The sequence below is a fragment of the Alosa sapidissima genome, chromosome 6 (genome assembly GCF_018492685.1).
Source record: "Alosa sapidissima isolate fAloSap1 chromosome 6, fAloSap1.pri, whole genome shotgun sequence".
In the NCBI taxonomy this organism is placed as follows: Eukaryota; Metazoa; Chordata; class Actinopteri; order Clupeiformes; family Clupeidae; genus Alosa; species Alosa sapidissima.
Genome location: NC_055962.1, coordinates 12,796,126 through 12,866,902, shown reverse-complemented (window position 1 = coordinate 12,866,902; position 70,777 = coordinate 12,796,126). Strand labels below are relative to the sequence as shown.

The 70,777-nt window shown below is 41.9% G+C and overlaps 6 protein-coding genes and 2 long non-coding RNA genes across 11 annotated transcripts in view; 4 read left to right on the top strand and 4 right to left on the bottom strand.

The window, feature by feature from the left end:
- The window catches only part of xkr6b (XK, Kell blood group complex subunit-related family, member 6b), a 53,217-nt gene extending 52,303 nt beyond the window's left edge, over positions 1-914 (bottom strand). Inside the window, exon 1 of the mRNA XM_042096449.1 lies at positions 1-914. This exon is cut by the window's left edge and continues 96 nt beyond it. Within this exon, the coding sequence (XP_041952383.1) occupies positions 1-476 (476 nt within the window). The 5' untranslated portion in view covers positions 477-914.
- Positions 915-10,192: 9,278 nt separating this feature from the next.
- Positions 10,193-11,114, bottom strand: LOC121711779 (vegetative cell wall protein gp1-like). Its single transcript, XM_042095617.1, has 2 exons — positions 11,084-11,114; positions 10,193-10,970 (listed from the first exon to the last, which is right to left on the bottom strand). Exon 2 carries the CDS (start codon positions 10,952-10,954, stop codon positions 10,418-10,420), a length of 537 nt encoding a protein of 178 aa, XP_041951551.1. The 5' UTR covers positions 10,955-10,970; positions 11,084-11,114; the 3' UTR covers positions 10,193-10,417.
- Positions 11,115-15,752: 4,638 nt separating this feature from the next.
- On the top strand, positions 15,753-17,633 carry LOC121711777. Its single transcript, XR_006032433.1, has 3 exons — positions 15,753-15,980; positions 16,085-16,176; positions 16,497-17,633. It is a non-coding gene; the product is annotated as an uncharacterized LOC121711777 (long non-coding RNA).
- A 1,978-nt stretch (positions 17,634-19,611) lies between these two features.
- LOC121711744 lies at positions 19,612-24,410 on the bottom strand. 2 transcript variants are annotated; one of them, XM_042095574.1, is made up of 7 exons: positions 24,298-24,410; positions 22,499-22,634; positions 22,293-22,326; positions 21,972-22,153; positions 20,181-21,882; positions 19,875-20,001; positions 19,612-19,785 (listed from the first exon to the last, which is right to left on the bottom strand). In XM_042095574.1, the coding sequence occupies exons 2-7, from the start codon at positions 22,621-22,623 to the stop codon at positions 19,643-19,645; spliced, it is 2,313 nt and encodes a 770-aa protein (XP_041951508.1). In that variant the 5' UTR covers positions 22,624-22,634; positions 24,298-24,410; the 3' UTR covers positions 19,612-19,642. The 2 variants fall into 2 exon arrangements, with proteins under 2 accessions (XP_041951508.1, XP_041951509.1); XM_042095575.1 differs by lacking the exon at positions 24,298-24,410 and adding an exon at positions 22,871-22,946.
- mtmr9 (myotubularin related protein 9) lies at positions 23,747-38,446 on the top strand. The gene is made up of 11 exons (XM_042095576.1): positions 23,747-23,841; positions 24,314-24,520; positions 24,784-24,892; positions 25,438-25,563; positions 26,251-26,424; positions 27,375-27,592; positions 27,802-27,963; positions 28,169-28,310; positions 28,531-28,751; positions 30,028-30,179; positions 37,186-38,446. The coding sequence occupies exons 2-11, from the start codon at positions 24,339-24,341 to the stop codon at positions 37,347-37,349; spliced, it is 1,650 nt and encodes a 549-aa protein (XP_041951510.1). The 5' UTR covers positions 23,747-23,841; positions 24,314-24,338; the 3' UTR covers positions 37,350-38,446.
- Positions 38,447-39,600: 1,154 nt separating this feature from the next.
- On the bottom strand, positions 39,601-43,421 carry LOC121711747. Its single transcript, XR_006032425.1, has 3 exons — positions 43,330-43,421; positions 43,044-43,216; positions 39,601-40,636 (listed from the first exon to the last, which is right to left on the bottom strand). It is a non-coding gene; the product is annotated as an uncharacterized LOC121711747 (long non-coding RNA).
- Positions 43,422-44,800: 1,379 nt separating this feature from the next.
- On the top strand, positions 44,801-52,673 carry tdh (L-threonine dehydrogenase). Of its 2 annotated transcripts, none has more exons than XM_042095790.1 (9): positions 44,801-44,951; positions 46,603-46,802; positions 47,093-47,135; positions 47,680-47,750; positions 49,090-49,239; positions 49,785-49,957; positions 50,106-50,196; positions 50,800-51,069; positions 51,382-52,673. In XM_042095790.1, exons 2-9 carry the CDS (start codon positions 46,613-46,615, stop codon positions 51,519-51,521), a joined length of 1,128 nt encoding a protein of 375 aa, XP_041951724.1. In that variant the 5' UTR covers positions 44,801-44,951; positions 46,603-46,612; the 3' UTR covers positions 51,522-52,673. The 2 variants fall into 2 exon arrangements, with proteins under 2 accessions (XP_041951724.1, XP_041951725.1); XM_042095791.1 differs by lacking the exon at positions 44,801-44,951 and adding an exon at positions 45,906-46,001.
- A 9,918-nt stretch (positions 52,674-62,591) lies between these two features.
- The window catches only part of pinx1 (PIN2 (TERF1) interacting telomerase inhibitor 1), a 35,941-nt gene continuing 27,755 nt past the window's right edge, over positions 62,592-70,777 (top strand). For both annotated transcript variants that reach the window (XM_042095779.1, XM_042095778.1), the window contains exons 1-5: positions 62,592-62,673; positions 63,045-63,154; positions 63,385-63,477; positions 64,123-64,204; positions 65,037-65,129. In XM_042095779.1, the coding sequence (XP_041951713.1) occupies positions 62,655-62,673; positions 63,045-63,154; positions 63,385-63,477; positions 64,123-64,204; positions 65,037-65,129 (397 nt within the window). In that variant the 5' untranslated portion in view covers positions 62,592-62,654. The remainder of the gene's footprint in view (positions 62,674-63,044; positions 63,155-63,384; positions 63,478-64,122; positions 64,205-65,036; positions 65,130-70,777) is intronic.

Genomic DNA, 70,777 nt, shown 5'->3' with positions numbered 1-70,777 from the left:
AGACTCGCCGTGGCTCTTCGGCTACTCAGCCCCTCCACGGAGCTCAGTCCTCCACCGGTGTAATCCTGCACGAACCACCTGAAGCTCAGAATCTGGACCAGCACCGAGGGGACCAGCACTAACAATAGTGTCAGCCCGAACCAGAGGTAGTCCTGCTTGGTGTAATAGTCGACTGCCAGCCACAAGTCAGTGCCCACGTCCCAGAAGAAGACCAACAGCGCCAAGACGATCCACAGGCAGTCCAACCAGAGGCGCTCTTCCTGTGGTGGCAGCCTGGCGTCTCTCCCCTTCCCCAAGAGGTAGCGCAAGCAGGCGCTCCGGCAGCCCCAATAGCATGACGAGGTGTTGCAACAGTGGCAGATGTGGAAGGAGCTGCCCTCTCTCGGGTCCTCCTCTCCATTCCCCGCCGTCTCGTCCAGGTTGTGCAGCTGGGCGAAACCGGTGACGACCCCCCGACCATCGGATTTCGCTGCCATCTTGCTCTCTGAAGCACCCACCTCCGGCTTCCGGGGTTCGTGACGTCACTTCCCTGACACCTGTTTTCTGAGTACACCCCAAATGAGGTAGCCATCTAGTATTGGGGTGAGGATGGTGCGGCGGTGACCACCAGCTCCCCTGCATATGACTGGGCAGCGCAGAACACCCGCATCCTCCTCAGCAAAGAGGCGACTGAGCCGAAGCACCTGGCACTTATGAGTGTTTAGCCCCCCACCCCTCAGGTTTAAGATCAAAACATCAAATATCAAGCACTTGTGACGCCGAATCGTCGGTTACCTGTGCATCGTAGCGCCTCTACAGTAGTGAGCCGTTCCCGTGATAACAGGGCACGCTACTGCTTTCCCTGAGCTGCACGAGGAGAAATGAAACGAAGAGCTCTCTGTCCCCGTATTACTGTCCCACAAGGAGGACGTAATCCGTTGCTCGTCGTTATTGCCACCTAGTGTTTCGTTCTTAAACCCCAAATAAGGGGCTCTCTATGATGTAATGCAGAAGGGAACACGCTGCTCGTATTTTTAACCCCTTCATGGCAGGAGTAAACATATCACGTGGGATAAGCATTTAGTTGTTCTTTTAGCGATTATTGTTTTGGAGCAATCCCGAGTGTTTTGGTTTGGATATGTTCGGTTTCGGGACTGTTATGCCTGATTACCAGTGAATTAAGCATGCTTCAAACAGCCGCAGCCATACAGATGTCTGTTAGAAGTAGGCTACACTCATTTACGATTACATATGTGTAAAATACATGAGATTCACACGATGATAGCGTGAACAATTGTCCAAGGAATTCCCTTTTTCCATTTATTCGGACCTGATTATGTTTCATTTGCTCATTTTATTACATAGTTATATGTCATGAATAATGCGCATTTATTACTAAATGAGGTAGGTGATCATGAAAATGCTCTACATTACCGTCAGACTTTATATGGGTGGATCGTTCTACCTTGGAGAATATCATACAGACTAATTTACATAAACCGGAGCTGTCCAGAGTGCTGAAGCTCTTCGCTGCAAGTAGGCTAAAATGGATTATGTAACTCCGACATTTAAGAGATTCCTTTTGATGGCTGTTTGAAGTATGTGGGGTATTAGTAAGTATAGTAGCCTATAAGAAAACGACGGAGCATTATTGTCACGAACAGTCGCACAGGTAGTTAGGTACTAGGCTAGAAGTCATAACACATGAGCAAACAATCTGATGGAAGATGCTCTTGAGTCACCTGTCACGATTTCATGAGTCTTTTGAGTGGGATACACTCTGTCAGTAGATCTGGCAAGAAGGACAGGATGGCTCACACCACCGTTGTGGTTATAAGTAAACCGTAAACTGCCAAGGCAGCTTTTTCCAGTTGAATTCAGGCCAGCCAGAACTCAGCACTCCACCTGTAAGCAGACATGTTCTTGACTTTTGGAATGAACAATCCCAAATCCCAAACACCATAGTATGGCGCGGGAATCGTGCCTAAAACCTTCCGACCGTCCATCTGATCAACCAACCGATCGACCAACCGAACGTCATACCACCCGCCTTACTTACATGTATCAGAATAATTGCCTTTTTATAAGCAGCCTACATATACCTACATGAACTTACACGTATCCAACATGTGCCCAGAATTGTTGCAACATGTAGGCTACTTATTCTGTTGGAACATGATGGATACATGTAGGCTTGTGTTGGAACATGAATACATGTAGGAACACTGTACAATGTTGAAACTTCATTAAATGAACATTCATTAGTCTATTTGTGTCGTTATTAGTGAAAAGCTATTGCTATTGTTGCTTAAACTATTATGCGTAATAACCATCGGCAAAACAGGACTAACCAATTATCCGCGAGATATGATAAATGCCATAGGCTGGCCTTACCACATTTTCTCTTTCTTACATCAATACGTTATGGAAGCATATGAGCCCACTTCAAATCTCCAAATATGTGATTATGTATCCTAGCCTATAGGCTAAGTTTAACAAAGTTTTATGGACAATATCCCTCGGACTGCAATTTGAATAGATTTTGCTGTGCTGTACTGTAAAAGTAGACCTACGGCCATTTCTTAGAGTGTACCTGCAATATGCTGTCGACACTAGTTAACCACAATTTGTAGCCCTATTGGTCATGTTAAGCGTTACTTGCAATGTGAAAGTAAAATCTAAGACAGTAGAAAATCATGTTTTTAACTTAATTAAGTATTTAAACATAATTTTCTACTGTCTTAGATTTTAGACAAACAGACAAAATGCACCAAAAACAAAACCTCCGGAGAGGTAGCTACACATTTGTTGTTGCATGATAAAGCAATGAACGTGCTGGTAGGCGTTTGACATGACGTTTGATGGATCCACCGGATGGTAGGAAGGGAGGTTTTTGGCATCATTCCCGCGCTATACACCTGCGCCATGCATCGACGGCAATGCAACGCATTAACCGGATTAACGCGGCGCGCGGCTTTTACACTGTCCATGTCCGCATTAGAGGCGGTATCCCTCAGGCTGTATAGACTTTATGATTACACAAAGCGCGGATACATGTCTGTCAGTTATAATACTATAAGCTTCATCTCACGGCTAATTAGCGTGAACAACGCTCCTCTATCCCAACTTGAATCCTTGATGTCTTTCCCTGTGGAGATGCCAATGATCCTGGCATTTTAGACTACTTGTATTGGGTTTCTGCATTGTATAATTTAATGACGACTTTTGGTTGGAAGACTTAAGATTTCTAAAATCAGTAACTAATTTATTATGTCTATTCATTTTATTATTACCTTTTAAAATGGCCCCAGTACTGGTGTGAAGGCCTTTTCCATGTTAACATGAGGACTTTTCACACATAACTGTTTCTTCATGATTCTTCATGACATAGGATACTGTATCAAGAAGCCTCCAGAACCTATGGTGTTTTTATTCTGTGGATTGTGACACGCTTGTTGCGTTTTCTTTTAATGACATTTTATCTTTTAAAATGTATAATATTTCCATGTATTTCAGCTCGAATTGTCTTTTTCATTTACAACGGTGTTGACACTTACAATTAAAGATAACTGTTGCGAAGAGAATTGCCGATTGTACCAGATGTTGCTACCCATTGTACCAGATGCAGCCTTGTCATCCAACACACAAACTAACGCTTTAGGGACCAAGAGTGCTTCTTCTTCCACCGCAAACGCCATTAATTTTTTATGAAAGCAAATGGAGCTGCATATTTTTTGAGTGCGTAGAGCTCATCGTAGCACATGTAAGAAGCGCTAAATAATGCAGCGATCTTTGAGCGCTCTCGAGGGACTCTCATCATTTCACTGACTCGAAAAAGCCAGCAGGAACTCCTGCCTAGTCCCTTGAAACAACTGAATAGTGGAAAAAAAGTATAACATGGTGAGGATTTTATAATTATGTATGTATTTATTTATTATAATTGCCAGCCGTAGGGTCTGCGATGCCCGTCAACCAAAACTAACTGAGCAGCACGACAGCAATATGTTAGACGCAGCAGAATGTTGGGTGAGTAAACAGCATCTGCCTCTGGACATAGAGTCTGCTGATAAATAGATACACAATTCACATGGAGTATTAGCTGCTCGAAAGTCATACCACGTCTGTTAAAATATAAAAATAGCATTTGAGTTCGTATTAACATTTAGAACAATGCCATGCTGATAAAGAAGGTGATCAAGTAAATGCTAGGCTACTGCTCACGTATTTCTGAAGTAGCCTACATCACAGCATATATCCTCACTCAAAGCATGGCCTTTAGTCTACCTGTGAGAGTTTGTCTAGGTGGGGAAGGGTGTAATACACAGAAGGGTGTAATATCTTGAAGTGGGCCTATGTCACAGCACTTATCCTAAGTGTGTCAGGATCTGGCCTGGACTGATGACTTTGTGCCACCCTGGTGGCAATTCTGTGTATTGTTTTCTGTCGTGCTCAGTATTTACCTGTCTGGTCATGTGTCTTTGTCTCCACCCATTCCCTTATATGGTCTACACTTCTGGTCTTGTCAGTTTCCCTTCGTTTCTGCTCACACTTGTTCCCCGTTATTGTCTTGTTGGTCTCGTCCAGTCCTCTGTCTTTAATTAGTCTGTGTATTTCTGCCCCCCCTGTTCCTCTGTCCTTTGTCGGATCGTCTCTCCGTCTTGTCGTGTTGAAGTCCTAGATGTTTAGAATTCTGTAAGTTTTGTAGTTAACAAAAAAGTGTGTTTGTCTGTAATTCTGCCTGGAGGAGTATATGTATACTCTGTATATTACTAGTCTTTTAACTGTCAATAGTCAAGGGTATGATCTGCGTTCAAGGAGATAATTCTCTTAAAAGTTCCCTCAATGAGTTTGGAAAAATGTATTTATAGTACATTAACTGCTTGGAATGAGATTCAAAGATCATTGAAACTTACTGTATTTATTTCAGTCAATGAATTTAAGTCATATCTCAACCAAACATTCCAAACTGTCTGGACCTGTTCTTAACTTTTTCATTTTGTTTTATGTGTGTGTGTGTGTTACTTTGTCTGTCTCTACTTTGTCTGTCTCTATTATGTTCACTGTGCGCTGGCTGACTTGTAAATGAGATACCTATCTCAATGTGATTTTCTTCCCTGGTTAAGGTATAATAAAAAATAATAATAAAGGAGTCTTGCGGTTGGGTCCTATCCTCGTAACCCTGACAAGTGGTCTTGAAGATGTGGAGATCATAATTGTTGTCTGTGCGATTGCACTTGATCTATTTGCCTAAAACACCACTTTGTAGTTAAAGCAGTTGTTGCCAATAGCCAAAAATTGTTTTGCCCTTTCTCGCAAATTCAAAATGAATGATAAAAAAAAAAAACAACAGCAACAAATATTGATATAAATGTTGAAATTCAAACATACTTTATTGGCATTAGAAATATACACTTGTATTGCAGTCATTACATGGAGAAAACCTATGCAGGTACAGTGAAGGGGTTTTACCCCCCCACCCCCCACACACAGATATATAGGCTATATGTGTGTGTGTGTGTGTGTATATATATATATATATATATATATATATATATATATATATATATATATATATATATATATATTAGTGAGAGAGAGAGAGAGATATCTGTCTCATCATCTGCTGTACATCTGTTTGTTTTCGTCCTGGGCCCGGTTCCCCGATAACGATGGATACACTCACGGGTTTTCGATGATTCATCTTAAGATCGTTCGTTTGGTTTCCCGAACAGTAGCGTGAACGCACCTGCAGCTCTTAAGGGGAGCTTTCCACGTTAATAGTTCTGAAATATCCTCTAATTTGATGGTGATGTGACTGATGTCAGGTGAGCACGTCACTACCTAAACTTCGGATCTAATTCACATCAAGGCTACGGAAATAGAAAAAAACTGCATGTAAGCATCCCAAGTAGGCTATATATCACACATTATAACTAATTGTAGGCTAATTAGATTGTTGCACCGTTTTTATGTTTGTTGGAAGATATATGGACATAGGCTATTAGACTAACCTATAGCTTACTCGGTACATCGGTCATGCCAGTTCTTTGTGAGAGTCCTACTGTGTGTGCTGCCTGTGCAATAATGTTCCGGGGTGTCACTTAAGAAAACATTTGAAGATAAGAAAGAGGTGGAGTAAGAAAGTGAGGAAATGTGTAGGCTTAAATAACCATATAGGCATAGGTTTTGGCGCAGTACAGACTAAACCACATGTTCCTTTCTCTGCCTTTACCTCATAGGCCTAATAAAAGATAGCCTACACTTAGACAAACATAATCTTCGAGTGTTTTCACGACGCTCTTAAGCTACTATGGTTTCAGGAAACAGTCGGCAAATCGTTAAGACGTTCGCAAGAGGGACTTTATTGCCATCTTAGGCTTACAATGCTTTCGGCAAACCAGGCCCCTGTCTGTGTACTGATATGCATATGTAGGTGCTGCCCCCTGCTGGAAAATTGTAATGGTGCAAGCCCTTGTTTTTAAAAGTTTGACCTGCACTTGATGCTCATTTGCCCAAGTCCCTGCTCATCACTTTGTTAGTGGCCAATGCGCTACCCAAAAGTTGACCTATTGTACAACCAAAGCTTTACCAGACAGAGGGAATTTCTTCAGTATAATCATATCTTGAAAACAATGGCAATGGAGGGAGACCTGCTCTTATGTATAAGTAAGTATATACAGTATACTCTTTTGATCCCGTGAGGGAAATTTGGTCTCTGCATTTAACCCAATCCGTGAATTAGTGAAACACACACAGCACACACACAGTGAGGTGAAGCACACACTACTCGCGACGCAGTGAGCTGCCTGCTACAGCGGTGCTCGGGAGCAGTGAGGGGTTAGGTGCCTTACTCAAGGGCAAGTGGAAATTGAGAGAAATTAACTTGTGTAGTCAATTTACACATACATTTCCTGAGTTTTTTTTTTAATAATAAACAGATATCACTGCTTCACTATAATCCATTATACATTACACAAAATCCTCTTCACTTTCTTCTAGCTGTCTGTCCAGAATGCACTCGACCTACTCTGTTGTTCCTCTAGTTATATGTGAGAAAGAAGTAAAGTGGCTTTGACAAACACTTCTAGCTTCTCAAGAACATTGCTCTATAGGACCAAGGAATGTTACAGTATATTTCCTTTTTTTTGAGCCGACGAGAGCATCAACATTGTAAAAATAGCCTACAATGAAAAAGGCCGCACTTTGCATACACGGACGTGTTGCCGACTTTGCATACACAGACGTGTTTTGTATGCAAAGTGCAGCCTTTCTTTTCTTTCTTATCAGTTATAGGTTTGGCCTAGCACAAAAAACAAATAAGAGACTGCCCCAGGTTTCCTACCAAAGCCCAGACAAAGCATTCTGTTAAGGTAGGGAATGTGGATAACACTGTGTGTGTGTGTGTGTGTGTGTGTGTGTGGTCCTCCTCCTCATGGTCAACATAATGCAGTATGGTAAACCGCAGTTAACAGTCAGGCAGTGTTTGAAAATATAATGAAAGAGCTTGCCTTTATCATTTATCACATTTTTTCCCTCTCATATTCCACACATATCTTTTGAAAAGTTCAAAAGTTCGATTTTATAGAATATATAAATGTGAAACACATGTCAAATAAAAGTGTAACCCCCTCATCTACCTACCTGAAAATACTCAAGCAAATTAGATTACATGCTCGCCACAAAGATCTTGGATGATATCCAAATGATCCGGAGGGAGGTCACTTGTGTTTTTGTTGTCGTCTTTGTCCTTTATAACATATGCCATTTCTTCACATGGTGCTCATTGTGACTTATGTGTACATACACGTTATGTCACGTTATTTTACATGGGAAAAACAAGGTTGAAGGGCAGCTGTAGAACCTGTGAACACTAAAGCAAGAGGCGAGTGAAAGACATAGAGCTTGTTTTATGGTAATACAACCTTCATTACATATTTTATGTTTTTACAGTTTGAGATTCATGGAGGGACACATGAACAGCTAGAAAAAGACAGTTTTATGGACTAAGGGCTGTCGCAAGGGGGGGTCGCCCAGGGCCTCGCGTCTGATGCCTAGCACCTGGCCAAAGATGACATGACACGTTTATTCTTCATTAGACTATCACCAGTTCCATATCAATGCTTATGAATGGTGACTATACCGCTGCGCGTCGGGGAGTTGCCTTTCGCCCTCGTCCTTGGCGGCCGTTATCCCTTGGCCTACTTAACGGCTATTACTTCCCGAATAGTCAGGGGGCCCATGTGGTTTCTGTGGGATTGAAATGTTAATTTTTGGAGAGTGGTTGGACGGTCTTTAGAGGTCATTGAACATGGAGAAAAATGATGTCTCCATTTTTTTTACCTGTTTTAACCCTATTTTTGTGAATTTGTATATTTCACTATAATTAACACCATACATTTTGCCTAATCACTGGCTATGTTGAATAAAGTTCACAAAACAGTCATTTTCTTATTTTTAACAGTATGATTGTATGTCAGTATTATGATTGTATGTCAAACAATTAGAGATAAGCTCAATAACCAATCAGTTTCACCAAATACACATACTCCATTGCTGAAAGATAGCAAAATCACAGAAGAGACCTCAAACATTTAATTCATTTACATATGCATATTAGATCTCACCTCCACAATTTCCTCATCAAAATCTACAACTAGTCTACTAAACCTTATTCCTACTCACCTTCTTAAGACTGCTCCCCTTCCTGGATAATGTTTTGCTCTAGATTATAAATAATTCAATGCTATCAGGGCATGTACTGCAGTCGTTTAAGACATCTGTTATTAAGCCCTCCCTCAAAAAACCTAGCCTTGTATCGATACTGGTCTTCCTGGACCTCAGCGCTGCCTTTGACACCATAGACAAAGCCGTGGCACAAAAAAGGTCGAAAAACAGATCAACCGTCAACAATTTGTACAGGTCCATAATAAACCATCTACCCAGATTATGGTAAAATGTGGAGTGCCTCAAGGCTCAGTACTGAGGCCCCTGTTGTTTAGCAGATGATACATAACTATACCTCTCCATAAAACCTGATGAATTAACACCGTTAGCCAAACTTGACACATGTATAAGAGATATAAAAACATGGACGACGAATAATTTCCTGCTTTTGAACTCAGATAAAACAGAAGTCATGGTTTTAGGTTCTAAAAAGATGAGGGATATCCTATCCACATCACAGGCTACATATAGTGATCTTCCGCTGACCTCATCCACAAGTGTTAAAAACCTAGGAGTTATAATTGACCAGGACCTAGCACTAAGTAATCACATAAAACAGATCACCAAAACTTAATTTTACCATTTAAGGAACATTTCAAACATCCTTACCAGATGCCGAGAAATTAATGTTTTGTCATCTCAAGGATAGACTATTGCAATGCTATTATGCTGGCTGTAATAATACCCGTCTAGAGAGCTTACAGCTTATACAAAATGCAGCTGCTCACACAGAAAAAATATAAACATACTTCCCCCATCCTAGCATCTTTACACTGGCTACCTGTTAAGTCATTGACTTCAAAATATTGGAGTTCTTGGTTGGTTGCCTGCATTGAAAGAGGACACCTCATGAAGACGCTCTTTTGTCCGCTTCTGACAGAAGAAGCACTTATCTATGCTGGCAGCAGCTGCTGCTGAACAAGTGTCCCTCTAGATGGACTTGATGCAGTTGCAGGTGTTGCTGCAGGTTCAGAAGATGGTCTACCGAGTCTTTTCTGAAGACACAGAGTCCTGCCTGCTTCACATGATTTCTAGTAGTGAATCTTAGCATGCTGCAGATGCTCACTGTTACAGGTGGATTTGTAGCAGTTCCTGTGCCAAACTGCTTTGATCTGTTGTAAAATAACTGCACTGTAACAATGTAATCACTGGCTGATCTGTGATGCCCATCTCCATACTCCCTCATGGACAAAAACAAGAAATTTGGCATATGTCTAGTGATGGTGTCAGGGTTGTGCAGGAGGACCCAAGTGCAAGATTCAACCAGGCAGACTTAGACAAAACATTCATTTTAAAACACAAACTTTACATTTAAAGAATTTCTTACTTACATACGGAACTTTGACTAGACAAACAGAGAGACGATCCGACCAGGAACAGAGAAACAGGAGGGTAGAAATACACAGAGCAATTAACAGAGACAGAGGACTGGACGAAACCAACGAGACAATAACAGGGAACAGGTGAGGAGGCAGAAATGGAGGGAAAACAAACAAGACAGGAAGCACAGACCAAATAAGGAGATGGGGTGGAGACAAAGACAGATGACCTGCAGGTAACACAAAGCACATGGGGAACAGGCAAAACAAGACTGGACTGGGGAAGGGACAGGAACAAAGACAGTGACAGGAACAGTGACTGGGATGGTGACAGGGACAGTAACAGGGACGGTGACTGGAATGGTGACTAGGATGGTAACTCCGATGTCGGAAGACTAGGCTGCAGGCGTGGCGTCGGGCGAGTGGGCTGCGGGCACAGGAGAGGGCGCCTCTGGACCGGGCACAGGAGGCATGGTGTCGGATGACCAGGTTGGCCAACGCTTGGCACGGATCCTCCTGGAGGGAGCCCGAGGGACCTGGAGGAGTTCTGGGGGGAACTGGAACTCCTCAGGCTGGGGTTCTGGACCTGAAGCAGCCGGCTGAAGGCACAGCACACCCACCCTAAGCCCCTGGCAATGGGCTGGAGGGGCAGGGTCAGGCGGGAGACTAGCTGCCTCAAAAACTGGTTTACAGGAGGGAACAAGGAGGGACTGAAGGCTCTTACCCAGACCTGAGAGCTGGTCAGCCAGGGTAGCCATTCCTGGAACCTTCTGTAGCCAAGGCCTTGAGGAAATAGTCCTTTCCATCAAAGAACAAATGGCATGCCGGCGCTCCAAGTCAGTGGACTTCACTAGCTCCGAGTTGAGCCTGCTGAAGGTGTACTCCACTTGATTTAGCTCCTCCATTGGGAAATCCGAGTCTGCTGGGTCCATTTGTAGTCAGATCGTACTGTCAGGGTTGTGCAGGAGGACCCAAGTGCAAGACACAACCAGGCAGACTTACAGACAACACAGAATTTATTTTAAAACACAAACTTTACATTTAAAGAATTTCTTACTTACATACAGGACTTTGACTAGACAAACAGAGAGACGATCCAACCAGGAACAGAGAAACAGAAGGGTAGAAATACACAGAGCAATTAACAGAGAGACAGAGGACTGGACGAAACCAATGAGACAATAACAGGGAACAGGTGAGGAGGCAGAAATGGAGGGAAAACAAACAAGACAGGAAGCACAGACCAAATAAGGAGATGGGGCGGAGACAAAGACAAATGACAGGCAGGTAACACAAGGCACATGGGAAACAGGCAAAAACAAACACAGGACAATACACAAAATGGCCACCAGGGTGGCACAAACTCCAACAGTCCGGGCCAGATCCTGACAGACGGGTCATTCACCAGTCCACACATATCTGCCACTGGATACATAGCATCTTTTAGAATATGTGTGCCATCACCTGACTAACAGAAAGACACACCTCAGAAACTAGACTGTGCCACCATGAACTATGAAAATATGGTTGTTCAAATGTAGAAGGTCACTAATATCACCAACCATGAAGAACAGAGCACTATGTGCTTCAAGTTATTCGATATTCTAAATTCTATCACTGCCAGCTATCAACAGCCAACTGTCACTGGTAGTCAGGGATGGATTACTGCATGGGCTTACCAGGCCCAAACCCAGAGGCCCAAGGAGTCAGAGGGCCCAAGCCAGTGCATGGAATCATTGCCTCAATATCAACACATCATATCAACACATAGGCTATGAATCTGATTGAAATAAAGTATTGGCCATCCCCAAAATGCACCAGAATACAGGAAATCACATCAAATAAATTTAAAAAATGTCCCCCGCAACAATTAGTGGGGGGCCCTTAATACATCTGGACCCAGGGGCCTGAAAGTTCATAATCCATCCATGCTGGTAGTGTCTCTCTTTCTCTTTCTCTCTCTTACACACACACACACACCTGTCTGTTTGTCTAGCTGATCCTTTACCCTTTCTTTTCTTCACACTTACATAGGCTTCGGAAAGGCCTTACAGACTTCAGCTGGTACTATGTAAAACATGTGAGACATGTTTTTTTTCACTCTTAAGAACCCCTAGAACAAAGATATAATACTCTCCAAAAATTAACATGCGAATCCCACAAGCCCCCAAATTAGACACATAGGACCCCATACTAGAACTTTGAAATTGCGATCAGTGAGTGGCATCGGGTGAACGAAGCTTTTCGAAGTTGAAACGCGATTTAAAAACTATTTGCGCACCTCACATCACAGGAGAGATGTGGGCTCGCCCTTCTATTAATCGAAAAAGATGTTACTGCAAGCTGGCCTATGATTTCATTGCTGAGTTTCCGGCAAAGAAAGCATGAAAAGTAATTTTTTCAGGATATGGTAAGTTATTTTATTTATATACAGGCTATTTATTATGACCGCCGCTAGCCAAGCTAGCGAAGCGGTCATATAATGATTGTCAAAGTTCTTTTATGACCGCCGCTAGCGAAGCTAGTGAAGCGGTCATATAATGATTGTCAAAGTTTTTTTTTTTTTTTTTTTTCTTTTTCGTCATCTACTTCCTGAATTTTTGGTCAACGATACCCGGGACACAGAAACACCGGTGCACATGAAATTTGGTGGGTATGTAGCCCCACTAGACTTTTACGAAAAAATTTAGTTTCGTCCCCGGGGGCCACTCCCCCCCCGTGCTGGGCCCCCCGAACCGCAAAAAAAGCAGTTTCTCCTAAATAACTACTTGAACCGTGGCACTGAGGATGAAGAATCTTTTATGGTATGTTGGTCTCAAGGGCCCACATCAACCTGGCCCATAATCACTCATTTGTGATTTGCACCCCCCCGATAAAAAATGAAAATGCAATATCATTCTGCTTTAATCGCCCCTATCTTCAGTTAAGATGTTCAGAACTGCACCAAATTGTAGGTGTATGATTGACCTGTCATTCTCTGGGGGTATGCCAAGTTTCGTAGAATTTCATCCATGGGGGGGGTCTAAAAAAATTTAGGTTATGTGTACATTTAGTGACTGTACACTCATTGGCCTGTAGATGGCAGTGCACACATATACACATGCACACACACACACAGGTACGCACATACTATCGGTATTAGAACGGCCGATACATAATTATAAATTCAGTAGGATTAAAAGAAAGCCAAATATTCATCATCATCATCATGGCTGCATTTCCAGTATTGGCGATAAGTAGTCGTTTGTCCACTAGATGGCGCATCGTTGCAGTGAGACATAATTTTGTTGGAAGTTAAAAGTGGGTTGGAAAAACAATAGACGCTTCCTACAAGGACTGTAGTTTACCGCAGAGAACGTCTAATAAGGATAGGACGATGTTCACATGAAATGTAATTCCCATTTCTTCTTGAAGCCGAAATAAATCTGAGGATGTTTATCGGACATGCTTGGTTTTAACTGCAGGTACGTTAATCTTATAATATCAATAAGGACCTAGGTAATGTTACCGTTAGCGTTGATTGAGTGATGGAGGCCAATTTGATTGATTGCATTTGTAGAAAACTATAAATGCGGTTATACCAAGCAAATTGATAGCAGCACTGTAATTGTATCTTTCGACTGTTATTTGTTGCAAGTGCTACAAAAATCATTCTGTGCAATGGAAGATTTACCAACGTTACACCGGTCTGATACAGTTTTGCCTATACATGCGTGAGACTGAGACGCCTGTTTATTTTGTTTTAAGTGCGTGCAGGGTGTGAGAGGGGAATCGATGTGCTTTGATTCCAGCTTGGTAGTTGTAGTCTGTGAGATTAAGTGTGAGTAGGGAAAATAGAGATCAGGAAAGGAATTTAGATTGATTAGATCTGAAATTATATAATTCAGTTACACATATCATATCATCAAAATTCTACTGAATTTGCATTGATGTTTTTTTTTCTCTATTTGTCAATGGCTCATCCATGTTCCTTTTCCAAATGGGCAGTAAATGAGATGGCACCAAACAACAACAACAATAAAAAAAGGGAAAAAAATGTCTTTTGAGATGATATTTGAAAATAGGGCCATTCTGATACGATGGGGCTGACCATTCCATAGTTTGGGTCGCGATATCCAGACTTATGTAATATTCCATATTTCAGGGTGCTGAGTCTTGCTGTAGTATACTTATGAAACAGGCGGGGGCTCGGTCATTTAAGGATTTAGAGCAGGGGTCTAAAACTCAAATGAGCTGGGGGCCACCCAGCAAAAACAGTAGTAGTAATAATACAAGAACAGATATTTCTGAAAATGTAGTGTTTTTTTTATTATTTCAAATACTGTATAACACAAAACTGCGAAGAGAAAGTCAAGTCAACGTCAAGGTAATTTAATGTGCTTTATATAAACAAAAGCAAACAGGAAAAGCTGATAAAAGTATAGAAGGGCAACAGTCAAAGAATAGTTTAAAAAGTAAAGAGTAAAATAATAATAGTAATAAGAAAACATAAAACACACAAGGTAATAAAAGCATAAAAGGGCAATCATTTAAAAGTGTTTAAAAAGTAATCATTAAAACATAAAAAACAACATAGAATGATTATGGTACAAAATCACATATAGGATGATGTAGGAACATATGAATTCACTGGTGTTGAGGTAGTTACAGTTCCTTTTGTATTTTGTTTTCTGACATCTTGCCAATGTTCTGTACTCACATTAGGCTTTGTTAAATTAATGCATTCATCCTCTCCATTAGCAGTGATATCAGCCTGTTTTGGTAAATTCTCTGCATTCCCGGTTTGTGTTGCTGTACTCACTTCATGAGATGTCTCTCGTGGTTCATCCGCCTTTGATGGAAGGGCATTCTCTGCATTTCCGGACGCACCGTGACTTATCACTGTCAATAGACGATCGATCATAATCTCCAAAAGGCAAATATTCTCCTTCAGAATCAGAATTGGTGAATAACAGACCTAAGACAGACTGTTTTAATCAGTGTCGTTGTTTGTCGCAATTAAAAATACCCTCAAGGGCCGAATTACATTGTTATTTTGACACCAGGTCGCGGGCCGGAATTGGGCCGAGAGTTTGAGACCCCTGATTTAGAGGTTCTGCTGATTGCTAAGGAGTTGCTTCAAAACTTCTTGTAACCATACCTTAAACACCTTGTAACCATACCTTACACACTGCTTTCTGCTTTGAACTTTGTTTGCAATTCTTCAACACACTTATAGCAAAACACAACACACTGTTTCTTATGAGACACTTTGTTCAAAAATGACATATACCAGTATTGTAATCATTGATAGAACATTTCTGTTCAAAATGCAAAACACTTAATTGGAAATAACTGGAAATACCCACACAGACACCTGAAAAAAACTAACACAGAAAACTGAACACCAATCAGTCTGAGATTTAGCACTAAATAATAATATTGGATTGGATAATGGATGACATGGCATTCGAATATCAGAAAAATAATGCACATTCAAGGTGGCAATGTTAACTTTTGATCACTAAAACTGTCTTGTTAGTAGAACTAGGCTACTTCTTTCTGCGACATATTGACTAATTTCTCAACTTAAAGCACAAACTACCGTTACTAGTTCTAAATGGAAGGTTGCTACACTTTTGTTTTATTTTTAAAAATATGTTTATTTTTTAATGGCAGCAAATGAGAGAGCAGCAAACCTATACATTCTCATCTCCCAGCCGAAGTCTTGGAATAATGCGCAGAAGGAACCAGGAGGAAAACCAGCGGTTGGCCACTTCATCTGATTACAAAAAAGTGTGGATCGGTTTGTTCAGGGACACCTGGCAGAGGTCCGACAATAGCAAGTCCCGATTCACTGCCTGTGGCCGAAGTACTTCAAAAAGGGCGGATTCAATGACAAATGTGCTGCCTGGTATGCCTCAAAGCGTGGTTGGGCTGATGATTTGTGTGAAGAGAAGAAAGCCTTCATGTGTTAGAGTGAGTTTGCCACAGGCCTGCTCCATATACAAGTGTTTCAGGTGTGTGTGTGTGTGTGTGTGGTTTATGATGAAGCAACAATAAGAGAACATTTCTCTCCACAGCCCCACCCAGTCGGGTGGTAAAGGGGACCATCAGGACGGACTCCCCTCTGAAGCTGGAACACCCTGCTGTTCAGGCTGCTATCGCAGAGCAGGTGAGTGAATCCCTCCTTTCTCTCCTCACAAGCTCCAGTTGTCTCCCAGTCAGCTCAGGTGGAGGTAAATCTACTGTATCAACAAAGATGTAAAATCAGCCACTGTGCCTAGGAAAGATGTCTGTAAAAATAATAACAATGTAAACAGTCATGAGTTGTGTTTTGGGAATAACAATCTTTAAACCAACGAGAGTGACATCCGTCATTCCCTTTAAGAGCCTTTAAGAGATCAATTTCCTTGAGAGAACTTGATATAATGTAATAGGCTACTGTTGTGTTTCAGGTCAAACAGTCACTCTCACCCTTGTTCTCTTCCTCAGATTCAGCAGAAACTCCATGGCCAGAGGGTCACCTGGAGACAGCAGCCAGATGGGAAAGTCTTTCATGAGAAGAAAAACAAGGATGCAAAAAAATTAGAAAAGAGAGATGAACTATGAGGAGAGGAGTGAGGAGATAGAGATTAATCATATGCATGAGAGCTCCTGATCTTTAAAATTATATAGGCAGAAATTGATTTAGTTTCATTTCAAATGACATTTATCCTTTGTGTACTAATAGACCTTTGCTTACATAAATGCATTATAGGCTACATACAAATGAAGTGGATTTATTTGACAATTTTGACACCTGCTTGACTTTTCTCCTTTTATGTTTGGAACCAAATGCTCTTATCAAAATTCTGTTTGATATGTTACATACTGTAGGCTATGCACAAGTGTTTTAATAATAATTTAACATTAAACACATAACGATGCATCCTGATAAAGTTCCCTTGGCTTTTGTAATTAAAATAGCCCCAGTGCTGCCGCTGTCAATCTCTGTTGTCCGTTCTCCAAAGAAACCCGTAGCCATAGATTAAGTTTGCTTCAGAATCTCTTGTTTAATCTGAAAAGATCTGAACTACACAGCAGGTGGTAAAACTCATGAGGCATTCATACGTGAGAGGTAGCCAATAATGTTTGATCAACTTCTGAAGACGACAAGGACAACAAGCTGAAGTGCAATGATATAATACAATGAGTTTTGAGTTCTTTTTTAAGTGCTGGGTAATGTGTCAATACTACTGTATGTGAGGCAGTGTTTGTCATTGCACTTCTCAGGTGTTGTAGATGGAGATTTGGATGAAGCTGGAGCTGGAGCTGTCAGAGAGTATCTGGCATGAAATGTTAATGTAGGCTATACCTGCTCTTCTTTCAGTCATGCAACTGTGTTTACCGTCATGTAGCCAAATTATTCTGCACTTTGTTGAAAGGATTGGTCAATTTGTATTAGGAGAAACAAAAACCTGCATACCACGGTGACCAACAGCATGGGAAGCATGAGCGTCATTGTTATCATCATCTACATGCAACACTGTGGCCACTGCCAAAGCAGGTTGTCTCTGGTGCCCAAAACTGCAGCGGTAAGGTTTATACACTTAATTTAAGGTGTTCTCTGAGGGTAAAATTCTGTATGGTGCTCTTAGGAATTCTGTATTGAAACAGAATTCACAGTAACAGAAATAAGGATTGTTGGATAGTGTCATAGTAGCCGAGGGATGTTTAAAAACAGATCGTGAGGTAATAGGCCTTAAAGGCCTTCAGGGAAATGGAGAATCTGTTTCTCCAGTATTTGTGAGTTCAGGAGCTTCAGATGTGGGGAATTATTTGACCAAAGGTGTCTCTTATTGATTTATTTTGTTAGTTATTTACAAATATAGACAATTAAGGCACAGAAAAACAAGAAAAAACAATGTCCCTGTTAAACTTTTCCTCTGTGTTTTGGTGTGTCGCGGTGCTGTTTGACAGGATAATGGATAATTAATTTGCTGTTACAAGATAATGTTGTATGGATGATAACTGGCATGAGATGCAAAAGATCATGGAAGAATCCTCATTTTGGGTGCCACTATCCCTTTAGGAACAGTGCCTTTTGATGTTGTCAAAAATGCGATGACAGTAGGCTACTGTTATAGAGAGAAAATGCATCTCTTTATACGTATTTCTATTACCTATTGTTTATTATGTTTCTATCAATTGTTTGATAATAAGTAAGAAAAAAAAACAATTCTGATGATCATTAAAAACATAGGTGATGAACAGGACTGACAGTTATGAGACTTGTAAGACGTTCCCATTGATGTTGTACTTTACTGTCCTCTTGTGGTATACATCTAATATTACACCAACAGTGTTGCTGCTCATGTCACAGAGCAATGGCAAACATGCAGGGAAGGGAGTGTGGCAAAGTGAGAATATTTCAACAGGTGCACAACACATATTTTAGGAGGCAAATAGTAGGGCTGCAACTAAAGATTATTTTCATAGTTGTTTAATTTGAATCAACTGGTTGTCTGATCGATAAAATGTCAGAAAAGGGTTAAAAAATGTCATCAGTGTTTTCCAAAGCCCCAGACTATGATATTTAGTTGATATTTAATCTACTGGGAGATAGGTACAATCAGAGAATTTCGAGGTATTTTTCTTACAGAATTGACACAAATGAATTAAGATTACCAAAATAGCTGGCGATTAATTTAATAGTTTGACAACTAAACGATTAATCGATTGGTTGGAAAATCATTGTGTATCTCACAAGAAAGCAAAACTACCAGGATATTGAAAGGGTGGGTGGTCAGGGTTGCACTACACTTGGACAACCAGAAAAAGAATATCTAGTGTTATCTAAGCTGCATAATTACAGCATCGCTACAGCTTCACTTTAAATATTACAACATGATTTTTTAAAATGATATACTACACCGTTATTGCTTAATCTGGAGATAATGTAGCCTTCATCTGATCTGAGTCTTCACTTTTTCATATGAACACTACACTGGAAATCCAGAATTCTCGCGAGAGCACAATTTGAATTTGCTCAGTGAGTCACTCTGGCAGTGAGTAATGATGCTCATTACTTATATCCCTTGTATCGTGGGGCACCAATCATATCGGTGTATCTGATATAGGCGGGCCAGAGGTGAGCTAAACAGATGACAACAGCGTTGCAACGTCGGAAAGTCCGACCGACATTATTGGAAAAGTCAGTAAACATTGGTCGTAGTGGTATCCAATTGCGTGCAGTGAGATTTTCAAATGCATGCTTGGTGCCACTCCTCGAGCTGGGCCATTACATTAGTCATGGCCAGACCCTTAATCTTTCTAGATTTCCAGGGTCTGGATTTCCTTGCTATATGAACACATCATTTTAGACAACAAATAAAATGTCTCCTTTCCCTTTGAATGCGAGCACTATAAACTCTGATCTTTGCAGCGTGTGTAAAACTATAAGTAATATAGTTTCCCTTCTTCATCAGTATGATCATGGCTGTGCCATTGTGCATCACCATTGTAAAATGGAACCCCTTATTGGTATCTGTGCTCTGCTACCAACAAGATATCTGAACTGCACACTTTTGCGACACATTTTATTTACTTTTATTTAAAATATAAAAATAAAATGTAATACAATTATTTTATTGTCTCTATTACTTTTTGAAGCATGTTTGCAGAGACTTGGTAATAGACCAGAAGAACTTGGTGAAAATGTTGCGCTTCTTTGGTTTCTTTGCTGCTGTGTCAGGAGCAGGGACATTTTCTATCTGCTGCGAGGTGGAGGCATGTGGTTCACCTGCAAAGCACCAGGATGTTCAAACATGTTCAACATGACAGTGTTCTGGAGAATAATAATAATAATAATAATATTAATACATGACTTACTGATGATAACCACTGAAGATGTAAAGGTCAGGTTCTCCAGCAAATGATTTCCTTCTGCTGTATCAATGTCCAGTGGACATGCCAGGTTTGGTGCCAAAGGGCTCACAGCATTTCTCCTAGAGAAATACTACAAAGAACACAAGCATGTTGTCAATTTTTGCTCTCAGTGTATTCAACATACTATAGCATATGATGCTCCTGACTAAGAAAGTGCCTCCTGTGCCAAACATCTCCACAGACACACGGTAACATTACAGGTTACAGAGCAACAACACAGATATATTTTGACTTGGTATTTTACTATACCTTTTTATAGATCCTCTCTTTAGGAATCTTCATTTTAGGCAAGATGCAAAGTTTTTGCTTCCAGCTCTTTTTGCTCCTTTTCCTTTCATTTGCAGTGGTTGACTTGGAGTTGGGCTCATCAGCTGTCTCAAAACAACTGGTGGTGCCAGCTGCATCCTCAGTGCTTCTGCTTGCGCAAGGAAAAGCTGGCGCTGGTGAAAAGCTGCCCATCACCTGGTTCACAATAACCTCCCTCAGTAAGTCCACTGTTTCACGCAGGGCACGAGAGGAACAGATAGTGTTTCCAGAGCAGCTTTCATGTGCTGCCATCGCCAGGCAGGGGTTGAAGCTCCACATACTCTGGATGAAGTCATCTGGGTCGCTCACTTTGCTTGGACAAGAAGGGAACAGCAGCTGATGCAAGAAGCATTTCACAGAGTCCTCGGCAAACATGTAGGCGAACTCAAGAGAGACACTGCTGCTGTCTATCTCATTGTTTCCTCTCTGCGGTGATGGAAGATCTGTGTCTGAAACAGTTTGGTTGACAGCCAGGTTGACTCTCTGGCAAGTGCTCTTTTTTAGCAAGTGAAGCACCTGCTTTGTGAGTTCAAGTGAAAACTTGTGAATTTCCCCACTGTTAATGAAGTCTTCCAACCGTGCAACAGCTTCCCCAACATCCAGCTCCTTTGCAATATCTGAAGCAGCTATGGTGGGTTTCTGGGACACACACGTTTCCTTCTCCAGCGAACTTTTACAAGTAGCAACTGGTGGGTCCACTCCTGAATCAGATTCAGTAGTCACATAATCAACACAGTCCATGGCCACCAGGCTCCTCTCACATTCTGACTCCTCCTTGTGCTTAGTGACAATTGGAAAAACAAAATCCTCTGAATCTAGTTTGAATGCGGGCTGAGAGTCTGTGCTTTGTATTTTGTCTTTCATTCCAGATATCTTACCCAAGATCATGAACTGCTTGACTTTATACTGTACTCTGAGGAACATCTCAGTGGCATAAAAACAAAATTCCTCTTCTTTGTCTTCTGACAATGCAACAAGGACCTCAAGAACAGTGTCAATGGTGTACGATATGATGTTACATGCTGTAATAACGTAGGATAAAACAGAATTCTCCCTTGTTAATAATGCCACATTATCTGGTTTGAACTGGCTAGCATCCACAAATGGACAGTTGATGGATCTGAACAGCACTTCGAGGACCGTCTTGAAAGCCTTCATGTTAAAGTCCGAGGTGAGCTGGAGGGGATGCCCTTGGTTTAAAGAGCTGGAGTAGGAACCAAGTGGTAGTGTGTTGTTATAGGTCTTTGGAGAGGCCAAGAATTTCCTCATCTTGGCCACCACATGTAACAGGTCAGTGGTTGCTACGGGATGCTCACGATTGGGACATGAGCTCTCAATAACAGTCAAGATGGCAGTCACCACTTGCTGTGTCAGATCTGTTACTTCCAACTCCATAAGCTGTTTCTTATTCAAAAAGCTACTAGCATCTGGCTTTTGAGCAAAAAGGTCCAGTTCATCCAGTCTTTTGAAGAACACTTTGAAAGTCTCCTCCTCTAGTCGAAAACATTTGTCCTTCCAGCCATCACCAGACCCAGTGAATGGTCTGCTTAGAGCAATTCTTTCAATAGCCACAAGACAGGCTGCTTTGACCTCCTGAACAATTTGCACACACAAGGCACGAACGAGAGGTATGTCCAAAGGAGACCTAGTAAACCAAATATTGTGAAAAGTTAGCCTATCAATGGGATATATGTATATATTTATAACATTCTCTCTATAAACATAGTCACTTACTCTTTCAGTAAGGAATCTGTTGAGACAGCAGTGTCAGGTGAATTGAGAGACTGCTGTGATTCCTCCATGTTAGTTGTACTGAAGTCCAAGATTTGGACAATTGGCATGAACATCTTGCATGCAGACTTTGACACGTTTGAAATAATGCATAAGCATATTTCTGCAAAGTCCAGTCTCGCAATCTAAACAACACACAAGGTTATCAGAGACAAGTAGTACACAACAGAACAGACTAGAACAAGAAATGTAGGGCCTCAAGCAGGCTACAAATGATTGTAAAACAGTTGCTGTAAAAACATTAAACATTAAAACATTACTTACATTAGACATGCCTCCGGTAATGGCCATCCACTGACTGAAAAAATATACGAAACACATTCTTTAACATAGACAGTATTCTGACAGTGGTGAAACAGATAAGGATTAGGCCAAAAACAGTAGATCTACAGGAAATATGTAAGATTTAGAAAATCTATATTGAATAAGAAATTATATGAAAGATAAGAAAGATAGTATAGGTTACATACTCATCATTCAGTTTCTTAATGGCAGCAATAACATCACAGAGAACAGAGCTGTTGTTCTCTCTTCCGCTGCTGAGCTGATGTGAACGGACAGTAGGATAGCCCTGGATTGGGCTGCACTCAGACATTTTCGAAAATCCTTTGAAAAGACCAATAAAGTGCGGTAGAAAGTTAAACACACACAGCTAAACACATTAAGCTGGCTAGCTTACACTCTGTCGACAGTTTCTTGTCTGCATTCTCGCTGGCTAGCCCTCACCATATCTGTCTTATGATGAATCAGTTGTGTGAATGTGCTCATCTAATATTGATATATTTGATTAATATCTGGTTGAGCCAGATATTATAATAGGTAATATGATATAATATAATTACCTTTCGCTTACTATTCGTGTGTCGTGTATGTCTTTTATATCTTTTTGAATGATAACGGGACATCAGACAAAAGTAGGACTTCCCAACATTCTACTTTGCCCAACATTCTAACGTTCTAACATTCTAACGTTCTACCGCAGTGTTCCAAGCCCTGATGACGCACACACCTGCTGGCCACATCAAGTCTACTTTATTTATAGAATGGTACCATCGTGATTTTTAACTTGTGCTATGTATGTTGATGTACCAATGTATATTCATAATACTAATTTGAAAAAAAAAACTTTATTTATAGTACATTTTCAGACACAAAAGGCTACTTAAAACATTTTACACGTAAATTAAACATTACATAGTCTAAAGAGTTGGCCTATCATGTTTTGAGAAGTTCCTTTTTTCATGCAAAGTATTTTGAAAATGTATTTTGTCTATTTAGCCTGCTTTCTTACATTAATGGTCGCGGTAGTGCGACAATAATCCGCATAGTTTACAGTGGTCATAGCTTAGCATAGGCCTACCTTCTTTCTGGGCTAGGTGTTTGCATCACATTATTATAAAACGTGTTTACGCTTACATTCCCTTAAAAATTATCTGTCCAATCATGTTTTTCACAGTTGTTTGCAATACATTCCAGGACACTGGTGGCAGTGATGCATCAAGACACAACACAGCAGAAGGCACACTAGCAAACAGTGGTAGAGGGTTCATGACTCTAAATAACAGTCTGGTGACCAGTGCATCCTTTGAGTACATCTCTTCACAATGCGATACTAATAAGTAAGCCTTCTTCTTTTTAGAAGAATATTATTGTGTAATTAAAAGCCCTATTTCATCTCACATTGACTTACTGACCACCATACTCCACGCCACGTGGTGGCAGTACAATGCTGGAAGTATATGATTGACGTTCAAATACTGCAACTAAAATAAGTGAAGAAGAATCTCAATTAAGGAAGAAAAAGAGTTGACAGGTATTTGTTTATTATGTGTTCTCCGGACCGATAACAACAGAGTATAAGGCTATACAATGTTTATTTGATATCAGTGAAGTCTTTATCGGTTTTCAGATAAATGTATACATGTTAGCCTTAATATTCACTAAACAGGCTTAATGTTTGCTAGTGAAGCTAGCATGGGTGACATAGCTAGGTTAGCTTGGCAATTCATTGTTCACTGCATCAGTTATCGATAATAGGCCTACTTCGCTTTATCTTAGCATATTAGCAGCTATACAGACTACATTACCCAGTCTCTAAACAAATGGACTGTCCACTGTTTTCAAACTAACGTTGAGTGGCAAGATGTTGTCATCTTGGAAAAAGTATCATCTTGTCACAGTCTGCTTCTGCTTTGCTGTTCAATACGGCTAATGCAGTGCATGATTTTCTAACGAAGTGTGCACCCTCCTCTTGAGTTGCTCAACCAACCTGTTCATGCCTTTAGGATATCAGCCCCTCGTGACATTTGAATGGAGTTTGCTGAGTTGATAAAGACCCCCCGCGTCGACGGGGTGGTCCTCCATCGTCCCTTCATGCCTGTGGTGGAGGGCACGCTGTGTTTGACCGGACACCACCTGATATTATCATCGCGACAGGACAACACAGAAGAGCTGTGGCTGCTACACGGCAACATAGACGCCATCGAGAAGAGGTACGGCAAGCCCATACATTTGTGAGAAAAGTGCATGTTGTCTAAATTCTAAAGAAAACAGGAAAATAAATTACGTTTTTTTTGTTGTTTTAAACTCTATACACAGCTTTGTTCCATCTAGCTCATTAATCAGAACCTCGTTTTTTCTCTACTGTATGTCATATGCCTGTATAGAGAAATCATTACGGTGTTAATTTGCAACACACACACACAGTCCAGATGAAATTCTTTTCATTAACCCATGTACCAAACTCTGCATCCAGGTTTGTGGGCTCCTCTGGGTCCATTATTGTGAAATGTAAAGACCTGAGAACTATCCAGCTGGACATTCCTGGCATGGAGGAGTGTCTCAATATCGCCAGCTCCATTGAGGTGTGTGCACATTGATTTCAGTTCCACTTAACATGCCCAGAACTGCTTGAATGTAATGTTGTAAAGTTCCAGCAAATGATCTACATAAAATCATGGTGTTCATGTGAGCAATAAACTTTTCGTCACCTAGAATTATCTAGTCATGACCTTGAACCACTGGCTTCTCGTCATGAGAACAAACCAGACCGTAGTCAGCAAGTTCACATGCAAGTCCAATAACTTCAGGTCTTTAGGCTAGTTCTTTTGTGTTAAGGGCCTTTTACACCAACAACGATAACTATAAAGATTATGGCAAAAAAGCATGGCTCTAGCTAATGTCAATGACAATGTCCACACGATTAACGATTAACAGCTGACGGAAAATCAGAATCCATCCAATTATAGCCATCACATTCATCAACATGAAGAGAGACTTTCCTTATCATTGGTCAGTGTGGACACTATTGTGATAGTTACAGTAATCTTTATAGTTATCATTCCTGGTCTGAACAGCCCTTTATACAGTCAGAGGAAGGCTCAACTGCGTCTCCATGTCTTGTTTCCAGGCTCTCTCCACCCTGGACTCCGTGTCCCTCAAATATCCCTTCTTCTATCGGCCCTTGTTTGAGGTCATCGAGGATGGATGGAACTCTTTCCTTCCCGAAGAGGCTTTCAAAGACCTGGAATCCATGGTAGGTTACTGGGCCCACATACTCGTGGTTCGGTTCATCCTGATAACTGCAGTGACTGTCCTGTCTGTTCTGTCACATGGAATACTCACAGATACTGATCGATTTGTGGCAGATTAGATATGTGGCATTCCAGGTGAAATGTTTTCGAATCAGAGAAATGCTTATGTGAGGATGTTAGCTTAGATAATAATGATAGCTACCCATTGTCTTTTTCACATTTATAGTAGAATGGCTTTATGTATGTAAGTGCTTTTGGGACCTGAGTGTGAATTAGAGATAAATCAAAACCAAATTGAGGTCTGCTAAGAGAGTAGCTAAGAGGCCTTGAATTTCCCCTGGAGATCAATAAAGTATCTATCTATCTATCTGTCTAGACCGGGCACTTGAGATATTCTGTTATTGAGCAGTTGCGTCCCTTAGGTTTGCAGATTCTGGTAAAGTTCTATAAAAGTCCTGCATTCTCTAACAAAACAGGATTTCACTACCTAAGAGGCTTTAAATGAAATTATATATTTCACAATGCTGTGGTTGGTTACAGATAAGTGTTGGACAGTGGGAGTTTAGGGAAGTCTGTATGAAGTATAAAGTGTTATTAATTACTGTCAGGCACTGTTGTTTGTATTATTATTTTTTGTAGGTGTAGTATATTTATTTGTGTGTGTTATTTCTCTCTTTCCCCTCATACAGACAGATGAGTGGCGACTCAGTGAGGTGAACAAGGACTTCAGCGTGTGTCCATCCTACCCCGCGCTTGTCACCGTGCCAAAGGACATCGACGATGACACCCTCCGCAAGGTGTCAACCTTCCGCCACGGCGGCCGCTTCCCAGTGCTCAGCTACTACCACAAGAAGAACGGCATGGTGAGGGGGGATTCTGGGAGAAGCTGCACAGTTTTCACTCTGCTTTGAAGCACATGTTACATTGCACATGTCTCATTATAGTTTTTAATATAGGTTTCATTAAGCTACATTTATTTTCTTTATTTACACTTCTTACATTCATATTCTATGAGGGAGCGCGAGAGAGAGAGAAGAAATAGGAAATCTAAACAGCAGATAAAAAAAAATAATTAAAGGTGTTTCTGATTCTTCTGATACTTTGCCACTTGGCTATGTGAATTCTAGTATCCTATTCTGTCTTTTGGGCATCACAAGAAATCTTTATCCCTTAAAGGGAAATTCCAGAGTTGAAACAACCTTGGGTCTATTTACGGGAGATAACAAGTTTAAACTTTCGCTTGAATGCAGAATTAAGTTAATTAGTGGAGTTTTGTGCAAGACCGTTGTTTGCATTAACAATGAAATGGCTTAAAGTGAAAGCTAAGAGACAAGATAGCACAATAAAAACCAAACGCTATTTTATACCACTGACAATTCTCAAAATATAACTATAGTTCTGTGGTAGTGTGGTGAGGGTCCCTACAGAAAAAACAAAGTATTGTAAACATTGCAAACAATACAAACATGCCTTACGTTCAGGCAGATCTATACAACGCTGGAAGTATGCAAGAATGACAGATGCATAGATAGATAGATAGATAGATAGATAGATGGATAGATAGATAGATACTTTATTGAAGTATAAATTAAGATAAACTTCACATATTCTTCTCTGAGGAAATGGGGGGGTAAAGGAGTTCGACAAATGAGTTTGACAGTCAACAGTCGACAGTACTCAAAAACATCTAACAATAGAGCCCAAGTTGAAAAATGCCAGAATTCTCCTTTAACTGGCCCACTGATAGCATATCACTCTCCATCATCGCCGTCTCCTGCCCCTTTTACCCCTCCCCTCTCTGTTCTGTCCCCAGGTGATGATGCGTTCCAGCCAGCCCCTCACCGGCACCAACGGCCGACGCTGCAAGGAGGACGAGAAGCTGATCAATGCCACGCTGAGGGCGGGCAAGCGTGGCTACATCATCGACACGCGCACCATCACCGTGGCACAGCAGGCCAAAGCGCGGGGCGGAGGCTTTGAGCTGGAGTCCAACTACCCACAGTGGAGAAGGATCCACAAGGCCATTGAGAGGTGCACACACTGCATACTTTCACTCAAGGCCATTTAGAAGACGCATGGGAAATTTGTACAGGATAAAAGGAATTCGTACACAGTAAATGCAGTATCTCCCTTTCAGTGGTGGTCGAGTAGTGGCTAAAGAGCTAGGCTACCATGCAGTAGCCAGTAGCCACTTTGAATATAAGCACCAGTAAAACCCTGTAACCCCCTCCCCCCAATAGGCACAGTCTCCTGCAGGAGAGCCTGATCAAGCTGGCCGAGGCCTGTAATGACCAGTCCCACAGCATGGACCGTTGGCTCAGCAAACTTGAGGCCTCCAGCTGGCAGAGCCACGTCAAGGAGATCCTGACCACTGCCTGCCTGGCTGCCCAGTGCATCGACAGGTAAGCCCATCGCCATCGCCCAGGAAGGAAGCACAGAGGACGGTCGGAAATAAGCCATCAAATACATAGGTGTGGGGGTGGGGACTGTGCTGCAAGTGTCAGTGTTCGTGCCACATTCTGGTCTAATCATCCACGTGTGTGTGTGTCTGTGTCTGTGTCTGTGTCTGTGTGTCTGTGTGTGTGTCTGTACGTACATCTCTCACAGGGAGGGTGCATCTGTGCTGGTCCACGGCACCGAAGGAACAGACTCCACTCTGCTGGTGACCTCTCTGGCCCAGATCATCCTGGACCCGTCCAGCAGAACCATCCGGGGCTTCCAGGCGCTGGTCGAGCGGGAGTGGCTGCAGGTGGGCTTGGGTGGATGGAGGAAGTGATGCCAAGACTGTGTTTGTTTGTTTGTTTGTTTATTTATTTATGTATGTGTTTGTTTTTCTATTGTTGTGTCCTATAAAAACATAACAGTAACAAATGGTTATGGTTGATTAGGAAAACCAATGGATTCCATTTGTGTGTGTGTGTGTGTGTGTGTGTGTGTGTGTGTGTGTGTGTGCGTGCGTGCGTGTCTAGGCGGGCCACCCGTTCCAGCAGCGGTGTGCACAGTCGGCCCACTCCAACGGGAAGCTCCGTGGCGAGGCGCCCGTCTTCCTGCTCTTCCTGGACTGCGTGTGGCAGATCCTGCGCCAGTTCCCCTGCTCCTTCCAGTTCGGAGAGGCCTTCCTCCTCCTGCTCTTCGAGCACGCCTACGCCTCACAGTTCGGCACCTTCATGGGCAACTGTGCCGCCGACAGGTCAGTACCAGGCTGGCCCACAGTATGAATGGGGCTATTATAGTCTAACAAAGCTCCAACCCTTGTGTGTGTGTGTGTGTGTGTGTGTGTGTGTGTGTGTGTTGTAATTTGATTACCGGTAGCTGTTGAGCTCAAATATCAACAACCTTTCATGAAACCACAATAGGATCATGAACTGCATCTTAAATATTGAGTGGGTGATTGAAGGTTTGATTAAAGGTTGAAATTATCATGGAATTTGAAGTCTATTCCAGACAAGTCAGGGGCTTTGGGCCAAGTCTTGGATTGTTAGGAAATTTTGTTTTCATCATCTTCAAAATTAGGTCAATTCACATGCTTGCCGTAATACATTGGCTGGTTTTGTCAAGGAAATGGATTTTTCGTGCATTAAAGGTCATTCGTAAGGAAATTCGTAGTCTGTGAAAGTTTGGGAGTAGTCAGTTGATGAGTTAATGTAGAGTGTATCTGTTCACACACGTATTCTTATGTCCATGCTGCCTCTGCTTTGGGCGAAGCTTAGTGTGTTTAATTGTTTTGTATGTGCTTGTACGATTGTATGCATTTATTTACCTACATGTGTGCGTGTGTTCATGCTGCCTCTCCTCCTTCTAAAGGCCAAGCTGTGTGTGTGATTGTGTTTTATGTGCGTGTATGATTTTATGTGTGACTGTGTGTGTGTTAAAGGAATTATCCGGAGTAAAATGCACTTTAGATCAATTTATGGATGATTGGGAGTACACACGTTGAGTTGACATCAAAATCATGTCATTCGGATGTGTTTTGAGAAAGTTCGATTTTACCGTTTTTAGTCAAAACTCGTTAGCGTGGAAGTGAGAAGGGCATATTATTTCGCCGCTACAAAACGCTATTTTTATACCTCTTCTACAGTTCCAAACAACATTACACTTACGTGGTAGTGAGTAGAGGGTCCCTAAAGCCAAACCGAAGTATCCCGAGGTCTTTATGTGGTCGGATAGAGAGTCCAGAATGAATTTCATCAAGCCAGCAAGGTATAAAAATAGCGTTTTGTAGCGGCGAAATAATATGCCCTTCTCACTTCCACGCTAACGAGTTTTCACTAAAAACGGTAAAATTGAACTTTCTCAAAACACATCCGAATGACATGATTTTGATGTCAACTCAACATATGTACTCCCAATCATCCGTAAATTGATCTAAAGTGCATTTTACTCCGGATAATGTTTGTTATGTATGTTTCCATGTGTGTGTGTGTGTGTGTGTGTGTGTGTTTATGCCGTTGTCTCCTTCTCCTCAGGGCCAAGCTGAAGCTGCCCCAGAAGACTGTGTCGCTGTGGTCGTGGGTGAACCGGGCCGAGGAGCTGGAGCGCTTCACCAACCCGCTGTACGAGCCCAACGGCCTGGTCATCTGGCCCTCCGTGGCCCCGCAGAGCCTGCTGCTGTGGGAGGGTGAGTGGCCAGCAGAGCACTTACTCACACAAATGAGGCTGTAGGGTAACAACTAAGTAAATACTACTATTAAAAGTAAATACCGGTACTACTGTTACAAACACCACAAGTTCCAAAAAAGGTAATTAAAGGAGATAGTAGTAGACTGATTAAAAAGGTCACACTTTTTTGTTATTTTTCGATGGTCCCTGATAGGCTGAAGATGGGCAGAAGGTCCTCTTCATTCAAGTTTCACATCATTCATAGGTTCACCTCCAGGGGGCAGCAGTGTGCTACCTTCCCAAGGTGGCCAGGCTCCTCTCCAGGTAGAAATGTTGCATTGGTACTACAGTTGTAAAGGGGCAGAAAACTTTTAACAATTTGCAATATTTCAAGGCATGCACAGTGCATGCAGGGGATAGCCTACATTTAAAATCCCTCTTAAAGGCTAATCTGTAATTTAGCAAATGTTGAGTGTATTCCCATTAATACCCCTAAATTCCTTTTAATTCCATATTCCTGTTATTTCCCATGGAAAGTTTCCAATTTTGGAAATTCCTGTAGTCTTGCAGCCAGTGAATCATTTGTTGTATCATCTGCTCTTACTCACAGATTGTTGACAAATGCTTGATTCCAGCTGTCTGTTTATTGTTGTCTCCAAGGCGATTACAGTTCAGGAAGTTCCTCTTTTTGCCTGGCCTGTTTTGTCAGAATGGTGTTCAGACATGTTGAACAGCTGGCTTTCCAGAGGTGCTTTGGTCCTCTGCAGTACACACAAGTAGCTGCCTTATGCTAATCTCTCTCCTTAACTTAGTGATATACTACTGAAACAGTCCTAAGGCTCTTATTTGAAAGACGGGTCCAAGTGCTAGCAATGACCTTTGCCACGTGTGTTTGACACTTACGACTTCAGACTTTGCCTGTCTATCAAATTAGCACCCCTAACGTCTCCTTGAACCTTGGGGTTCGTTCAGGACTTGCATTATTATTGTTATTTTTGCCCCAGGTTCAGTGCAACAATCCAGATGTTGTAGCCAGTACTGCTCTGGATTAGTTATTTGCCCATTACCTATAATACACTTTGGATCTGTTTTGTGCATGGCAGGTCTTTGGAGATTGGTGCCCTTCACAGCATCTGGGGGCTGTGGGCTTCTAGTCTCTCACAGTCGGGATCCACTGAGTGCACAACTGAAGTCTATTTTTTTTTTTAATGCGCGCAGCGCTCTTACGTCTGATGTAGCCAGTTCTATTCATTGTAGTGGAAGCTAATTGTTGCAGCATATGCTCCGCAAACGGAACACTTCAGTTGCGCCTCCCATGTAACCCTGCCGTCATCCTGCCAAAACAGTACAGTACTGTATGCTGCAATGCCTGCCTATGCTGAATCTGCCTAGTTATCATCCATTAGTATTTACAAAAAGGGGAGTCTTCTTTTAATGGCTTCCAACCGGTCTTTTATTTCATGGATCTTTGCCCACTTTGCTCATCTGGCTCACATGCCCACAGAATTTAATGTGGGTCAGACAACAGTGTTTTTGACCCAGTGCAGCACATTTGGTTTATTTTTTCTAATGCAGAACAATGACTGTTGCTTTTCAAATAGCTAGACTTCATTTAAGACTTAAAATGCCTTTCACAGTTTGTGGTATTTTTTTTATCTACATTTAAATTCCCTCTTAAAGGCTAATCTGTAATTTAGCAAATGCTAGTGTATTTTGAAAATTCCCATAGTCTTGCAGAAACCGCACCAGTGAATCATCAGTTGCACCATCTACTGTTACAGTCACAGATTGTTGACAAATGCTTGCAGTGACCCTTGACTTCAGACTCTGCCGATCTATCAAATTAACACTTAACTAATGTCTTCAGTAGCCTTGGGCTTCAGTACTCGCATTGTTATTGCTGCTTTTGTGCAGTAATTCAGCTGTTGTAGCCAGTGCTGCTCTAAACAGGTTAATTACCCATTACCTATCAAGTCTTTTGGATCTGGCCTCGTGCATCTATTGTGATCTGGTCTCGTTCTCATTCATCAGCATGCACAGAGGTGGAGAGGAGTCTTTTTGACATGGCTTCCCACCACTCATTTATCTCCTGGATGTTTGCATGTGGACACCAGGGAGGTGTGGCCCACATGTCCACAGAGCATATATCCCCACTAACAGGAGCCAGCGCAGCTGTCTGTGTAGGGCAGTCAGAAACTGGTGATGTGGCATGTGCGACTTCAATTGTGACCAAAAAGCAAAAATACAGCAAACATTGTCACATTAGATTCCTCTGCTAATCTACCTTTCTAAGCCATCCTCCTCTGAAATATTTAAAGACGAATTCAGATTGTGTAACATATCTGAAGACAACAGATATTTAAATCTGATAATTCCTTCATACTAAGAGTGCATGGGATATCGTTAGTGATTGTCTCTCCACACTTCTTACCCTCTAGACTTGAGGCAACTTTTTTCTGTTATTTGGCTGTTTGCTCAAGGAGCAGAACATTTCCCACTTTTACTTGTGTTTTTGACTCAATATACAGTAACACACTTGGTTTACTTGCAGAATGCAGAACAATGACTGTTGTAAGACCTTGCCAAATAGCTAGACTCCCTTTCACAGTTTGTGGAAAATGGGTGGTCCTCTTAGAAGTACTTACAAGAAAAGGAGGCATGTGGATGATTCAGTTCTGTTCAGTCTTTACCTTGTGTCAGATGAGTAATCGTAGGACTTGTATAGCAGGAAACACTGATGTCTAGGATATGTATTCCAGGAACTGGTAAGCACTTCTGTGTAATGATTAGTCTTGTAATTAGTCCCCCCCCCATATTGACTCAATGGCTACAGCTTTGATTTGCGTGACAGACAAAAGACATTGCAGGACAAGGCATAGGCACAGGTTTTGCATTTGAGGAAATTCATTTAAAGAGTGAATGTCCTGGCACACAATATATCCCTACAGCTTGACATGGTGGTTCAAACACAAGTCAACATACAATGTGACAAAAATTTGAGTACGCTACTCTATTTCACCTCATACTTTTTGAAAGAGTTAAATTGTACCGTGTCTGACATGTTACAGCCGTAATGACAACCTTTGCCGGTTAGAGAAGCAGGAAACAGAAATGGCTGTGGTTCTTTGACACGTTACACATCCCACGTCTCCTCCTTTTTGTTCAACTGGCGGGAAGCGCCTGGATGCTGTGAGGGCCTGGTCTGCTTGAGGAAAGCAGAGCAGTGTCTTGCATCAGCTGACGGCGGAGTCAACGAGTTTGACGGACAGTCAGCCGCGGGATGGGAGGGGCTTGAGGGACCAGGGGTCACGGAGGTGGGGGGTGAAGCGGCACATGTGGGAATACCATAAGCACTCTGGTGTCAAAGTGCTGTAAAAGTAGTCTACATTCCAGTGCCTCGCTAAAATGGAAAGAACAAGCCTGAGCGATCTGAGGTGTGCAGCGTGTGTGAGAGAGCAAGAAGAAACAGCTCACACCCTGACTGCCACTGTCTGGCACTGGGACTGCGTATTTACAAATGTAAAAAAAAAAAAAGAAAAATTGCAAATACGACAAATATTTGTGAATGCTTTCAGCTTTATGTGTACAATTCTGAACGATCCAAGCCCTGTGGTACAGTATGTGGAAGTGAGAGAAGCTGTCTAACTGTGTATATATGTATGATTGTATATACTGTGTGTGTGTGTGTGTGCGCGTGTGCGTGGTTGTGTGAGTGTGTGTGCACTGAAATATCCCATTTACGTAAGTATTCAGACCCTTTGTTATGACGCTTGCAATTGAGTATATATGTACTGCCTAACTTAGTATGTATTTGCACCAGAGCTCAATTTAATGTGTGTACTACACCATACTGTGCATATTGACATTATGAGCCAGTTTGCCGTACACGAAGTCCTATTTGAGTGGAGATTTTCTTTGACGTTTTCTTTTAGTCTAGGACTAGACTTGATCCGTGTGTGTGAGACTGGCTGTGTGTAAAGAATACTAAACTGGGGTGGTGGTAGCATAGTGGCTAAGTATCTGGGCTAGCATGCAGTAGAAAGAAAAGTTGTGGGTTCCATTCCTGGCTTTCACCGTTGTGCCCTTGAGCAAGACACTTAACCCCAAGTTGCTCTGGGGAGTATGGCCCTTGTAATAACTGACATAAGTGAATAAGTAAAAATGAATAAGTATGTGTATGTATGTGGGTCATTCCACGTCAGTTCAACCAGGGCCCACGCACTTAGGTCTCAAAACATTCTGAAAAAATTACCAGGTGTACCTATGTTACCCAGGAGACGCACTGTAAAATTACTCTTATGTAAGATCAATACTTTCCAAGATACAGCCAGTTTTACTGGGGGAGGGGGGTGTCGAATTTGTTCGGCCTCTTTTTTTTGTCAAAGTTCACAAGCCCACAATGCAAGAACTAAACCATGTAGGAGGCTCAAATTGTGCATGCTAGTACATAAATAGGAATAGTATGTAGCAAAATCGTCACGTTTGGTCTGGATAATCCTGCATGGTCATAGCTGTCCCTCAAAGTTGATACAAATTTTATTGGAGTTTTTGGCTGGGCTCTGTTTAAGCCTTCAGAAGACATATTTGTACTCAACATAGGCTCTTGATTTATTTTCCTTACTGAGATAAGTAGAAACACTCTCACAAAAAGCAATGAACAGAAAATAAATCCCTTCAGGGTCTGAACAGCAGACCTCACAAGTCTGAAAAATCATTTTGGTTATCATTTTCAGAGCACCCAAACACCTTTTTAAATATGTTTTTCTTTATTCTCCATGATCCCTTCTTTTTGAAAACTCCAATTTGACTTGTCTTATGCAAATCTTTCTTTTTTTATTTTCCACCCTGAACATGGGCAAAATGCCCCATTGACATCAATATGTTTTAGAGACCTCTTTGAGACTTAAGTGCGTGGGCCCTGGTTGAATTGACGTGGAATGACCTATGTATGTAAGTGTAACTGACTTTATTAATATATCTGACCTGGGGTAACCCAGCCTGAGTGAGTGTGTAGGTATGTCTCTGTCGCTATGTCTTCTAGGTGTACAAAACTCCCAACAATAGACGGAGAAACATGACACTTGTATGGATTCCCAACTGTCTGAAACTTGTGCTCTCAATCCTGTTGTGAGTGTTGCTCCGTTGGCCAATGTAGATGCCAGCCATAGAGGACATTGTTTACTGTCCAGATCTGACTGGTGAGGGGGTTTTGCAATAAAGTCAGGTGACTTAGGCAGGGAAACGTGGCAGGCATGGAAAGGATGGGGGGGGGGGGTACCTTTTGTCTCTTTCACCCCTTGTTCCCTTTTTGTACCTCTAGAACCGTGTTTGAAGTTTTGACCCACTTCACTATTCCTGCCTAAGGTTCTCTCCCATCTCTCTCTATTTCTCTATTTCTCTGTTTCTCTGTCTCTCTAAGTGTATGTGTGTCTCTGTTTCTCTCTCTTTGCATTCAGCACTCTTGCATAGTGTCTGCTAGTAGTGGTTGGCAGCTTTTGTCTTGGATCAGACATTCTCTTTCTAATGGGCTGCTTATGTAGCCTGGGTGCCAGCCGAACTTAGTCCCGCACACAACTATGCTCGCCCCAGAGCTGGCGGACCAATCAAATCGGGCTTTACAATGATGGACAGATGAGCAACAGTGCCTCGTCTATCATGTCATCTGAGCATGCTTAGGTTGATTATGTTTGCAACAAACTTTTACAAAAGACCAGAAAACAATGTTAAGGCATTTGTGGAGAAGAAGGATGGTTCGTGTGTTCTTCCTTCCATCTCACGGTAAGCTAGTTCGTTGCTCTGATTGGTTAGGTCTATCCTATTGAGTGCAGAGGCACCGCCCCCCCCCCCCCCTGTATTGGTTGAAACATGCCCCATAATTACGTCCCAATGGTGCAGTATCAGACTCATATTCTGACTAGAATTGAGTATGGCTACGTCAGGCTACTGCTTTTGGTTTTCATCACATACACCTTATCAAACTGATTTTCCTTGGCTATGGAAGTAGGGTGAGCCAATAATTGTTTTTTTGTGTCCATTCCAAGAACAGGGTAGTGTTGTAAATGCACAGGATTGCACCATTTCTTTTGGAGGTCCATTCTCTCTTCTCACACACCCCCCCTGATGCTGCCACACACACACACTCCTTCATGCATGTCACCAGTGGGTATGGTGCATGTTATATTGTGTTTCAGTGGGTGTGTTCCTGTGGCAGTCCCCTTGCAATCACAACCGAAGAAAATGCCAAGTCATTCCTCATCATGGTTTTCTTTCTCCCTCCTTCTTGCTCTCTCTCTTCCCTCTTTTTTCCCTATCTCTCTCTCCATGCTTTACTGTCTTTGCTTCAGTCCTTTAATCTTCATCTCCCTCTCCTTCCCCTCCTTCTCTCCCCTCTTTTCTGTCCCTGTCTCTACCCTCCTCTCTATTCTTCTTTCCATTTGTCTCTCTCTCCTTCTTACTTTCCCCTCCCTGTCTTTTCCCCTCTCTCTCTCTCTCTCTCTCTCTCTCTCTCTCTCTCTCTCTCCTCCCTCCTCCCTCTGTTTCAAAAAAATGCCAATTCATCTTTCATCATGGTTTTCTATCTCTCTCTCCTGTTTCCTCACTGTTTTCAAATGCCAAGTCATCTTTCATCATGGTTTTCTATCTCTCTCTCCTGTTTCCTCACTGTTTTCAAATGCCAATTCATCTTTCATCATGGTTTTCTGTCTCTCCCTCCTTTCTTCTGTCTCTCCCCTATCCAGTCTCCTCCTTTCTCTCTTTCTCTTTCTCCTTTTTTCTGTGTTGTTAGCCCTTTTTCTTTGTCTATCTTCCTCCACATCTCTCTCTTCCTCCTTCCATCTCTGTCTCTTCCTTTCCCTCACTCCTTTACCATATCTGATGTAACTGTAAGGATGTCTAGTAATTGTTCTAAATTCTCTCTCTCTCTCTCTCTCTCTCTCTCTCTCTCTCTCTCTCTCTCTCTCTCTCTCTCTCTCTCTCTCTCTCTCTCTCTCTCTCTCTCTCTCTTTCTTTCTTTCTCTTCACCACAGGTGTGTTCCTGCGTTGGAACCGCTCGTCCAAGTGGCTGGACGAGGCCTATGATGAGATGGTGCACATCATTGAGTACAACAAGGAGCTGCAGAACAAAGTGAACAGCCTCAGGAGGCAGCTGGCCCAACTGGAGACAGAGGATGGCCCGCTGCAGACACCCTAGAACCGGAACCGGAACTAGAACTGAGCTGAGTGGCCCTGAACCGCACCTGACCACCTGACCTGGCTACCGGTCAAAACGAGCAAAACAACCCTTTCTGACACACATCAAACTGACCCACTGAATGACATAACAAACAAGAAGATAGTATTTGTCTTTTTCTTTAAACAAATATGTATACCGCACACAGGTCAGAATTAACCTATGATCGCTAGTCGCAAATCACTCACACACAAACACACCTAGACACACTGCCCTTTGATCACTACTCACACATCACATACACATTCCCTTGGTAACCCAACACACACTAATACTCTGTGCCATTTTGTGAATTACTTTGTGAGCCCTCTGCATTTGGTGGCCAGCAGGGTCCTTACTGAGGGTTTCATGTTGCGTAACACATTCCAGAAGCTGGGGCATCCCACTCTATTCCATACTTGATTTCTGCACTCGATTTAAAAGATAATTGCCCCATTCACACCACACAAACACTACATATGTCTACATAACATAAACTACAAATAAGGAGAGCCTAGATGTTATAAATCAAACAAACAAAACAACATTTAGTAAACAACAATTTCTCAACTCTAGGTGGTTAAGTGAATGCATTGTTTTGGCAGCCGTCTTGTTGCATATTCGAGCCTGTTTTTTTGGAGTAGTGTCTGCTTTGGGATTTCAGGCCAGTATAGAAATCCTGTTAGAAAACAAAAATGTTAATACAAAGGTCACTTGCCATGCCAAACATTGTTTAGTCACGTATGTTGGCTTTTACAATATTTGTTATGTTTATGAGCTGAAAAAAGTATAGATTTTGCAACCACATAGTTCTTTGTATAACGCTACAGTTGTTCGTTGCCACAACTGACTATAATTATTTTATAAATAGCCAATAATATTTGCATGTACAGTGTGTTTGCTTCATAGTTATTACTCTGTAACATAGATTCCTATTGATGCTTGTTTTCAGCTGACTACTAAAAGTCCAGAAAGCTCTGTGTCCCGCCATGATGAATTGTTCACAACATAAGGCCTGTAGCCTGAAATTGATTGCTTTGAGAGATTAAAGTTTGAGCAGGAGGTTTTCTGCACAAGGATGACGAGAAACATTACTAAAAGTCCAGAAAGCTCTGTGTCCCGCCATGATAAATTGTTCACAACATAAGGCCTGTAGCCTGAAATCGATTGCTTTGAGAGATTAAAGTTTGAGCAGGAGGTTTTCTGCACAAGGATGACGAGAAACATTCCAGTAATTCAGCCCTTGAACCCTCTCTTTATAGACAGACTTTAGATACCATACGCATCTCAAGCCCTTGATGGTGAGAGTAGGTTGTGGAACAACTGGTTTCACCACCCAAACCTCATTCCTTGTCCTCCTCTGGAATAACAACTCAGATTTGAACTGTCTGCCCCTCTAACACCTTATATATTATTTATGTTAAGACAGTTTGGCACAATAGTACTAAAGTTGACACAGTGTGGCCAGGCATGGACTTAACTTGTTTGCACACATATGACATTTAAATGCACTATATTCTGTAGATCGTATGTATAGGTTAGGTTTCCTTTTGATAAAGCTGCACACTCTTGTGTGAACTATAAAGAATTTTTGGCCCAGTGCCTAGCAAGTAATACAATGTGTGTTATTACATAACTGCATATTATTGTTTCACCCTTAAGGCAAAATATGGAAAAACAGCAAAGTTGAAGGGTGCAGTCATGTTATTCTTTATTAAATGCATACAGTCAGTCTCTTCTTTTCTGTTGTTCCCTAACAACCATACAACAGGAGATGTCAATGGCATGTACCACTATGGAGAAGGGTGTGTTGGAGAAAGCTTTATTTTGTGTTCAGATGGTAGAGTCCATGTTGTGTAGGTGATCTGTGAGGTATGTGTGGAAGGGTGTGACATGCAGGACAGTGTTTGGCAGCAGAAGGAATTCATTCGTTTCTGGGGCTATGCCAGGACTCGTACCTTCAGGGTACTTTTGGGTCCTCTGACACAGAAAATGCATGAGAACCACACACACACACACACACACACACACACACACATACACACACACAAACCACCATTCACCATTTCAGCCCAAAGGCCCAGTCATCATTGCTCTTTTTTGACAAGTTGACCTTTTTCATTTCACTTTGTCACTTTATGATTGTACCTCTCAAATCTACAAAGAGCATTGTCTTGATAATACATACAAATAAATGCTAAATTCTTTTTTTATGTGTAACTGCTGATATTGCTGTAAAATTGTACATTGTCTGTGTGCTGTGAAAGACTCTGCATTCAAATGTATAGTGCCATGGATATTATCTTTTATATTATGTTCAATTTCGTTCAATTCCGTGGGCATTAAAATATCACTCTGAATGTTGTTTGTTCACTGTCTTCCTGAGAGTCAGTCATCTGGTACAAATCTATACTGTTTCATTATGCATGCATACATTTTGTACATTCTGTATCTTGCACAGATCCTATAGAGAACATTACTGCCTATGCAAGGATGCTTGTTGAGCTTCAGTGATTCGACTCACACCCACAAAAAAATTCCAGACATGGGCAGGGCAGTGAGCTTGTGGCTAGAGAGTCTGCATGAGATATGGTGAGCATAGTGAGCTTGTGGCTAGAGAGAGTCTGTCCTTTCTACAGAGGGAGGGAGAAGGCAGCACGGAAATAGCTGTCCCTCCGTCATATATTAGTAGCATAGCAGCCACCTTGTGACCTCACTCCCCACCACCACTGGCATACACAACCTTCTACTCACCACCACCACTCTGGTATACACAACCTTCTACTCACCACCACCACTGGCATACGCCACCTCCAACACGCACACTCCCCCATTCCCATTCTAATCTGGTTGCCAGGCATGACACGTTCACACACCCCCAATAGCCGTGAATCAGAGCCTGTTGAGGCTTAATTACTTCCCCATTATCTCTTCTGGGGCTCAACCGCACCCCTCGGCAGGGCTATCTCAGGGTTTCTGGCCTCACCTTTACCCTCGGGCCAAACAGTGCTTAGTGGTTGCTCAGAGGCGGTGTCAAGGTGGAAGGCGGAACTGAGTCGGATAAGAGGATTCAGAGCCAAAATGGGAGTCAGTGTCAAAAATATAACTAGTCACTGACATTATGTCTAAGACTGACGTCAAAGGCTTCATTGCTAACAAGTGACAACTAAGCTACTTTACAGGGCCTTCTGTTTTCTTCCTTCCTTCATTCCTGTCCTCCCCACCACGTTTCCCTTCTTGCTGGCCTCAGACCGATAGATGTCCTCTTCCTACAACACACCATCAAACAGCTTCAGGTGATACAGAATACAATGGCTATGTTGTCAGTTTCAAGTCTAGACCAAACTGTTCTCATATTGTAATCTGTGCTTTTGTAGCCTGTCTCTCTTTCTCCTTTTTTCTGTGTTGTTAGCCCTTTTTCTTTGTCTATCTTCCTCCACATCTCTCTCTTCCTCCTTCCATCTCTGTCTCTTCCTTTCCCTCACTCCTTTACCATATCTGATGGAACTGTAAGGATGTCTAGTAATTGTTCTAAATTCTCTCTCTCTCTCTCTCTCTCTCTTTCTCTTCACCACAGGTGTGTTCCTGCGTTGGAACCGCTCGTCCAAGTGGCTGGACGAGGCCTATGATGAGATGGTGCACATCATTGAGTACAACAAGGAGCTGCAGAACAAAGTGAACAGCCTCAGGAGGCAGCTGGCCCAACTGGAGACAGAGGATGGCCCGCTGCAGACACCCTAGAACCGGAACCGGAACTAGAACTGAGCTGAGTGGCCCTGAACCGCACCTGACCACCTGACCTGGCTACCGGTCAAAACGAGCAAAACAACCCTTTCTGACACACATCAAACTGACCCACTGAATGACATAACAAACAAGAAGATAGTATTTGTCTTTTTCTTTAAACAATTATGTATACCGCACACAGGTCAGAATTAACCTATGATCGCTAGTCGCAAATCACTCACGCACAAACACACCTAGACACACTGCCCTTTGATCACTACTCACACATCACATACACATTCCCTTGGTAACCCAACACACACTAATACTCTGTGCCATTTTGTGAATTACTTTGTGAGCCCTCTGCATTTGGTGGCCAGCAGGGTCCTTACTGAGAGTTTCATGTTGCGTAACACATTCCAGAAGCTGGGGCATCCCACTCTATTCCATACTTGATTTCTGCACTCGATTTAAAAGATAATTGCCCCATTCACACCACACAAACACTACACATGTCTACATAACATAAACTGTACAAATAAGGAGAGCCTAGATGTTATAAATCAAACAAACAAAACAACATTTAGTAAACAACAATTTCTCAACTCTAGGTGGTTAAGTGAATGCATTGTTTTGGCAGCCGTCTTGTTGCATATTCGAGCCTGTTTTTTTTGGAGTAGTGTCTGCTTTGGGATTTCAGGCCAGTAAAGAAATCCTGTTAGAAAACAAAAATGTTAATACAAAGGTCACTTGCCATGCCAAACATTGTTTAGTCACGTATTTTGGCTTTTACAATATTTGTTATGTTTATGAGCTGAAAAAAGTATAGATTTTGCAACCACATAGTTCTTTGTATAACGCTACAGTTGTTCGTTGCCACAACTGACTATAATTATTTTATAAATAGCCAATAATATTTGCATGTACAGTGTGTTTGCTTCATAGTTATTACTCTGTAACATAGATTCCTATCGATGCTTGTTTTCAGCTGACTACTAAAAGTCCAGAAAGCTCTGTGTCCCGCCATGATAAATTGTTCACAACATAAGGCCTGTAGCCTGAAATCGATTGCTTTGAGAGATTAAAGTTTGAGCAGGAGGTTTTCTGCACAAGGATGACGAGAAACATTCCAGTAATTCAGCCCTTGAACCCTCTCTTTATAGACAGACTTTAGATACCATACGCATCTCAAGCCCTTGATGGTGAGAGTAGGTTGTGGAACAACTGGTTTCACCACCCAAACCTCATTCCTTGTCCTCCTCTGGAATAACAACTCAGATTTGAACTGTCTGCCCCTCTAACACCTTATATATTATTTATGTTAAGACAGTTTGGCACAATAGTACTAAAGTTGACAGTGTGGCCAGGCATGGACTTAACTTGTTTGCACACATACGACATTTAAATGCACTATATTCTGTAGACCAAACTGTTCTCAGATACTTTCTGCTAACTGATCAAATGCACCTCTTTTTAATCAGACGCACTATGTGTTCTTTTTTATGTACTTTGCTTTGTAAAGCACTTTTAAATGCTCCATAAAAACAGCAGGTTACGGTGGCCAGTTACTACACACTGATTACATTGTAACCATTTCCACCAACCCAGCTTGTCATCTCAACACCTTCATCTCATGCTGACAATGCAACCACCACAATAAGAACAAGCTCAGTCAATTGCCAATATGCCAGATCCTTCCTGGAAGACTCTTCAGCCAGCCCAGAAATGTCCAGAATGAACACGTTAAGAAGCTGAAGGATTTATTTGTGTTCCAAAGTTGAATAAAGAGTTGCTCTGTTGGGCTTAAACAAGATATTAAGTGTCTGAGTGAACACAAAGGAGCAGAATATAAAAGCAGCATTACACTGACGCTCCACCAGAAACATATAAACTGGCTGAAGAGCTTTCCGTGGCATACAGTCCATTCAGCACTGACTGACTGTGAAATACCTCCACTCCATTCAGGGCTGCCTGAGCCGAGTTGCACACTACCACCTCCATAGGACCGTTCCACTCAGCACAGCATGCTGCTTCTGGAAAGCTGGAATCCGTCCATCCTCCCTCCCACCTCTGGCATCTGACTTCTGTATCATGTGAGTGGGGAGGTGTGTAGACGTGCAAAGCTTCACACACACACAGCCAGAATTCAATTCACTTGGCTAGAAGTTCTCAGGCACTTTCCAGAATTATGCTTTACATGTATGAGGCCACCCCCACCCCAAACACACACACACACCTGAGAGAAACAGCAGGAAGCCTCCTGAAGTGCCATCCACTCCTCTCACAGTTGCCTACAGCTAGCATCTCCTGAGGACAGACAAGTCCCACTCAACTACTCAACTCCAACTGAGCCCCACTTCCCTGACACCAACATTATGCCATCAGAGACTGAAGTGCCCCCCCCCCCCCCCACCCCCCCAAACACACACACAGCCTCAAAAGTATTCCACGCGAGGTGACAGAATAACCCACGGTTATTAATAGAGGGGCTTCTTCCACTGACGCTGTTCCCGTCCATGATGGTAGATTTGTTTTCTGGTCAGTGTTGACTTATTGATCAGGCGCGAGGGGGAGTGTGGCTCTCATCCAGTCATGTTTTAGTTTCCCCCCGGGACCCCCCTGTTATCTCGCCTCAGTCGCCTGGCCAACACAGGGACAGTCTTACCAAGTGAAGTATGACAAAGATCACCCTCCTCCTCTTGCCCTCATATTTATTGATATAGTAGCCTAGACCTACTGCTCTGTCAACTGGATTATTTTACAGTAAACATTTTTACAACCATTGAATGTAGCCACTTTCTTTATCATTGTGATTCCTGTTAATTAATTAAAAAAATAAGTGAAAGGATATAGACTATGAAGTCTGCCTAAGTACCGGTAACTCTGTTAGTCATTTGTGTTGTAAGTTAGTTTCTGTCATGTTGGTGGTGAAGAAACTACTTGCCAGATGTCAGCTGATGCCTTCTGGTCATGTCTATTGCTTGTCAGTGTTGTAATCTGTACAGGGACCAACCTTAATATCACATCTTACTTTTCTCTTGACATCTTGACCGTAGTGTTGACTTGAAAATGATATACATCAAGTAGTAGTATACATCAACAGGTTATATCAACCTTGTGTGCAATTACTTTAAGCCTTTTTAAGATTGAATATCACGCCTGGACCTAAAGCCATAGAGTCAACATGGAGAGGATGTGCCATTCTACTATGTACGAACACATGGTGTGAACAATAATGTCTACATTTTTGTGTGCCATTCTATCTTATGCGATTGAGGGTTGAATACATTATAACCATATTATAACCAACTATAATTGAACATAAATCTGTGCATTGGTATAGAAAATAAGTCCAGATATTGTCAACTAGCAAATATTCAAAGACTTGGTTGTGCAACATCTGCATGTGCTTTCTGGGGGGGCATTTTGAATGTGTGTGTGTGTGGGGGGGGGCATTTCCCTCAAAGTATATTATGATTATAGCTTGCCTGGACCAACTTGTGCGTAGGCTATGCCATACTGTACATAGCCTCGTGGTCTGCATGGGTGGGTGAAGGAGGGAACAGTGGAAACATGTGCGACCTTAGAAGCATGCTTTTAACAGCATGACATTTCTTATGACGTAGGGTGGGAGTGGTAATGGTGGGCGAGCCGCACCTCCAAGGGTCCGCCAATAGGAACGAATGCCGGCTTGTGTTGAAGCCAGATGGCAGCTGATATATATACCGTGTGTCCTGGGCTGATGCAATAGAGAAAGACTATCATATGGTTGCTGACAGAGAAAGGGCCAGCATCTCATCTTTGACGCGCAGTGTCGATCCAAGTCTATAGGTTATCAATCTACATATTTATTTATTGGTGAGTGGGAATCTTTTTAAATGATTATTTCAAACGACTTCTGTAGTCTATAGGCAAATATCCTAAGCTAGTCCTACAGATTGTTCATAAATGATCATAGATGTGTCAAAATAGAGTGAAAAAAAGTTTGCTCTACATTTGAATAATTGTAAGATCATTGTTTCTAACAAGGCTAAATGAACAGTCTGATAGTTTGAATGTGAGTAGTGGAAAATACTGTTATAGTCAGGATGAAATGAGACAGGTTGCGTCGTGCGTATGGAAAAGGGCAGACCCTGCCATATACCATCAGGTTGCGTCACTATTGGAACGAATTACTTGAGCAGCTCTTCTCTCCATCTCTCTGCTGTCGTGGCGATTGTAGTCTCGCATAATGACCTCCTTCAGCTAGGAGTGATGTGTTACCCTCTAAACCTGATTCTCTCAACCCAGTTATGCAACAGCTAACCGACGTTCGTGATGTGAATGTCTGAGGCTCTTGCGTGGCTTGGTTTCACAAAGCACACAGGCTTGCGCAAAATTGGTAGGCTAGCCTATTCTATCCGAGCTGAAGATGAAACAGCCATTTCCCAGTGCCATGAATTCGGCTAGCACGAGCCATCTTAAACTGAGTATTGTGGTTCTGGCATGTTTCCATTGATATTGGCCATTATTTTAAATAATCAGCAGGCCAATTTTGGCCATGATCGCCCAATCAGAACATATGGGACAGGTTATGGTTACCGCAACATTGCTAAAAAAAGTTACCCTATATATCACCATTAGACTTTAGTGAGTGGCTTTTGCAGTGAAAGTACCTAGGCTTGCTTCTTGCGATTTTCTATTTTCACATCCGATTGCTCGGAGAAACTAACAAAAGATACCACTACCCCACTGACCCTCTTGCAGCCTTCACGAACCTCGAAAAGAATTGCAAATAGCCTACCTGGCACTGTTTACTCGAGCGTCAACCAATAATCGTGTTCTCATTGGCTTAAATTGAAGGCAGGGCAGTATAAATTCTCTCAAATTACACATTTAATTCCTTTCGAGCACGCACACCAGTGTACGGTAAGTCGACTGTGGGATACTGCTTATCACATGCAGTTTTTACTTAATGTGTTTTTGTACGCTGGAGTCATATAATTCCACCGTAGCCTACTGTAGACCTAGTGTAACATTTTTATTTTTATTTCGCGACGTCGAAAGTAAATACAAATAAAATATTCTATACGAATGGTTAAATGGGTCGTATGTGTTTGTTTCAATTCAAGCAACCTCTGAAAAATCCTAGATAGCCTATACTGTAATGCATGTCAACAACGAGAAACCATAGAAACCTACATAGCTCATAGAAACGTTTAAGACACAAAGTTTAGCTTTTTGTTTCAGAGACAATTCTTCCCGAAAGCACTAGCCTACTGCAGTTAGATAGATAGATAGATAGATAGATAGATACTTTATTGATCCCCAGGGGAAATTCAAGAGTTAACCAATTTGAATACCAGATATGCTGAAGGTGTAAATCTGTTTCACATGCAAATTGTGTCCATCACTTTTCTGCAGTTATTTGCATTCTTTTGTTTTCTTGTCTCTTAAAGCTTGGCTTGAGTAGAAGCCTTTTGGCTGAATTGCCAATTAAGATTTTGTTTTCTTCTGCTCCTTTTTTCAGGTAACTGAAGATGCCAGTAATCAGAGTCTTGAGTAGAGTTGCCAAGCAGGCCCTCCTGGCCCCAGGCTGTGGATGCCAGCCAGTGGCAGTGGCTGTGCGTAACATTAGCTTCTCTCCACGTCAGGTCACCTCGGGATCCGATGCCAGCTTCCACTCGGTCTCCTTCTCTGAGACAGACCACCCCAAAGTCCTCATCACAGGTATGGGACGCAGACATGGTTCCCCGTCACTACATTTTTATTTAAGCTGTTACTGTAATTGGTTGAGGAGCATACTTCATTTACCAGGAAACATAACTTCCCCGAAGCACACACATTGATTAAATGTTCACTTCTTCTATATGAAATATGTGAGATGTCACACAATCTCAATCTATTTTAAACTCCCTTCATATGTTTTGTGAAATGCCTTTTTACTTGCATTGGTAACGTAATACTGTCAAGCTGTGGTGTCTTCTGTTAACATCATGTTTGTCCTCCTGTCTCTCCAGGTGGCTTGGGGCAGCTTGGTGTGGGTCTGGCCCAAATGCTGAGGTAAGCTGATATCAAGTCAAGTCAAGTCAAGTCGGCTTTTATTGTCAATTTCTTTACATGCACTGGTCATACAAAGAATTGAAATTTCGTTTCTTACTTTCCCATGCAGACATAGACATGCTTTAAATACAGACATAGACATACTATGGACATAGCCATAGACAATAAACATTAAATTAAAGTGCAAGACTGAAATATAGAACATGTATGTATCAAAATAGAAATATAGGACATATATATAACAAAAAAAATAGAGGTAGTTGTGTTGTATATTTCTATAGTCTTAACAGTTACATGAAGTTTAAACTTGTGCTTGTGTGACCTGTATATTTACATTGATATGCAGTATGCCCACCATTGCTCCATGTAGACATTATGCCAGATGCTGGATGTAACTATTTGCGTTAAGTCAATAGTTAACAGATCATACTAACAAATTCAGCCGACATCCGTCAGAGTTTCTATAAGAGTTTTGAAATACCAACAGATAGTAGTCAAGGCCGCAGGTGCTTTCGTCATTGATAAGATTTACCCCTTTTTTCAGAAAGAGATTTGGGAAGAATAATGTCATTCTGTCAGACATTAGGAAACCACCAAGCAATGTTTTCCACAGCGGTAAGTGTTTCTGAATGTGCATCAAAATATTTGGGCTTCTTTTTTATTTAAAACATTTCAATTAAAAACATTTATTGAATGTTAATTAACTCTTATGGTGCTATATATGAATAGCCCCTTGAAGCCATATGCTGCTTTACCTGATAAGACTGTAACAACCGATATGAGAAAACAAAGACATAGTTGTACATACGGTAGTTGCTTTTGGCGATGTCCCTTTGCACTTCAGATTAATGTGACAACGGCATCTAAAATAAGGAGATTAGATCTTGCCTGAACGTACCTCCATGTTTTGACTTGACTTTGCATACTTCACATACATTTTCCAAGAAATGTGCCAGGCTGGTCACACGGTTTGGACTGCCCAAGAACAAGGAACCGTACATGGAGAAACTAGATGAATAAATACCAGATGCAGTGCAGCTGAGTGTTGAATAACAGCATAGATTTTGGCATGAGTATCTACACACATTCTTATGTGTTATGTCATTAGATATTGGAGCACCAACCCCTGATTTCAGGATAGTCATTTATGTATCCATATTATTACAGGGTATACACCAGATGTTTTTCTTTGTTTTGTAAGACACTGGTGAAACATAATTGTAGAATTGTAGATGTGTGGCAGTATAGACTCTGTGCTTAGGAGTAGGAACATAAGTATTGGGTTGGCAGAATGGTCACTGAAAGGGATGTGAATTGAATTGTTGTGAGAGGAAAGGTACGGTCAGCACTTTGGGAAATAAATAGTCCGATTCCGGTAATTAGAACACAAGATGAACTGTGACTGACCTGTCAATATTCAATCCTGAGCTGACCTCTGGCAATATGTGTTTTGTCTTTTGGAGGGGGTTGGGGGCAGAGGCTACAGGGAGATAGATTGCTATGTGCTCCAGTGAGCCAGCTTGTCTTCTTCCAAACCGGCGGCTTCAAACATCACAACCATCACCTAGTAGCCAGGGAAACAGTCTTTGTTGTGACATTTTGTTCCAAAGTTCTGAAAGCATTTGGCTGTCACCACCAGTAATATGCAACTTAACACCGGTGCATTGAAAACTACTTGCACAGCAAGTGTGAAGATAGATGTGTCATTGTAATTTATCTGTTCGTATCAAATGAAGGGTAATGTCAAATGTCAGCATGGGTGGAGTTGTTTTACTGAATCAAGATTTTGAGAAAAGTGTCACATCTTGAGTTGGCAGTATTAGTTGTTTAGAAGTGCTGAGGGTTTTTTTTTTTCAATGTCAAGTTCAGTGAACAATTCAGTGACAATTTCACTGGTGGAGGAGTGACTGAGTTTACTAAACTAGCTCATGTGTATGTGCTTTTCCTTCATCAGGACCCTTCATCTACGCAGACATCCTGGACTACAAGAACCTGCGGGAGATCGTGGTGAACAACCGCATCACCTGGTTGGTGCACTACAGTGCCCTCCTCAGTGCCGTCGGAGAGGCCAACGTCCCACTGGCGCGTGCCGTTAACATCACCGGTGAGTGGACCACCACGTGGCCACAGAATCTAGAATCCAGAATCTGGGGATTCTTGTATTTTATACGGTTCAGAATATGCAGTGGATGAATAAGGGATATTGATTACGCTATATTCTTGTATTATATACAGTTCAGAATAGGGATATTGATTACACTATATTCTTGTATTATATACAGTTCAGAATATGCAGTGGATGGATAAGGGATATTGATTACGCTAAGTCAGCACAGACCACATAAGGGCAGTGTTTATCTGGTCAGTTAATTTGTTAACACACATTAATGTTTAATGTTTAATAGTGTTCTGATATATTTCCTGCAGCTTAAAATGTGTTAAATGTAGTTGTCATAGGGAAATTCTGTAATTGCATTTAGGATGGAATAAAGAACTAACCATTGTGTAATACTTTCAGAATGTTAGAGTTAGAGAAGTGTATTACTTTTAGAATGCGGATGTGTTTTACTTCTAGAATGCATAGGACTGTTGCATAAATGCAGGGGATTTTATTCTTTCTCAACCCTTCCTCAATCCTTTTTCTGGCAGGTCTTCACAACATCCTGGACATCGCAGCAGAGCACGGGCTCCGTCTCTTTGTCCCCAGCACCATTGGTGCCTTCGGGCCCACGTCACCCCGCAACCCGACCCCTGACCTTTGTGTGCAGCGTCCCCGCACCATCTATGGTGTCTCCAAGGTCCATGCAGAGCTGATGGGAGAGGTGAGCTGGATGTCCCCACCACACACAGAACGGCCTAGCACATCTCATTGTGCCAAGACCTCGCCTGACTTTGGAATATGACCTTAATACCTGTCTCTCTCTGTCTCTTTGTCTCTCTCACACTCTGTCTCTTTGTCTCTCTCCACAGTACTACCACCACCGCTATGGCCTTGACTTCCGTTGCCTGCGCTACCCTGGAATCATATCCGCAGACTCTCAGCCAGGGGGTGGCACGACAGGTGAGACAGACCTGGACCTGGGCCATGTGAACACTATCTTCCAAGCCCAGATGGCTTCTGGATTTTTCCCTGTCACACCATGATACCAATGTGCCTGTACACGGGGGGTGAAGGGGTGTGTAAGTGGGTGAGGGTTTTGGGTAACTGAGAGGGGAACATTGATGAGGGCTGCATTTCTGCTCTGTCCCTCACGTAACTATGTTTAGCTCCCCCCTTGATGAAAACTCGATGACGTATGTGTGGGATTGGTCCTCTCTCCACCAATGATCTTGCTTCTCATGTGCCCTCTCAGATTGTGGTTTAGTGGGTGTGAACCTGATGAACCCTGCCAGTGTTCTAGAATATGTAAAGAAACAATCCCGTATAATTGACTTTTTACTGATCCTGAGGTGCCAATCAAACAAAGATCATCGGTTCTTTCTTTTCCCTTAAAGCTTAGATGTACCCACTGATAAAATATATCCCAGGTGTGTTCCCAGATCTGACTTTTAACTTAGGATAAAAGTATCTGGTACATTAACAATTCATAACACACACTACCAGGTGTATGTCTGCTGAGTGCCAAGTCTTATTGCTGTGGTTCCATGTCCCTCTTCTTTGTAGACTATGCAGTTCAGATTTTCCACGATGCCATCAAGACCGGGAAGTTTGAGTGCAACCTGAAACCGGACACACGGCTGCCCATGATGTACATCGACGACTGCCTGCGGGCCACTCTGGAGGTCATGGAGGCGCCCGCAGACCTGCTCAGCATGCGCACATATAACATCAACGCCATGAGCTTCAGCCCAGACGAACTGGCGCAGGAGGTCCAGAAACAGCTGCCCGACCTGCAGGTCGACTACAACATTGATCACGTGCGACAGGCCATAGGTAAGGACTTTGTATGAAAAGTTTTTTCCAGAAAATTGGACCATGGAATTGATAATGAAATTTTGACCAAAACATTTTTATGGGGACATTTTAAGATTTGATGACATTGTACAGAACTTGATTTAAGAAATTGAAATCAAGTTCTCCTTGATGATATATTGAATTGAATTTTGAGGAGCATCTGAAAAATCTTCAAATGATTCAATTGTAACCATTTCAACAGCTCCCTTCAACTATATTTTAAGGGAGCTACCCCAGACATTAGTGGCCTTTCTCCAACTGATATCTTTATCTTGTGTCTGTTCCTACTAGCTGACAGCTGGCCAATGAACTTCGACGACAGCAATGCTCGAAACGACTGGGGCTGGAAGCACGACTACGACCTGCCTGAGCTTTGCCAGACTATGCTCAACTTCATTGGCGCAGAGAGCCGCATGGCCCAAGCCAACTGAGCCTGCTCCGAAGGCCATTGAGACATGTACATAGTGTAAAAAACTGTTGGCTTTGGAGAAGAGAGAACTCTAGGTCTGTAAATAGTATGTCCCTGTCTCTCTCTCTCTCTTTCTCTGTCTCTCTCTGCTGCTTGGGAAAGCCTTGTTGTCTTATAGCACACAAGTCAGTGCCAGATTCAGAAGGTTCCTTTTTTGGTACTCTTGGCCCCTTAAAGTGGGCACAGAAGACCTCATGCCATCACTACCACCACACACACACACACCAGAGAGGCCTGCAAGTATGTCGCAACTTCCTGGTTGGAGATCTGAGGAACACACAAGCTAGAGGAAGTGAAGTGTGTGTGTGTGTGTGTTTGGGGAAGACTCCTCTAACACAATAAGAATGTACTTAGGTCATGAAATATACATGTGCAATTCAGGGATACAGTGAGCCAAAAAAACGATGAATATGATTGTTACTGAGGTCAAGATGGAAATACCCATCTAAGGAATACCTTTTAAAGGGCTCTCTTTGATTTTTGTCATTTCCTTTTGATGATTTTTTGTAAGTGTTATTATTTTTTTGTATAAATAAATTATACAACACAGCTTAATTAAGAATAATAGTCACATACAAATATTTCTGGGATGAGGTCAAGGAAAATAATACCACTAACAATGATGTATCCTTGCTGGATAAGAAGTTACATAACAACGTCTGTGGATGTACACTAGTATGTGACTATAGTGATGGACATGTTTCTGAGCTACACTCTCTGTATTTGCCCGTGTCTACCTGTCATTTGTTATTCTGCTTCTATTTATTTTGTCTGGCAATGTATGGCCAGAATTTGCATAGGTTGATGAATTGATCAGCCAGCTTTGCACCATAGATATGTCTGAAAATCAAACAAATCTTTTCCATGTTTTTTTTTTTTTGGGGGGGGTGGGGGGTGGGGGTTACATTACCACAGATTGTCCACACAACAAAATTCCCTCAGTGGGGACGGTAACTCTTTGGGTCAGGAGCTATATTGAAATGGATGAATAAGCCATTTTTATTTTTTTAAAGTTCAGTTTTGTTAAATTGTTTCTTATTTGGAGAGCATTGGACATGTTCCAGTCTTTTGTCTTGACAAACCTGCTATCTTATTAAAGCCTTTTTTCGAAGTATTTTGAGTTGAATGACTTTATTGCCATGCCATATTGCCATATTGCCATGGTGATATTGTATTTCCTTCACTAACACAAATTAAATCAAAATGGCAGACTCAGATGAATTTAGAAGAGTACAGAAATTGTTTCTCAATATTAAATTCCATAAACTACAAACACAAAATACTATCTCAAGTACAACATCAGAGATCTGAGCTATAACCACAAATGAACAACGTTGCTAGGATGGTATCAGAATCATAAGTTGGTGAAATTTCACCATGTGATGGGTTTTCCAAGGTACATATCTTGCCAGTTCTTAAATATTCAGTCATTTCATTTTTTTTAGTAAACATAAAACACACACTCAATTACAGATCTGAAGTATACAGTACCACAATGTTTTTCTGTCGCTGAAAATCCTGAATCTGCTCAGATCAGTTGGATTTAAGCCAAATGCTTGACTTTCAAAAACAGGTTGGTAATTATTTGTACAATCAGGCTCCTTCCCTGTTTAAGCTGGCAGTCTGGTAGGTAGGCTATAATACACCTCCCTGTGATAAAACAGCCTAGAGTTAAAACTTCAGCTGTACTGAGTAGTAGTAGTAGACAAGCAACAGTGATTGTTGCCTGCCCATGTTTTTGTGGAATAATATTACATAACATGTTGTAAACTCTTCTCCTCAAGATTTGGCTGTGTCTGTGTCCGCTCCAGCTCCGGGACTAATTTAAGAGATAACCTTCCTGGTTCAGACATTACATTATATAAGCTGTAAGGAATCGCTGCCAAACTAAATGTAGCCTGGGTCTTGTGAAAAATGTAAACATTGTCCGACCCCAAGGAGCCCTAACGACAAATCGGGAGGGAACACAGTGAAGGGGTCGGTGAGATAGCCAATAGCGGGCATGCAACTGGAGAAGCCGAGTCACATTGGTAATGTGAGATCGATCACTGTCAGCTAGAATGCAGGGCAGGGACAACTTTCACTTGAGCAGGAGGTGTTCCAACCAACCAGCACGTCGCTTTATGTAATACCAGTTATGACACAAGTGAGGTGAAATATGCAGCATGCCCACGGAGGAGTCCTATTATCACGTGGCATTTGTGGACATGAAGCTCATGAATGACTGTTTTAACTTTATTCATCAAGACAAAAACAAAGTCAAAATAAAGCTCAGGTTTTTATACGGAAGAACTGATTTTACATGCATAAATGGTTATTGACATACATGTAACATTGTAACATTCTTCATCAGACAGACATCAAGATCGTGATTTTAGGTGCACATATTTATTAGAAAACAGTACAATTTGGACTGGCTTTTGTGTATAGCCTTTCAAACAGACTGCTAGAGTATTGAGAGTGGAGAGGCACAGGTCCCAGTGAGAGGGGTTTGAGCATCAAAACACACAGAAAAACCAGTCACAACCCGAAAAACAGTCAGAAAGATACAGAGAAAGAGAGAAAGGACAGAGGGAGAGAGGGAGAGATGTTCACTGAATTTCAGGATACACACAAAAACAGACAGAAACAGAGAAAGAATGAGAAACTGTACTCAGTAACTCAGAAACTCAGTAGGTAACCTTGAAATGTTTGGTCAGGTTTAGCCAGGTGTTCTGGTACAGTGTGTGGGAAGAACATATGTCAAGATAGCAATGCCCAGACATCATATAACACATGTTTACACAATACATGTACATGCATTAGAACAAGATATAAGAAATATGTGTATGTTTGTGTGTATATATGTATGTGTGTGTGTGTGTGTGTGTGTGTGTGTGTGTGTGTGTGTATATATGTATGTGTGTGTGTGTGTGTGTGTGTGTGTGTGTGTGTGTGTGAAGGAGGGGTGTGGTGGAGGGGAGGCCTGCAGCTAAGCAGTCAAAATAAAACAACTCCCACCCTCCAACTATACCGCCGCGTGTATTATAGAAACACTCTCTTTCTCTCACTCTCTCTCTCTTTCTCTCACTCTCTCTCTCACTCACTCTCTCTTTCTCTCACCACCCAGGTCTGGTTGTGGGGTACAGCAAGCACATGGCAGTCAATTATGTGTTGTGCTTCCTGGTGGGATGGGCAGTGTTATGCAATTGCATCTCGCTTGCACATCCACCCACACACCCACACATACATAAACACACACGTCTTCTTACATAGTTCTTGCCACTCTTTTGACCGGTGGGGGAGGTGGCTATAGTATATTTTCTCTGGTCCTCTCTTCTCTCTCTCTCTCTCTCTCTCTCTCTCTCTCTCTCTCTCTCTTTTCTCTCTCTCTCTCTCTCTCCCTGTCTCTCCTTCTCTCCATGTCCTTAAATCAAGGGCATTCAAGAGAGGGGGGAGACAGATTAGTGGCTGAATGGTATTGACCGGACCCTGTGTGCTATAGGACATGCCAAAACACTCTGCTCTGCAGCTGTTTTTCACATGGTAACGGGTTGCCATGAGAACACGAAGACATGGTTGCCTTCCTTCCCCCACAAAATGGACAATGGGAATATCGAGCTGTGCTTCATGGATCATGTAAACTGTATAGAGTTACGTTCACTGACACTTAGTAGTGTTGGGATGGGTCAAATGTAGTCCATGCATAAAAATCAAGTTTAGCAAGCCACAGTCATTTTTCTCCCCGTCTTTTCTATTCTCTACCACTGCATAAATGAAAGAATAAGTAATACAGCTTATATAGCTTAGTAATGAAAGCCTAAGTAATATTGCTTATATAGCTTGCGAAATCCCCAGTGGTTTCAACACCCCTTCTGGCTCTCAGATTCAAAGCAGAAACACTTGATGAGCAACATAGCTCTCTGCATGTCATCCAGTGTGGTCCAAGCAGACAGATGACATATGTCTTTATATGTCTCTATGTCTTCCAGTGTGGTCCAACAACATAACTCTTTCCCCCCAATCCTCTAATACACAATCAGCAAACATATAGGAATTCAATAGGAAAGGCAGCCATCAATTAACACAGAGGCCTCAATAATGTCACAAGTTACTGCTTCCATCACCTTTAGCTATATATAAGGGACAGCTTTTGACTTTATTAACACCTACTACTGCAGTATCACATAATGCTGTACTGTTCTCTATTGACTCTGGCTCTTGAGCCCTCCTGGTCCTTCTAGATCGTATAGTACTGCCTTTGACACCATTGACCACAAAATCCTTTTAAAAAGCCTGGAAGTTGAAGTTGGTCTGCAAGGCACTGTGTTAAATTGGTTCAGATCTTATCTTATTGATAGATCTTTCTCAGTGCATTTAGGTAATGCTTCCTCATCATCTGCTCCTAAGTGTGGTGTGCCCCAGGGTTCTATTTTAGGGCCTCTATTATTTTCTTTATACACGCTTTCCCTGGGCTCCATTTTTAATCAATACAATATTTGTTACCACTGCTAGGCAGATGATACCCAATTATATATACCTGTTTCCCCTGAAAATTTGCCCCAGAAACATTGTGTGCCTCTACAAGACCTGCCATTCACTGGATACTTTGGATGCAGTGGAAGTGTACAATGCCATTAAAACACCTGTTTAATCTTCAAAACATCCTTCAAATCTTCAATTCATTTTCCTTGTGCAAATAAGGATACAGATATAAAACATCAAACAGAAAGTGTTTTGCACTTATCTTTTGCAATTACACTGTTAGTTTTGCTGAGAAAATTGTAAGACATTCATAAGAGAAACTTTATGAACTGCTTAGGATTCTGATGCTGTCGGCAAGCCCGGTTCTGTATGGGATTCTTTGACACAGTTCCACGGAGCAAAACAGCATCACAGCATGACCATTGTATTGTAAGGCCAGAAACCTCCCCCTAATCATTTTGCCCAAAGTGTAGGGGCACTGGGATGCTCAGGCAGACAGAAGTAATGTAATTTGCTTTGCCCCATTTGTCAGACCACTCTGTGGATCCACCGGTAATTTCAATGATTATGTAATCTTTGTGTCATCACACTGAAACTTTAGCAGTTTGGTGACTGAGGTATTTTTCTGCTACAATGACATTAGTGAGCTCCTTTGACTGAATATGACAAAGGAAAGAAAAAAAGAGAAAAACCCAGTGGGCCCTATTTTCGTGACGCAAAACTTAGCGGACTTGCGCTATGCGCATCTCTTTTATTGAACAACGCACCAAGGGGTGTGGCAATTAACAACCTAAGGAGGGGTCTAGCGGTCTTATCATCATGAATGCTTCAAAAGTATATGGCAGATTTTATTTATATGATCAAGAAATACGTTGAAATGTTGAAGTAGTGGTTAAAATGTCTAGTTCATTGTTATCTGTCCCTACACTTACACCCCCTACTTTCAAAATGAAATGGACTAGTCTGTAACGATGCGCAGCGCAAAAGATAAACACAGTGACAGAAGGTGTTTGAAGGTGGTAAGGAAAGCTGACTCTGTTGTGGGAGCTGAACTGGAGTGCATCATTCAATATCAGACAAAAGGACCCTGAACAAACTGATCAACATTTTGGACAATGACTGTCATCCACTCCACAACACCATCATAAAGCAGTTAGAGCTTGACCAGTTGGAGACGCTCACTGCCATGCACAACTGACAGACTGAGGAAGTCATTTGTCCCCAGGGCCATACAACTCATCCATTCTTCACTAAAGGGAAGAGGAGAGATAGATTTCTCTGCATAGTCTATCTGCCTCTACACACTTCCAGGTCCTCTGACTGTACTGGCTGTCCACTGGCCCGCTGTGTTACTGCTTACACTGTCTACACTGTTTCACTGGCTATATTAGCCCACTTGCACAACACCTCCCTCCATCCCCTAGTCCGGACTGTGGTCTAACTTCATACTTGACCAATGGCTGATACCCTATTACATTAAACCTTAATACGTCAACCTATCCTTGCACTGCTGCTATCGTTTTTTATATTACTATGTTTACATTTTTCGCATATAATTATACTATAACTGTTATATTACTATGCTTACATTTTTCTATGCTTAAATTACTATTCTTATACTAATATGCTTACTGGTACTTTTTTCTCTTACATTGTCCATATTTAATGCTGGTATCTTATATTGTCCATATTTAATGCTGGTCTCTAGACTTAATCCCTGAGCTGTTGCACTGTTGGACTTATTTGCACTACCACCATGACACACACCTAATAAAGCACCACCACTGCATACACACAGGGTCAGTCCCTGCCCTGTTACTGCAAGTGCCTCATGATTATACCTCTATTGACGTGGATCCTTGATTTAGTATCTTTTACTGTCCTGTTGTTGTAGTGTACTGTATATTGTGTGTGATGTCTTGAGCTACTGGGACCTTGAATTTCCCTATGGGATCAATAAAGTATATATCTACTATCTATCTCTATCTCTCTATATAGTTATTCACCATCATTTGCAAATTGGTAATGACAGTTAAAAGTGATTAGGCGAGAGGCACATATGGAGCACAGCTGAAGACACGCTGTCACGAGATGTAGGCTAAGCAGCAACTCTTCTACAGGATAAATGTCCTTAGGTTTATTATTCAGCCATTCGAACATTATTGGGGTAGAGTTGCTTTTTTCAGGCTATGTTTTCGATGGTAACCTATTGTCAGTCAAGTGAAAGTAACTGTGTATGACTGTATAGTTGACTATGGTAAAGTTAGTTTCACTTTGCCAGTGAGTTCAAATAATAGACGAATGCAGATGCGTGTAGGCTATACTCTGCTAGGTTTTAGTAAAACATGCGTGGAATACCTGTTCCATACATTGTCACTTGCATGCAGATTCCTTCAAATGCGCCCGTGACCATCAAAATACCGATGTGCTGTTTGAAATAGCGCTGCTTCTGTTGAAGGGAATGACAGATGCCACTCTCATTGGTTTAAAGGACGTTATGCCCAAAACACACCCATGACTGTTTAAGAAACATATAGGAACACCTTGTTGCACCATCCGCCTGACGTTTGATAACGAAAACACTCCTAATGTGGACTGGACATCCCACTAAATTTAAATAAGCTTTTCGCCAGTGACCATGCGTTTTAGACCATGAAAAGGAATGAGGGCCCAATGACAGAAAGAAAGGAAGGAAGAAAGAAAGAAAGAAAAACAAAATGAAAGAACATCTGATCTGAGGGCTTGTGTGGTATGATGAACTTGCATTTACATGTAACCTACAATCATAGATGATTGCATTCAAACCGTAGTGGCCCAGTGCTCTTATACTCAAATAGTGTTCTTATGCTTCTATCTGACCTCTCAAGCTAATGGTCTACCACACAGAGGACATTTAACTGAAAAGATGCTGCTTCAGCAGAACTGCTGCAGATTTCCATCGAAAACACTTTATCATCAGATGTATAAGGACAAATGATAAGCACAGCAGTGTTACTCTGACAGTAGCAGCTCTGGTGACGACTTCAACACACTATCTGGATGCAAGACAAATATTTTGCACTGACCGCCAACACCACCCGTTCCCTAGATAGCTGGTTGTGCAATAGGCCTACCGTTCTCAAGGTTAAAGTCGGTCACACTATTGTGGGACCATATTTCAGAACAAGGACAAAGAGCGCTGTTCCTTTATTCAGCAATCACCTGGTACATGGCGATATTAGATATCCCCTATTGTCATATTGTCTGATGCTGGTTGCTGAATGGTTTGTATGGCAACATCCATTATTATGCGCTATTCATAAAAGTAATAGGAGGTGCACATTTGTGAGAAGTAGCTTGATCTATTTGAACAAGGAGTATTTCAATGCTGAACTTTCTGAAACAGCCGGAGTGTTTGGTCTATGTTCAAGCAAAATGGCATGAATGAGAGATAGGGTTGGTAAAGAAAGAGTATCCCCACGGCTGTGATTCAGCCACAGACACAAGGCTGAAGGCAGAGTATTGTTCAGCGTGTTTTTAATTGCCTCATATCTTCCATCTATCCAGTGGGAAAGTGATAAATGGTTTGACCGAATAACTGTTGTATAATGCTTATAATGAAAATGTAATATGCTTATTATAATAATGCTTATACATACATTTCCAAGAACTACAAAGTGAACCTCTATAGGCTTTCAGGCCTTTCAAATACTTACATTAACTGTAGGGCGTGGCATTGAATGGAAATTAGAAATTGTTCAAAGAAAGGCAGTCCAAAAATAAATTCATGACTGAATTAATTATGCAACACAGGATTACAGATACATTTAGGGGTATGCTGGTTTATTGTTTTGTCTGCTTCAGAGAATAATTCAAGAATAAATGATAACAAATTTGTGCTTCAGGAAATAACACCTAATGGCCATAATCATAATATACTTTGACGGGGACATGTCCCCTCCAATATTCAAAAATGCTCAAAATACAAATTGAAATAAGCAGATGTACAGATTGGTCATTACAGTGCATACGGAAAGTATTCACAGTGCTTCACTTTTTCCACATTTTGTTATGTTTCACTCATCTTAAAATGGATTAAAAAAATGTTCTCATCAATCTACACACAATACTCCAACACTCCACAAAAAACAGGTGTGAGTGTTTTGTAAATTTATAAAAAATAAAAGACTGAAATATTTAATTTATGTAAGTATTCAGACCCTTTGTTATGACGCTTGTAATTGAGCTCTATCAATGGTCCTTGAGATGCTTCTACAACTTGATTGGAGTCCACTTGAGCCTAAATTAATTCACTGGACATTATTTGGAAAGGCACACATCTCTTTATATAAGGTAGATGGTGTAGCCTGGAAAATGGCCCAACTCGAGGGGCTGCAACAAGCATGCATTTTAAAATCTCACTGCACGCAATCGGATAACACTATGACCAATATTTACTGTCCTCCAACGTTGCAGCGCTGTCTTCATCAGTTTAGCTGGTTTCCCGGAATGCAAGGGGTAAAAGTAACGTGCATCATTGCTCATTGCCAGAGTGTCTCGCAGAGACAATTCCATTGAGAGAACTCTGGATTTCCAGGGTATAGATGGTGCACGTCAGAGTGAAAACCAAGCCACGAGGTTGAGAGAATTGTCTGTAGACCTGCAAGACAGGGTTGTGTGAAGACACAGATCTGGGAAAGGATACAAGAAAATTTCTGCAGCACTGAAAGTGCCTAAAAGCACAGTAGCCTCATTCTCAAATGGAATGGAAGTTTGGAACAACCAACAGTCCTCCTAGATCTGACTGCTCAGCCAAACTGAGTAATCCAGGGTGAAGGGCCTTGGTCAGACAGGTAACCAAAGACCCAATGGTCACTATGAATGAGATCCAGAGTTCCTTTGAGAGGATCAAAAGGCAAAATAGGACAAACATTGGTGCAGCACTCCACCAATCAGGTCTTGGTAGAGTGGACAGATGGAAGCCTTCTCAGACCACGAGAAGTAAAATCATCTGGTCTGATGAAACGAAGACTGAACTTTTTGGCCACAATTCCCAACAGTGTGTGTGGAAGAAACCAGGCACTGAGCTGCACTGATTTTTGTCCTTCTTTACGCTTCTCTCATCCGCTCAAAGGAACTGCACACCTGTACATGGCTCTAACACCATTGTCAAGTTTGTAGACGACACTACAGTGATTGGTCTCATCAGCAACAACGATGAGACGGCCTACAGGGAGGAGGTCCAGCACCTAACATTGTGGTGCACTGACAACAACCTGACTCTCAACACCAAGAAGAAGACCAAAGAGCTCATTGTGGACATGTTGGCTCCTTGTCTCGAAGTCTCAATTGATTTGATCAACTTGACCAATTTAGTCTAACAGGTATTCTTTAAGATTAAATGTAAGATACTACACCTGTCCACGCATCAGTATCATTTTTATTTTGCAGTGCAGCCTAGCCACTTTAATTGAACCAGAACCTCAAGAGCAGTGGTCCCCAAACTTTTTCTTCCGAGGGCCAGCTCACTATGCCTGGCTCTAAGACAGGGCCAGAGACTCGGAGTATATCAGTAACCATAAATAGCTTAGCGCTGTGAACAAAGGCAGTCTACCTTAGTTGAATATTCCATTATGTTTAATCTATAGGCTATTGCAATTTAATACCATTGTTATCTGTGTTTATATTGCCATCATGCCATATCAGTGTAAAATGTAGCTCAAGTGAAATAATACTAATAATAGCATTCTCAAAACTATAAGCAGGGAGTCCCAAAAGTATATTTTGAACTCTGAACTTTGCATACACAGCTCAAGTTGTGAACAAGCAATATCCTACAAATAATTTAAAGTTCTCAAACAATGAGTTTTATGAAGTGGTGGCAGAAACATCTGAAATGACCACCATTCTAACTTTCACTCACCTGATGAGAACGTTGTGAACTCTGTATGAACATTTGAACGAGTGAATAAAAATATAAATAATTATACCAGAAAGTTCCAGAATTATGACTTGAATAGAAGTTAGTTAGTTATTAACAATTAATTGATACATTTTTAGAATACTTTGAGCACTGATGCAGTCAGCAGAGGCCTCTTACATTGTTTGCAGGTAGGCCTACTATACATTTCATTCCGTTTTCGATGGCAAACGCGAAACAGCGCCAAAACAACCACCAGTGGACAAAAAGAGTATTACATGTGTACTGTTAAGACCCGCCATAGAGAATGAATGGGGGAAATTACGGAGGTTATAGTTTGACGATGTCGTACTCCCGTGCAGGCCGGATCCTATATACCACGGACATGTTTTTTGGGGGGGCACCTAAAATGAGGTGGCGGGCCGTAGTTTGGGGACCACTGCTCAAGAGCCTCTCCTTCCATCTACATTAATTGATACTACACCGCCCCCTTGTGATTTTACAATGACTTCGGATCAACAAAAAGTTCCGAATGTGTATTTCAATGTCACACACAATATTTCAAGATACATTTCTCATTTGTAGAAATCTAATATCTATAATATAAATATCTAAAATGTGAAATTACCACCCGTCCCCTCTCTGATACAATTAGAAATTATCATATGTATTTCTATACAGGCAAAGCCAAGGCACCGTCGTGAATCGCCTCATGTGTTCAAGGACCTCAAGATGGCCATGCTGGCAGAACGTGAGTTTTATTTCTGTATTACAGATCGATAGATTAGATATATTGTGCAACGTAATGTCACATTAGTGTCTCATATAGAAATAGTATGTGGGTGTAATTTTGAGATATGTACTTTTTAAATGAATTGACATATCCAGACCACGACTGAAACACGTTCTTGGGTCGGCTAGTCAGCTAGCAAAATAGCTAGCTAGTTCTGCCTATAGTAGAACTTTGTACAGTAACTTGATTGTTTTAAATGTTGGTAAATTGTCTGACCGACGTAAAAACGTTTTTGCATGGATAATGTGATTAAAATATTCTTTGCCCTGTTGTTCAATTCTTTATTTAAAATCGTAAACAGATATAATCTAACCTCAATGTGTCAACAGCCCGCAGAAAGCAGAAATGGTCTGTGGATCCTAGGAACAGCGCCTGGAGTAAGGATGACTCTAAATTCGGCCAGAAGATGCTGGAGCGAATGGGCTGGTCCAAGGGCAAGGTAGGTACCAAACTCACATTATGATGAAGAACAACGTCTCGATGCATGGTCACCAGTTGCATATGTTTTGACAACCCACGTGTTATTGCGTGACTGTCAGTATGATGGCAACATACGCGTGGAGTGCAAATGTTTCTTTACATTTATTCATTTTCCTCAAATTAACATCTGTTTTACTCTAACCCTACTCCAGTGTTTGTTTACAGTTACGTTTCTCGTGTGTATTTTAGGGATTGGGGAAAACCGAGCAGGGAGCTACAGAGCACATCAAGGTGAAAGTAAAAAACAACAGCCTTGGCCTGGGCACTAGTACCAGTAATGAGGTAAGATCTCTGCTCAGAAACTAACCATTCAGGTGCAGTCAGCGATTGTACGCGATTTCAAGCCTATGATATTTTTTTTGTCAGACTCAGTAAGAATGTCCCCATGACTGCTAGCCGCCCATTCCGTGAGTAGGCTACACTGCACCAAAACCCCAGTCTCTGTAGGCAGCCCAGGGGGGTATTCCAAGTACGTAGTTTAGTGACAAACCTGGGTAAGTTAACTCAGACTAAGTGGTAAACCTCCTACAACAAGAGCCCTATGGCATTGTTTTGTTAGGAGAATGAAGGCATACAGCTCTTCTATTAGGAGGTTTACCACTTACTCTGAGTTAACTTACCCAGGTTTGTCACTAAACCATGTACAAACAAAGTGGGGGCAGCCTGTCCCACAAACAAAAATGAAACCATGCATGAAGGTTCTCTGGCAATACTGAAGGGAGGGGTGAGCTACCTCTCTGGTGTGTTTTGTTTGGTTATTGGTTAAAATATAATGCATGTTGTTTTGGACAAAGCGTCTGCTAATAAATTGAAATATAAACATAAACAAAACGACTTTCTACGCAATCGCTGACTGCAACTTCAATAGTGTTAAGTAATTGGATGAAGCTGACAATCCTTGTGGGTTATTTATGTTACACATTGTAGGATAATTGGATTGCACATCAGGACGATTTCAATCAGCTTCTGGCAGATCTCAACAACTGCCATGGCCAGGACACCACCAACGGTACTTAACCCATTTACTCCTAAAATGCCTGCTAAAAACGCCTATAGAATCCTATGGCATTCTAGACTAAATAACCTTATTTCCTGAGGGTTGATGTTCTGAAAACATACTAAAAATTGTCAACGTCTATCAAAATTTAATATCTAAGCCTCTGTAGCACCTAGAAACATGAAATAAAAAGCATGCTGCGTTACGCAGCATCCAGCGGGAGGGTCAATGTTGCGCTACGCAGCATCCAGTGGGAGGGTCAATGTTGCGTCATGCAGCATCCAGCACGAATGGGTTAATGTGACACAAATGCTGTCTGTTGCACATGTCTCAGCCAGATAAAGATAATGAATTGTTGAGTTCTATATCCATGTAGTAGTTTCACACACTAGGTGGTGCTGTTGCACCTTTTAACATTCATTGAGATCCCCTGAACATTTGTGTGTTTCTGCAAAGCTCGAGAATCAGTGTTTCTCAAACTTTTTCAGACCAAGGACCACTTGATCAATAAAAAAAGCCTCACGGACCACCTAGCTAAAAAAAAAAAAAGTAGACCTACTTCAACAGTAAATTACACAATAGGCCTACTCACTGAACCACCTTGATTGTCTTTGCACCTTGCTTATTGTGTCAAAATTCATATGATTTTAACTGGCATGCCTTACGTAATTCAACTATTCAACCCAATACCCCTTTAATTTATCCATTAAGACTTTGAGGACAACTCCTTTAGGGGATAGGGGGATGATGTAGTGCTCGTTATGATGATTCAGTGTGTTTTTATTTGAAATCTCTAATTGAATAGGTGTTAAACAATGTAATCACTCCATTGTGTGAATACCAGAACCTGCACAGGAGGACAAACAGGAGAACTTCAGCCTGGAGCAGAAGTCCAAGTCTTCCAGGAAGAGGGTACACTACATGAAGTTCACTAAAGGTGAGTGTGACATTGGACTTCCTCAAGAGGTTTGTGTTTGTGTGTGTGTGTGTGTGTGTGTGTGTGTGTGTGTGTGTGTGTGTGTGTGTGTGTGTCAGGGTTTCCGTTGTCCGGTACCGGACATTGGCCGGAAAAAAAATGAAATGTCCGACAAAATTAAATCTCTCCTGTCAAATTGTCCGATTGAAATTGGCTAATAATCCCGTCCCCTAACGCAATCTGAATTTGAGAATAAGCCTTAATATGTAAGCCTATATTATACATCCTCTGGCTATGTTTTAAAATGAACAGGCTCTACCGTTTGAAAAGTAAGTTATTAAACAACACGCATAGCCATGCTGTATTTCAAATAGGAAGCGCACGCTTAAAACGTCCATTTTAAACAACGAACAAATGAGTGAGGCGGTTCAAACATGGCCAGGCCCAGGCAGACTAGCCTTAAAAGTTTTTTCAGAGGCCAGACGCGATGGATGATAAATTGTTAACGTCTGAAGCCTCAGATGTCTGGTCAACTCCAACACCACCAGATAAAAAGCAGAAGTGTCGGGCGTATGTCGGAATCAGTGACATTGGAAGTGGAGTTGCGGGGGGTGCGGCCGCTCCAAGACACTGTCATTCTCCGTGTACACTGGACATGCAAAGTGTTCTTTACCCAAAGCATACAGTAGGCCTATGCGTTCTCTGTCTATGATCTGCAGGGTTAGGGCCTCCTCGACGAAGCGATTACTGGTCCGCTGAAAATTTCTGGCACAATTAAACGGTATCATTGAACCGCGGCCGAAAGAAAAAGAAACTAAACATTTCCCAGAATAGGAAACATTTCTTAATTTATTGTTATCAAATAAAGAGGCATAGCATTAGGGGGTAGTGGTGTGAGCGCTCATTCTTGTGTGTGTGTGCATCTGTGTAAGCTTAACAGTCACTGGAGATAACGTGGGTAGCAGCAACAAACAACGTAGCCTTTTTAAAATAACAAACGATGCGGACTCTTGCTGTCCATGAAAAGATACTGGCTAGATCTTGTTAGGCATGTTTAAGTTAGGCTAATGAACATGTTGCATTCTATACAGCCTGATTATGTCATTCTTTAAGCTACATAGCCTGTCTCCAGTTTTCCTCAATTTGACTAATTAAGAAGGGATAATAGGATATTTGACTGGCATATCATCAAAATGTCCGGAAAACGAAACCTCAAAGTGACCGGCACTCTTTTTTTCTAGCGGAAACTCTGGTGTGTGTGTGTGTGTGTGTGTCATCTCCAGTTTTAATGCTATCAATACCCACCAAGGTGATGTGGTAACACTACCTGAACCATGTTACTCATGAACATATGCCTGAAGTTCTCAGTCACTGTGCTGGAATTCAGGCGTTGGCCAGGCCTCTGAAGATTTAAAAATAGATAATTACATGTAACCGTTGTGCACATTTCTGATGGCTTCAGGCACAGACGTTTTCCTACCTGTAAGACCTGATGCTATAACACAGCGACACATTTGCTGTCATGACGACAAAGGGTAGAATATGGCAGCAGTCCTATTATGTTGTCTTGTGTTGTATGATCGTTTGAAGCACCTCTATGATTTTTCAGGTATTGTGTAGATAAGTGCTAGATAAGTGGTATGAAGGTTATGCAGATGTATTAAAACATGGCATTGGGAATCATGATAATAAACCTCAATTTTAGCCTAAATATTTAGAAAAAATTGATTCCTAAAATCTTTGTTATGCTCTTGATCATACCCATTAAGTTAATAATTAGCTTAATATCAACCAGAGGAATTCAGTGAAAATGTTGTCATTTTCCATCCACAGTGCTTACAGTAGGTGGTGTTGTAAGAGTAAGTGTTTAGTGCTTGAGTTTTCAGTGAACCCTTGGATATCCTCCTTTGGTTTCCAGCTGTTGGTCTTCTGCTCCACTTAACCATGTCGTTCTTTGGTCATGGGTCAGAGCTCTCCGGTCAGCTTAACCACTGACCCGAGACAGAGCTGGGGAGTTGAGTGGGCTCTCACCAGGTCATTTACTTTAGTGCTCTTGAATAAGGTAGTACTAGGCACGTCATATGCTCTTGACCAGGTGGATTAGGTCACTTACTGCAGAAGGGGTTGACTAATTTATGGGAATACCGCCACGTTTTAATTACCTGAGTCATGTCGATCAGAGACTTTCAGTTATGTCTACAGAAGTTCCAGACTTCCAGACAGCTCCTCGCTGTGGTCACTGATACCATCTCTGCTTGTGGTTATCATGAACAAAAACACTTGATGTTTCTTCACGTTGCTGCGCTGTTTTTCCATAGCAGTGTGGAATGTGGGGGAAAGTGTGCTTGTCCCTTATCACACCCAGTAAGGACACAACCACACACACAAAAAAAGAAATAGAAAGCGTTTAAAAGCACCACTTCCTGTTTCCTGCGCGGGCCGAGGACGGTCGCTTTTGGGTGCACGAAATGGCCTCAATCACCGCCTGATGGGCCTCGGAGATAGAGACCAGACGCTCCCTGTCAACGACATCTCCCCCTTTCGCCTTGATTTTTTGTGATCTTAATTTAGCAGGCCAGAGGAAAAGCTGTGTGTGTGTGTGTGTGTGTGTGTGTGTGTGTGTGTGTGTGTGTGTGTGTGTGTGTGTGTGAGAGGAGAGGGGCCTGAGAGAGGATGGGGATAGTGTGTGGAGTGGATAGGATGGATGCTCCCTGACCCAAACTTCACGCTGTGAAGAGGAGGGATGGCTTTGTCCCCAGACAACCCCTCTGAACCTGGCTCTGTGACCTTAGCTCAACTCATCGGACACCTCCACCTCACTTGCATAATGTCAACTTCTTTTTCCCCATGTAGTAATAACATAGAACAGTTGTGAAGAAGATAACTCCTACAATCCACATGCCTTATTCATGTTAAAAAAGCTTTTATTTAACTTGACTGACACTGTATTTTACTCCACCAGTTGAGCATGACTTTTCCAGTGTGTTTTCATCCCCACTGGATATGTTGGGCCCAACAGAGTTATTTTATAGTCTTTCTTTGTCTAACTGTGTGTCTGGGGGTCTTGAAGATAGAACATTGCTCTACTTGTGGATTGCACAGTTGCAATGACGTGTGATCCCATCGGGATAAGTTTCACCTGGCAGAGTTACCTTGTCTTGTCTTGCTGTGTGGGAATACTTTGCAGTCACCTCACCACCACCACCGCCCCCCCGAGTGGCCGAGTCCGTGAGGGCGTATTCATGGTATTGGATTTCTCCTGGTTACCAGCTAGCGCTATGCGATGCCGCAAATTGTCTTTCCGTTGGCCTGTGCCTGCAATATCCGTCCCTAGGCGACGGTTGCCAGGTTAATGCGAGTAATGGATTTATCCAGGCTAAACCGGTTACATGTGAAGATGAAGAGGTTGCCAGTAGGCAGATGCTACTTATGCCTTGCTGTCTGCCACTGCCAAGGGTAGGTGATGGCATTGCTAGCTCTGTGCATTCTGGTTTTTCCGAAGCAGACGGTAATCCTTCTCCAGTAAGCGGACTATCAGGGCTTGAGTTTGAGATGGCATTTCCATGCCCATCAAATACCAGCTTTTGGGTCACAAGGTTAACATGTGCATGGTGCATATTAGAACATATATCAGAAATATATCCTTTACCCTCAAAGGCAGAGAGTTTGTAATATAATGTCTGAGTAAGGGCATCTGTTCTCAACCCCCCTGCCCCCCCAAGTTGATTGTTATCATAGAACTAGAGCGGTAGAAAGTGCATACGCAGTGTTCAATGGGGACCTTCAGTGTAGTTACTAAGAAGTAAATGAATGCATCTTTATACCTGCAATTTGGTAACAGTTTATTAGTGTACCACGAATACTTCACTGATTATGTTTGAACTCAAATTCTGCCTTTTACATTGTTCACTGAACATCATCTTTTACATTACATTACATTTGGCTGACGCTTTTTAACCAAAGCGACTAACAACATGGTAAACAGTAAGTTTTAGAACAATTCTCACAATTTTAGGACAGTTTAAAAAAAACATTAGAGTACAGTAAGAGTAAGTGCGTCGGTAAGTGATGTTTTTAACAGTTACTTGTCAGTTTAAAAAGGCTGGTGAGTGCTAGGATCAGTAAGACTTGTTGTAAGTGTTGCTATGAGAGTAGATGTTCTCTAAAGAGCTGGGTCTTCAGGAGTTTTTTGAAAGTGGAAAACCAAACCAAACTCAACCCCTAACTCTAACCTTAAATTACAATTAAGAGCTTTAAGAGCAGCCCCCCCCCCCCCCCCCCCCCCCCCCCAAATAATCTGAGAACCAATGTAGCACTATGTGGCACTATCTAAGTATGACTCATAATTTTTGAGTGACATTTGATCATTAGTCCCTCCATTGATGTGTATTCTGTGGTTCACAAGTGAGGACGCTTAGTTTTTGCATAAAAACTTCCATTCTGTTGTTTCTAAAACTCTGCTTCTGATGACTGGCCCTGGCTGACTCTGGGCATGATTGATGGCCTCCCTGTCTCTGTAGAAAGGCACGAGTCTCTCCAGAACTAGCCCTTTGCTCGCTCGCTTGCTCTTTCGTGTGTAAACCAGTAACCCATTTTTAATTGGCTGCCTATTCATCAACTGATAAGCTGCTGAGTTAAAGCAGAATATCGAGCACTCCCCTGCATCACATGGCCTGTTTCGTTCCCATTTCCAGGTGGTTCATCCACCCTTAGGAGTGTTGATTCCTCATCATAATGGATGCAGACTAACTGTTACAGGATGTCCTGAAGTTTGACTCCATCAGTTAGCGCTATTAACACTCTACTTGTGTTTTTCCGTTGAACAAGATGGGACGATTGCTGAAATCTTTTGACAGACACGGCTTTATTTGTCAACAATTTCCATGTCATTTTGGGAGCACGTTTGATCTTGGCCCTATTTTCTTGTATGGGAGCCAGTTAGTTTGTTGGTTGTCAGATTAGCTTGTCCATCTCCTGAAAGTCTCTGTGATTTTGCTAAGCTGGTTTGGCCCGTGTTCAGTTGCGCCTGTTGCCATATCACCTGTCAACCTAACAACCCTCACCCTTACCCCCACCCCCACAGGTATCCCTTAATACCTGCACTCTCTTGGCTCAGCAGTGCAGGCCAGGTAGGGGCCTTCCATTGGCTGCCAGCCATTTATGTTCGCATATTATGAAGTAGCGAAAGAGAGTAAGGGGTTGGTGTTACTAGAATCTACATTTCACTCACTCTTTTTAGTTAATCTGTTTATGTGGAGTGTGAGAAGGTCAAGTTTTCTTTTCTTTTTTACATTTTACACCCCCACCCCCCACACAAACACACACACACACCAATTTCTGGCTTGAAGAGGTATGTGTGTGTGTGTGTGTATATGTGTGTTTATGGGGGGTGGGGGTGTGATGGTGGAACTCCTTTGAGATCAATAGATAGTTTGCATGACCCGGGCTTTTTGTTTAGGCCACTTTGACCCTCCCTGGACAGCTTGGCTCTTTTTTCACCTCCGTCTCCCACCTTCTTCTGGTGAGCTTGTAAGGCAGAGGCAAAGGCGCCCTTTGAAAAAACAGGCAGAAAAAAAATGTGTGTGTGTGTATGTGGGGGAGAAGGGGGCTAGAAGCAATAAATAACCAAATGTTATCAGGAGCCGGGCTGAAGGAAGAGGATGCAGCTG

Bases quoted from the DNA above. Each gene is read 5' to 3' on its own strand.
- LOC121711779 (XM_042095617.1), bottom strand. From the start codon at position 10,954: ATGGACCCAGCAGACTCGGATTTCCCAATGGAGGAGCTAAATCAAGTG.
- LOC121711744 (XM_042095574.1), bottom strand. From the start codon at position 22,623: ATGTCTGAGTGCAGCCCAATCCAGGGCTATCCTACTGTCCGTTCACAT. The intron at 22,154-22,292 runs GTAAGTAATGTT...TGTGTTGTTTAG, and splicing joins TTACCGGAGGCATGTCTAAT to ATTGCGAGACTGGACTTTGC. The intron at 20,002-20,180 runs GTATAGTAAAAT...TGTTCTTTGTAG, and splicing joins AAGAGAGGATCTATAAAAAG to TATTTCTCTAGGAGAAATGC.
- tdh (XM_042095790.1), top strand. From the start codon at position 46,613: ATGCCAGTAATCAGAGTCTTGAGTAGAGTTGCCAAGCAGGCCCTCCTG. The intron at 47,136-47,679 runs GTAAGCTGATAT...CCCTTTTTTCAG, and splicing joins GGTCTGGCCCAAATGCTGAG to AAAGAGATTTGGGAAGAATA. The intron at 47,751-49,089 runs GTAAGTGTTTCT...TTCCTTCATCAG, and splicing joins AAGCAATGTTTTCCACAGCG to GACCCTTCATCTACGCAGAC.
- mtmr9 (XM_042095576.1), top strand. From the start codon at position 24,339: ATGGAGTTTGCTGAGTTGATAAAGACCCCCCGCGTCGACGGGGTGGTC. The intron at 25,564-26,250 runs GTAGGTTACTGG...CCCCTCATACAG, and splicing joins TCAAAGACCTGGAATCCATG to ACAGATGAGTGGCGACTCAG. The intron at 28,311-28,530 runs GTGGGCTTGGGT...GTGCGTGTCTAG, and splicing joins TCGAGCGGGAGTGGCTGCAG to GCGGGCCACCCGTTCCAGCA.